Source organism: Plecotus auritus, assembly GCF_963455305.1.
Source record: "Plecotus auritus genome assembly, chromosome: X".
In the NCBI taxonomy this organism is placed as follows: domain Eukaryota; kingdom Metazoa; phylum Chordata; class Mammalia; order Chiroptera; family Vespertilionidae; genus Plecotus; species Plecotus auritus.
Window position 1 is genome coordinate 53,704,415 of NC_137784.1, and position 72,089 is coordinate 53,776,503.

The window sequence follows — 72,089 nt, forward strand, 5'->3', positions numbered from 1 at the left end:
ACACTCTTTCTTGATAAAAACTCTCAACAAGGTGGGAATAGAAGGATCATACCTCAACATAATAAAAGCTATATATGATAAACCCACAGCTAACATCATACTCAATGGGCAAAAACTAAAACCATTTCCCCTAAGAACAGGAACAAGACAGGGATGCCCACTCTCACCACTCCTGTTTGACATAGTACTGGAAGTATTAGCCATTGCAATTAGACAAGAAGAAGAAATAAAAGGCATCTAAATTGGAAAAGAAGAAGTAAAGCTGTCCTTATTTGCAGATGACATGATATTGTACATAAAAAACCCGAAAGACTCCATCAAAAAACTAACAGACTTAATAAATGAATTTGGCAATGTAGCAGGATACAAAATTAACGCCAAGAAATCTATGGCATTTCTATACACCAACAGTGAACTTACAGAAAGAGAGACTAAAAAAGCAATCCCATTTTCCATCGCACCAAAAAAATTAAGATACTTAGGAATAAACCTAACCAAGGAGGTAAAAGACCTATATGCGGAAAACTACAGGACACTGAAAAAAGAGATAGAGGAAGATGTAAACAGATGGAAGAACATACCATGTTCATGGATTGGGAGAATCAACATCATCAAAATGTCCATACTACCCAAAGCAATCTATAGATTCAATGCACTCCCCATTAAAATACCAACAGCATATTTCACAGACCTAGAAAGAACTCTCCAAAAATTCATCTGGAATAAAAAAAGACCCCGAATAGCCACAGCAATCCTGAGAAAGAAGAATAAAGTAGGAGGGATCTCAATACCAGATTTCAAGCTGTATTACAAAGCCACTCTCCTCAAAACAGCCTGGTACTGGCACAAGAACAGACATATAGATCAATGGAACAGAATAGAGAATCCAGATATCGACCCTAACCACTATGCTCAATTAATATTTGACAAAGGAGGCATGAGCATACAATGGAGTCAAGACAGTCTCTTCAATAAATGGTGTTGGGAAAATTGGACAGATACATGCAAAAAAATGAAACTAGATCACCAACTTACACCATACACAAAAATAAACTCAAAATGGATACAGGACTTAAATATAAGACGGGAAACCATAATAATACTAGAGGAATCCACAGGCAGCAAAATCTCAGACATATGCCAAAAGAACTTTTTCAGCGATACTGCCCCTAGGGCAATGGAAGCCAAAGAGAAAATAAACAAATGGGACTACATCAAAATAAAAAGCTTTTGCACAGCAAAAGAAACCTTCAACAAAACAACAAGAAACCCCACTGTATGGGAGAACATATTTGCAAATGGTATCACTGATAAAGGTTTAATTTCCAACATCTACAGGCAGCTTATACAACTTAATAAAAGGAAGATAAATGATCCAATAAAAAAATGGGCAAAGGACCTAAATAGAATATTTTCTAAAGAAGACAGAAGGAAGGCAAGAGACACATGAAAACATGCTCAAAGTCACTAATTATCCAAGAGATGCAAATCAAAACGACAATGCGATACCATCTCACACCTATCAGAATGGCTATCATCAACAAATCAACAAACGACAAGTGTTGGCGAGGATGCGGAGAAAAAGGAACCCTCGTGCACTGCTGGTGGGAATGCAGACTGGTGCAGCCACTATGGAGAACAGTATGGAGTTTCCTCAAAAAACTGAAAATGGAACTCCCATTTGACCCAGTAATCCCACTCCTAGGAATATATCCTAAGAAACCAGAAACACCAATCAGAAAGGATATATGCACCCCTATGTTCATAGCAGCACAATTTACAATAGCCCAGATTTGGAAACAGCCTAGGTGCCCGTCAGCAGATGACTGGATCAGAAAACTATGGTACATCTACACAATGGAATACTATGCTGCCATAAAAAAGAAGTAATTACTACCATTTGTAAGCACCTGGATGGAATTAGAGAACATTATGCTAAGTGAAATAAGCCAGTCAATGAAAGAAAAATACCACATGATCCCACTCATTTGGGGATAATGAAAAACATTATAAACTGATGAACAAAAAGATAGTTACAGAGGCAGTAAAGCATCAAACAGACTGTCTAATTACAGCGGTAAGGTTAGGGAGAGGTGGGGGAAATAAGAGATCAACTGAAGGACTTGTATGCATGCATATAAGAGTAACCAACGGATGCAAAACATTGGGGGGTGAGGGCATGTATGGGAGTGGGGTGGGGGGGCAATGGTAAGGTATTTACACATATACCTTAATAAAAATTTGGAAATTAAAAAAAAAAACAAAAAAACAGTAACAATAATCTAGAAAGTGGTACTTCTACACATCTTTCCAGTCTCTGCCAAATGATTTCATTCCATGAATGGATTCCTTGGAAATTTTTGGAAAATAAAATCTGAAATGCCCCCCCCCCCAAAAAAAAAGAATTCACCTAAACTCCTTCAGCCCAAGACAGGTATTTTATTCATTTCTATATTTGGATGCCTAATATAGCTTCTGGACCATAACATATCGTCAATAGACATTTGCTGAATAAATAAATGAATGGATGCCCCACCCCCAACTCAAGTGGCTGTGTGAAAAATCATCTCTGAGGGAAGCTGACAGAGTTGATCAGTGCCCACCTCTAGAATGAGAGGAAGCCCTCTCCTCCCTCCCATTCATATCATTCTTGTTTCAATGGATTGCAATGCCTCCTTTATAATGTCTGCATCCCTAATTCACCATTGATCTTCAGAGAGAGTAGGAGCAGGAGAGACACACAGAAAGAAACATAGATATGAGAGAGACACATCGATTGGTGGCCTCCTGAATGCACTCTGACCAGGGCCAGGGATAGAGCCTGCAACCAAGGTACATGCCCTTGACCGGAATTGAACCCAAACCCTCCAGTCTGCAGCCCAATGCTCTATCCACTGAGCAAAACCAGCTAGAGTGAATTCCACTACTTCTTTAGGAACCAGCTCAAACTCTCCCTCTTCCAGAAAATTTTCCTGCATCCGCCCCAACCCACCCTGGCCTACCTCTGAATAGTGCTAATGATCCACATCCATCTTATTTAGCCATTGGCATTTCCCCATGTTACTCAGGGGAAAACCAAGACTCAGTGAGAGAAAGGACTCTCTCAAGGGCACATAGCATGTTCAGTGGTAGAACTATTACCTGAACCCAAGTGTCCAGGAAAGCCCTAGCCAACATATATGCCTTGTTTCCTCATATAGATTATAAATTCCTGTATGGCAGGAAGGACTGTGTCTTCCACCCCTTCATTTTTTCCAGGGTTTACTGGAGTGTTAAGAGTGCTCTAGAGCCAGACTGCCTGGGTTTCTATCTTGGCTTCATTGGTTATTAGCTGTGTAACCTGAGGCAACTTAACCACTCTAAACCTCGGCTTCCTCATATGTAAATGAAGATAACAGTAGTGCCTACTTCATAAGATTGTTGTGAAGATTAAATGAAATAATGTGTGTAAAGTTCCTAGAGCAGTAACCAAACACCTAGTATACATGCAATAAACAGTATTTTTTATTGTTATTATTCTCAATATTAGCAAATCCTTACTGGTAATGGTTGATTAAAAATTAGAATTTGGGAGTTACTGGGAGTGGGACGGAGTGAGAAAAGGAAGTAGACAACCGGACCACTCTGAGATTTGGTGAAATCCAAACAAGGTTAGTGGCACAGCAGGACGTTTGTTCATCAGAGTTCTTAGTGCCATGTGACTCTGTGAGGGCCCCAAGCACATGGATCCATCTGGGCGGCACTGCTTCCCTAACTATCGTTCAGCTATTCTCAGCAGCCTATAGAGGGAGCCAGGAAGCTAAGAGAGGGAAGAGGCTGCTGGAAATCTTACTAAGGGCAGAAACGACACCCCATCACTAATAACCATCTTAGTCCACTGTCTTGCCCTCTCAAGGACGCACTCCAAGCTCTGTCCCGCCCAGCTGCTAAGCTGGGAGCTGTCATTCAGCACCAGGGGCTGCCTTGGCCTCAGGCAGGACAGCGGAGTTAGGGACAAGGGACTGGTCGATCCGCAGCCAGCTCCAGCTTCGCCTAGTTACGGGGACAGGGAAGGCAGCGAGACGCTACGGAGATGCCTCCTGCCTCCAAGAATCACCCCCAGAAAGCCCCCCAACCCTCTGGGGCAGTGAGCAGCCGCCCTGGGGAGGAAAGGGAGCTTGGGTTGGCGGGGGTGGGGGAATGCCAGGACCTGGGACTCAGCGTGTGGCGGGTGCATGCGGGGAGCGGGTGGATGAACGGAGGCGCTGAAGTGAATGGAGTTGGGGGTGGACTGGAAACATCCCCAACAGCACAGACTGTGGCCGGCGGGGGCTGGGGGCCGGGCGGCGGAGGGGGGGGGGGCGGAGAGAGAGTCCTAAGGCGCAGGCGCATTCGGGGCCCCAGTCCTATTCCCTCCTCCTCTTCATGCCTCTTTCTCCGCCCCGCTCCCCACCAAACACACTCGCACACGGGCTCTCAAGGTGTTCTTACAGCGGAAGATGGCGACAGACTGAGGGGGCATGGCCAGCGGGAACCACGGGCCGTGCGGCTCTGCGGCCGCCTCAGCGGTGCGAACGAGAAGCGGAAGCTAGAAGCGCACTAAGTAAAGCCCGGCGTCCGCGTCCGTGTCCGGCGCCTGTGGCGCTGCTGGGAGCCAGGTGGCCCGCCCGAGCCGGAACTCTGGGAGCAGCCGGCGAGGAACCGGCCCCGGCGAACGGCCAGAGCGAGAGCGAAGCCCGAAGGGCCAGCCAGCGGGCCGACTGGCGGACCTAGGAGGGCGCGAGAGAGGCAGGGAGCGGCGCGGCGCGGGCGGACGGGCGGGAGCAGAGCGGCGCGGGGCGAGCGAGCGGAGCGAAGCGCGGCGACAGGGCCCGCACGGCGGCGCTGAGGGGCGCAGAGGTGCGCCGAGCCCAGCCGAGACGGCCGGAACGGAGTGCGAGGAGGGCTGCCACCGGCGCCGAGTGGAGTGTCGCGAAGCAGAGGGCAGCTGAGGGGCCCGACACTATGAAGAGCGCGGCGCTGCCGCCGCAGCCGCCACCGCCCCAGTGCCCCGCACCGCCCCCCGCCGGGACGCCGGGCAGCGCCTAGCGGGCCGGGTGGCCGCGCCCGGGCTGTAAGCGAGGGAGCGCGGGAGGGGCGCGGGGACGACACAAGAGCGCTCCGCGACTCCGGCCTGAGTGGGGCCCGGGCCGGCCGGCCTGCCTCACCATGCAGCCCCCGAGGTAGAACCTGGACGGCGCCGAGGAACGTGGAGCAGCGGGCAGCCCGCTCGCTCGCCGGAGACGGCCTCGTGCCTGCCTGCTTTCTCCAGCCCGGACCCCCCTGAAATATGTTCAGGGGCGCTTGGATGTGGCCCGGAAAAGACGCCGCCGCGCTGACTATCTGCTGCTGCTGCTGCTGCTGGGCTCCCAGGCCGACCGACAAACCTTGCGCCGATTCCGAGCGGGCGCAGCGATGGCGACTGTCCCTGGCGTCCCTGCTCTTCTTCACCGTGCTCCTCGCTGACCATCTGTGGCTGTGCGCGGGGGCCCGGCCCCGGGCCAGGGAGCTGAGCAGCGCCATGCGGCCACCCTGGGGGACCAACCGTGAGCAGCAGCCAGTGCCTCCTCGTGCGGTGCTGCCACTGCTGCCGCCGTCCAGAGAGCCCAGTGCGCCCCCAGGCACCTGCGGTCCCCGATATAGCAACCTGACCAAAGCCGCTCCCGCTGCCGGTCCCGGGCCGGACTGCAGCGGCATCCCAGAGCCCACGGGGCTGGATGCAGCTTGCACCAAATTGCAATCTTTGCAGAGACTTTTCGAACCGACTACCCCAGCCCCACCTCTGCGGCCCCCTGACTCCCCTTCCCGTGCTCTGGCCGAGTTCCCCTCTGCCCAAAAAAACTTGCTCAAAGGCCACTTTCGGAACTTCACTCTCTCCTTTTGCGACACCTACACGGTCTGGGACTTGCTGCTGGGCATGGACCGCCCCGACAGCCTGGACTGCAGCCTGGACACCTTGCTGGGGGACCTGCTGGCCGTGGTGGCCAGCCCGGGCTCCGGGGCCTGGGAGGTGTGTAGCAACTGTATCGAGGCGTACCAGCGGCTCGACCGACATGCTCAGGAAAAATATGATGAGTTCGACCTCGTGCTGCATAAATACTTACAGGCGGAGGAGTACTCAATCCGGTCCTGCACAAAAGGCTGTAAGGTAGGGACTGGCATCCGTGGCCACGAGTCGGAAGCAGTGGCGGTGGGCCCGAGAAAAATAAAAAAGGAGGTCTCCCCCTCTGCCCACCACACCTCCTTCCAGTACCCCCACCATTTGAGCGCTGCTTTGGAACCTGCCCTGGAGAAGCCTCAGGGATTCAGGTCAGGTCACCACCTGGCCAACTTCTATTAATTCCAGGTTTGGGCGTGGTCTGACGGGCCTCCTGGCATCCTGACCCGCTTCAGGAGGGAGGGGTCTTAGGGCCCTTGGCTGGCAAAGGGGTGGAAAGAGGGATCTGGCCTCCATCTTCAGCCATAGGTACCCTCCATCTTCAGCCATAAGTACACTCTTTCCTAGGCTGTAATTGAAAGTCTTGGGAGTGGCTGGTGCAGGGGGAAGGCCAAAGGCAGAAGGAAGAATATTTGTCAACATAGCCCTCATCCTTTGGCCCCGGGAATGGGCTATAGAGGAGGGGCACCCCTGCTTGTGGGGCACATCACACTGTTGACCTTATGTGACCTGAGGTGGCCGGTCAGAACCTAGATAGGCAGAGCCTGTCATCTCCCAAGGAGAAGCTCCTTGCCAACAACTCTTCCCTGACAAAAGGAGCTGGGAACAGAGCACAAGCTCCCAGTGCTTTCCCAGCACCCTGGGGTGGCAGTGGGAGAACAGCTGGCTTTCTGGCTTATGGGAACAGGAATCCAGAGTAGAGGCGACGCTGCTGCAGAACGGGCCTGCCTAAGGCAGAGCTGAGTTGAGAAACTTCTTGACCCTCAGCAGGATAGTTCTGGGCAGTAGGTGTATGGGGGCTGGAAACATTTGTGACATCATGCTACTGTCTTGTTGGCTCAGCCTGGCCAGGTGGCCTGCCTTTGGGAGGAAAGAGAACAGCAAGGTCAAAGGGTCAAGTGACAAGGAGATAGAGTGGGCTGGTGGCCTCACCCATCCTAAAGCAGGGACTGGGTGGGGGAAGTGGGGGAGAGACTGGGAGCTGGGAAGGGAGATGGTTGCCTCCTAGTCTAGCTTGTCTCCCACCAAGGCTTTGGAGAGGGCAGAAAGTGCCCCTTTCCATCCAGTGTGACCCCTGTATACTTCAGTAGGATTCCATGCTCTTGGTGGGCTCCTTATATGGTTGGGTAGGTAAGGGGTAGCTCCTTGCTTCTGACTTCACTTTCTCATTCTCCTTTTCCCTTTTCTCGTAACCTACCTGTCTTTCTCCCGCCTCCCTCAGCCTCAGCTGACTCATTGCCTCACTCACACTACCAAATGAGATATTTCATTTCTTAAAGGTGTACACACACACTGTCATACACCACAACCACTACCCCTGGCAAAGTCACACAGATATAGAGAGGTTGTCACACCAACCTCTGTAGCTTCTCCTTGGGAGATGACAGGGTGTCTGTAGAAGCAGACACCCACACGTACATCTCCCCACCATGTTAGAGACACAAAGGCAGAAGTCCTGTTACATGAAGAAGGACACATTTTGTCATAAAGAGATAGAGACACATATATACACTCAGTGGGAATAGATGGACATGATCCAATAGTAGAAGGAATATAGAATGTGTGTCTTTTGTGGCCCTCAATTCAACCCCGTGGCCCCAACTTTTCCTTTTCTTCAATCACCAGGATGAATGAGAGACCATGCCACAACTTTTCCATGGGTTTTCCCCATGCTATAGTTGGCCTCAAGCTGTGTCTGATCCCACAGTAAATAATAATCACTCATGTTGATTATTTTTACCATGCAGTTTGGTATAGGACAGTGGTCGGCAAACTCATTAGTCAACAGAGCCAAATATCAACAGTACAATGATTGAAATTTCTTTTGAGAGCCAAATTTTTTAAACTTAAACTATATAGGTAGGTACATTGTTATTAACTTAATTAGGGTACTTTTTCAATCGCACTGTGCATGCGCGCCTGCACGTGGTATTTTGTGGAAGAGCCACACTCAAGGGGCCAAAGAGCCACATGTGGCTCGCGAGCCGCATTTGCCGACCACTGGTATAGGAGAAAGACCACTGATCTCCAGGATTTAGGCCTTATCAGCCTCTACCACTTGTTAACAGAGTGACCTTGGGCATGTCACTTCACTTTAAGCTTTCATTTGCTCAGTTGTAAAACGGATAATAATCCTTACTCTGCCCACATTCTGAGTCTTTTGTGTGAGATTCACGTAGGAAGAGAGGTAGCTGATAGTATTTTAAAATAATAATATAACATCCAACATTGTTCTCCCATATATTATGAGATCACAACTTCCCAAGGAGACTGGTTATACCAGCACCATTATCTCCATTTCACAGATGAGGAAACTGAGGTGCAGGGGGATCAAGCAGCTTGTCCTAAGGTTTCTCAGCTAATGAGCAGGAGTTCCAGGCCTCCAACTCACATGCTCTGTTGCTAAGCCCATGTGTTTTCCAGTGTCTCCCATCAAGTTCCCAGTGGCCAGGGTGCTCCTTCCTCTGCTATGTCTCCTTGTCTGTCGCTGTTGCTTTCCCTCTCTTGTTCTCCCTCTCAGATGAACTCTGCCTGCTCTCTTGCTGCCTGCTATGCCAGGAGAAGGGCAGTGCCAGCTCTATAGCTTTCTTCCTGTCTTTCCCACCCCTCTCCAATGCTCTCTCCCTCAACTGAGGCCTAGACCTAAAGGGCTCTTGATTCCAGCTGTATTATGGGCACTAAGGGAAAAGACATCCCTCTCTCCTCTTTCCTGCAGCCCCTCTCTCTTCACCCTATCACACCACTTGTATCCCAGGCCTTTTCTGCTGATCCCTGATCCTACCCCCAGGCTCTGAGCCTACATGTTCAGCTCCTACCCCAAATGGGATCCCTTGGAGATGATGACCATCCTTAAAGCTTCTCCTGGGTGGAGGGCTCACAGCCCCAGGCCAGGATGAGGGGGCTTCCTCTACTTCTGGAAGCCAAGTCTGAACCTGCTTCAGGGCCAGGTGACCCCCATCCCTGGGACCTTGTCTTAAGTGTCTCAGTCAGATCTTTCCTGGGAAGCCCCAGAAACTCTGTTCTCTCCCTTTGCAATGTCTGCCCCTGTTTTGGGCCCCACAGGGCCCCACAAATCATACCTGTTCTCACTGCTGCTGCCTGTGACACCTCCCAATTTAGTACCAGTTGCAACATTTCCTTAATGTGAGACTTACTTCCTCTCACACAGCAGGGTGATGTTAACTGAGGCAGGCCATGTCTATCCCCACCCTGGCCTCTCCCAACCCTAGGGACCATGCTCCACTCCCCTAATCTCCTTATGCATACCCCAAAACACTTACCTCTTCATCTCCCTCGCCCTCCTGGCCCTGCCTAGGGTTATTGGACAGCCACCTCACTTCCCACAGCTCTCCATCCTCCCAGCCCTGCCATGCCCCTGCCTGGTTTTGATTGCCTCTTCCCCACCTCTGTGCTTCCCTCCTTTAATTCAGGGGTTGAGGGGAGTGGTGGAGATAGGAACAAATCTCTGGCCTCTTCTCTCGTAGCTCTTATCCCAAAGGGGCTAGAAACCCAAGAGAAGGATAGTTCTCAGCTTTCTTACCAGTCATTGGACCACAACAGTAAAAGTTAGTGTCAAGGAAGGATGTGATATAGTTCTACTCTGTTCTGAACTGGCTCAAACCCACCTGAAAGACCATGTGTTTGGTTCTTGGTCATACACTGAGCAGGTCTGGAAGAGGCTGGAACCCAAAGTCTCCTGGAAAGAGTTGAAGAAGCTGTTTCACCTGGAGAAGAGGACACTCAGAAGGCTGTGGTTTCTGCTTTCAGACCTCTGAAGAATTGTCATGGTGCAAAAGAAGAGGCATGTCCTACTTAGCCCTAGGGGCACTTCGTAGTTAGAAAGTCCTGGGTTCAGACCCTGCTCTTTCATTTATTATCTATGTGACCTTGAGCTAGGGACTTTTTTCCTCAAAGCCTCAATTTTATCATCTGTAAAATGAACCTCAACCCTGTGAGGTCATTATTAATGAGAAGTCCACAACGGTACCTAGGCACAGCAGAGTTACTCAGTTAACAGGTATTTTTTCTTCCAAAGAGGGACCAGACTGCCTTAGGGGGAGGTGAGCTCCTATTCTCCAGGAAATGTCTAGCCTAATTCAGGCAGACCCCTGGAAGAAATGCTGTGGAGATAACTCTTAATTCCAGATTATGGGGAGAGTTGGACTATCAGGGGTCCTCAAACTACGTCCCGCGGGCCACATGCAGCCTGCCAAGGACATTTATCTGGCCCGCCGGGTGCCACTGCCTGTCCTGCTTAGCAGCCGACTCGTCCCGGGCCCGCAGTGCGCATAGGAATTTGTTCATAGTTTTTTTTTAAAACTATAGTCCGGCCCTCCAACCGTCTGAGGGACAGTGAACTGGCCCCCTGTTTAAAAAGTTTGAGGACCCCCTCTGAGGTCTATTTCCACCCAGAGTTAAGGCCCATGAGCCCAGCCTGCTCCATGAACACTAGCACTAAATGGGAAAGGCTGGGACAGGAAGCCTAACACCCACACACAGTAGGGAGTGTCTGCCAGATCCAGTTCCTTGCCTTCTGTCCATACCCTTTGGGGTCCTGCTCTTCCTCCACTCTGGCTGGCAGCTGTTTCTGTCTCACTGCCTTCCTCTCTCCTCTGATGTGCCAAGCAGGACTTCTGGGCTAACGCTGGTGCTGAGAACAGGGAGATCAGGGCTCTGGCCAAGTGCTGGAGTCCCAAGTTGGCCAGTGGTCTCTGTTGTCACCCAAGCTCACTGGCCGGGAGCAGTGCCTACAGTCCCCGCCTCCCCAACCCAGTATTCTTGTGGGCAGAGGAGGTGCCCTGGTCCCTGTTTGGGGGTGGGGCAAGAGGGCAGCAGTCAAGAAGCTGCTTCCTGGGGACCATGGCAAAGCTTCCTCTGGGGAGGGGCCTCCAGATTCACAGAAGCCTACTGCCCAGGAATTTGGGCCTTGGGTTTTCCAGAAGGTGCAAGGACAGAAAAGAGGCAATGTTTATAGCTCAGACAAGGATACAGTGGGTCAAAAAAGGGACTGGGAAAGTGGCCCCATGCTACCCATGTCTCTCCAGACCCTCTGACCCAATCCTGACCCCCCACTATTACACCTCATATTCCTCTTAAATTTTCATCTATACTCAACACCTCCCATCCACATACCAGTGACCCCACAACCTTCCCAATCTTCTACTCGAAGATCACCCTAGCCCAGTGGTTGGCAAACTGCGGCTCGCGAGCCGCGGTTTGCCGCTCTGTTGACTAATGAGTTTGTCGACCACTGCCCTAGCCAAGCATGTCAAACTCGCGGCCAGTGGGCCACATGCCTCATTTAAATCCAAACTACATCCCACATTTCACTCTCTAGTCCTTAGCCACTACACCTACACTCCTCCTACCCTGATTCCTCACAATAGTTATTTCTCCCCTCCCCCCTCCCTGCCCCTCTCCTCTTGACCCTTTCCATTTCCCATCCCTCTCCACTCCTTTCATCTCACACCTTTTCCTCACACACCTCCCAACCTTTACCACAAGCCCTTACTCTCAGCTTTCCTGGCACTGCACCTCTTGCCCTTGACACCTACATGCCTCCTCACCCCTGGCATCCCTCATATCCCACTCAGGCTTGACCTCCCTTTCCCCATCCCTCCTCCTGCCCCCCTTTCATCCTCTGGTCCCCCCTCTTCCTGTCCCCTTTATCCCTCCTCCATCTCTCTCTGCTTTTTTCCTGCCTCCCTTTTCTCTTCGCCACTTAGGGCAGACATGCATGCATGCACACACATACACTTAGCCACATAGACTCACACAGACACACAGTCTTCTTCATGGCTACTTCCCATCCTTCTCACAGGCTGGTTCTTGACTACTATAGTCACCATAGCAATGGGAACTTCTGAGAAGGATACACTGGTATCTCCTGGAGGTGGGGGTAGGGGAATTGAATGGAGGAAGGGAGCCTAGCAGCCTCCCACCCAATCTCATGGTCTGGCTGGAAGTCTACTGAACACGGTGGAGGTAGGGAGTGAGGAAAGGGAAGACAGTGGGTGGGGGCGAAATTAAAGGAGAGACAGGAATCTCCAAACTCATCATGAGCAGGAGAGAGTGCATTATAAGCCACGTAGGGATCTAGACAAATATGGGCTTTCAGAAGCACCATACTCTGATGCTAACCTGGGAGATCTCTGGGAAATAGGCATGTCATGCATGTTCCTGTGGTTATGCAGAACAGTGTCTGTGCAGGTGGCCAGGGACACTGGACTAGGCTTTTCTCCATGGGCATAAGAGGGGGTTCAGAAAAGCCTGAATTTTTGACACCTTGAGCCAGGCAGGTGCTTAGAAGAGAGCAACGGCACCAGGTGAGCTGCAGCTGGCCCTGGAAAGGGAAGTAGTTATTATGGAGTGATGGGCTTCCAGGGCTGCTTGAATGGATTCTGGAGAAAGGAGCTGGAATCTAAACCACAAATCTCTGGGCCAGAAGGCTGGGCATGCTGGCACCAGAAAAGAATGGGGTAAGAAAGGGGAAGGGGAAAAGGAAACAGCAAGCTTTTGACTCACAGCGTGCCTAGGAGATGCCAGGGCCCTTGCATGTGTCCATGAAATCATTTTATTATGATAATGGTCCTATAATTATTCCCATGTTGCAAGTGAGGAAACTGAGGCTCAGTGAGGAAATGTGACCTACCCAGGCCACATAGCTAAAAGGTGGGAAGACTGGGATACACAACCAGGTCTGTCTGTTCTTTCCCCAGTGCACACACGTATAAAAATGTTAATAATCTCCTCTAATTGTCCAAGGCAACCAATGCCCAGCTGACTGCTGAAAGACTGGGGCAAGAAGTTGAATTGTCGGCAGGTGCCGTCCAGCAGGGCCTTTTGGTAGCTTGTAGGGGGACCCTGGGGCATTTAAAAGAATGGGGACCCACCAACATCCTCTTTATTCAATACCCTAGTCTCATGTCCCTGAGACCCAGTGCCAATCACCAGTATCCTTCTAGTATAGTGATGGAGGAAGGCATGAGGAAGGGGGATATTTACTCCCTCTTTTTTCTGCGGGCTCTGCAAATGAGATAGGAGGAGCTTGGCTCCTCTTACCTAGAGAGAAGGTATCTGTTATAGTCTCAGCTTCAATCTGCTGGAAAGATCAACTGGGGCAGGAGGACAGAAGTTCCCCTAGGCAGGCCTACTGCAAGCCTGAGCCCCGTCCACCTGCTGGGTGGGAGAGCTGAAAGGGGAAAAAGTGACATTTGTCACCCCACAGCCTGATTAAGCCTGGCCTGGGCTTTGGGCACCTAGTTCCTATGCCAGGGTTTAGGTGAGCCCTGGTCTGGGATAGCTAGGCTTCTCTTGCGGGTAGAAGGAAGTGCCAACTCACCAAGTTTTGCCTGGAGAGGACATATGGTAGTGGTAGGGATACCATTATTTCCTGTCTTTTTGTTTGGTGTTCAGAAGATAGTATGGCCATCTGGCTGGTTTGTGAAAGGTGAGCCTGTCTGCTTAGTATTGAACTCAACTAAAATTTCCATGTTAATCCTTCAGAATTATTATAGTTTCAGAATCTTTTTTTTACAATTAAAAAAAGGTCTTTGAGAAACTTTGGAAAATAGAAGTATAACAGAAAAAAAGGTCACAGAAACACTCTTAATGTTATAGTGTATTGATATGTATTTTGTGACACATATGAAAGATACATAGATATAGATATATAATATTTTTAGTTTTTTATTGTGGTAAAATATACATATAAAATTTACCACTTTAACCACTCTTAAGTGTACAAATCCAGTAGCATGAAGTACATTTGCACTGTTGTACAATCATCACCACTATCCATTTCTAAAACATTTTTATTCTTTTAATCAGAAACTCTATACCCATTAAGCAATAACTCCCCTTCCTCTCTTCCCCCAGCTCTTGGTAGCCTCTATTCTACTTTTTTTCTCTATGAATTTGACCACTCTAGGTACCTCATATAAGTGGAATCATACAGCATTTGTCCTTTTATGTCTGGCTTATTCCATTTAATATGTTTTCAAGGTGCCCCCATTTAATAGCATGGATTAGTACTTCATTCCTCTTATGGTTGAATAATATTACATTGTCTGGATATACCACATTTTGTTTATCCATTCATCTCTATGGACACTTGGGTTGTTTCTATTTTGGGGCAATTAAGAATAAAGCTGCCATGAACATTCATGAACACGTTTTTGTGTGGACATATGTTTTCATTTCCTTCCACCTCTTTCTATTGTGAATGAGGTTGTTATGAACATTGGTATACAAATATTTGTTTGATTCTCTGCTCTCAATCCTTTTGGGTATATACCTAGATGTGGACTTGTTGGATCACATGATAATTCTATATTTAACTCTTTGAGGAACCGCAGCACTGTTTTCCACATTGGCTCCATCATTATACATTCTTACCAGCAATGCAAGAGGATTCCAATGTCTCCACATCCTCATCAACACTTGTTATTTTTCATTTTTTGTAATAGCCATCCTACTAGGTGTGACTCTATATTTTTACAAGTTGAAATCACATAGTTTTTTACTCTGGTCTTTTTAACATTGTATTAAAAGTTATACTGATCGCTTCTCGGCCTTTTGGCTAAGATCAAGTGTAGTATCTGTTCTTATAAGTTTAATAAAAGTTATACTGAGTATATTTCCATGTAATTAAATATTTGTAAACATCATTCTTTTTTTTAATCCTCACCCGAGGATATGTTTTTATTTATTTGAGTGAGAGAGAGAAACAGAAACATCGATGTGAGAGAGAAACCTGATCAGTTGCTTCCTGTACATGGCACTGACCCGGGATGGAACCTATAACCTAGGTAAGTGCCCTGACTGGGAATCAAACCTGCAACCTTTTGTTGTATGGATGACGCTCCAGCCATCTGAGCCACCTGGCCAGGGTCATAAACATCATCCTTAATGAGTGTACAATATTTCATCACGTGAATATAATGCAATTTATATACATTGCAATATAGTTCTCTGTTGTTAGATATTTACTGCCAACTTTTACTATTATAAATAATTCTGTGATGAATATTTTTGTTCATAAATCTTAGTCAGACCTGTTTCCTTTTTTTAAATAAATACTATCTCAAATTATTTTTTTCTTATTTCTCTACTTTGCTGAGTTTCGTAAATCACAAAGTAATGCATACTCATTGTACCAGACCTAACAATACAGAGGCTAATAAAGAAAACATTAATAATCCTCCCAGTCCCTCCCCTCACAGTCCCACTGCCCTGAGGTCACTGATATTAACAAAATTTGGAACCCCTCTCTCAGAGCTATAGAAACACTTGCACACAAAATGCCTTTTCCTTTCCTTTGTTTTGCATACAAATGGGATCATAAACATTAATTCTGCAGGATGAACATTTGGGACTAGTCTTAGAGAATCAGAGTATTAACCTTTTTTAAGGCTTTTGACATGCAGATTGCTTTCTTACCCAATTTCTTTCTAGAAGGATTATTCTAGTTTATACCCTGGCCAAAAATGTGAGACTAATTTACCACTCTTTTTCAGCATTATTATAATTTTGAAGTTTTACTAATTTGGAGTTGAAAATGGAATAGCACTAGCTTTCAATTTGCATTCCTTGGGTCAAACATTCATTTTTCTTGCTTATAGTCCATTTCTATTGTCTGTTTTGTAAATTGTCTGTTCATGTCTTGTGTTTTTCTTATTGATTTCTATGTACTCTTTTATGTGTGTTAATGGTTTTAACCTTTTCTGATCACATTTGTGGTAGTTTTTTTTCCCCATTTGTTATTTGTTATAGAGATGAAAGGAAGGAATGGGGGAGTGGGGAAAGGAACTATCCCAGCCACTTTTTATATACTATATCTTGTGCTGTGCATATGTATTTCTCTCCATATAACATAGGAAGACAGGCTCAGAGAGGTTAAGTAACTAGCCCAAGGTCATTCAGCTAGTAAGACTTGGAGCTGGGATTTGAATCCAGGTCAAATCCAGGGATTTGATTGCCAGAAAGCAATGGTACTACCCAATCTGTGTCAGTGTAATTATACTATAGGTAAAGCCTTGTGCTAGTTGATTTACAGGCATCATTTACAGAAAGGTAAGGATAGGTGCTTTTATTATCTCCTTTCTACAGATAAGGAAAGTGTAGATCAGAGAATTTAAGTAACTTGCTTGAGGTTTCATAACTGGTAAGAGCAGACTGTTTGCCTGCTGGACTGTTTGAGTTTTAAAATGTTTGACCCTGTCTTCTCTCCGTACATGCTGCCACCCCAGGGATCATCATTTTGGTTCCAAATTGAGCCCCAGAGAGGGAAAGTATTTTTCTTACAGCCACACAGCAAATTAGTGGCTGAGTACCTGCCTTTTTATTGGTGATTTGTCCAAGACCACACAGCTAGTTGGTGGCAGGCCCAGCTAGTTAGTGGCAGAGTCCAGCTCTAGCTAACTCTCCATCTTAACTGGAGTAAAAGATTTGCAGTGCAGAATATTTATGGGACAGGCTGGAAAGAAGGAGCAATTAGGTAGAGTGTGCAGCTGCCCTAAGACCTTTCTGAACAAACAGACTCTGCCATTGGAGTTCCAAGGCAAGGCAGTTCCAGAAGCCCCTAAATGATAGGACCTGAAACAGGAGAACTCACATTCAAAGGCAAGAAAATCTTTCCACAAGGAGACAGCTGCCTTCCCTTCACCAGTTGTCAAAGATGATAGCAGAAATAGTGAGCCCGGGGCTCTGAGTAGGAAGCTGGTGGGTTTGGAAGAAACAAAGCAGCAGTTGCCTCTTTTCAACATCTCTATCTCCCAGGTGTGTGTGTGTGTGTGTGTGTGTGTGTGCGCGCGCGCGCGCGCGCGCGTGTGTTTAGAGGAAGGAGGGAAGGGTGTGCTTTGATGGAGGAAATGATCATTTGTATTCCCTAGTATCCAAATGTTCTCCCCCCAATCACACACACCTTTACAAAGACACCGTTACTCATACAGGGAATGGGCTGAATATACTGATTTTAGAAAAGTACTCTCCCATCCAGTCCTAGAAATTTCTCCCTAACTTGAACTGAAATTCCATCAAAATGATTTGTTTTCGTAACAAGCTAATTACTTCCATGGTGATAGTGAAATTGAAGGAACCATCCGAGGAGCAATATGGCATATAAGAGCTTGGGCATTGAAGTCCAGGTAAACCTGGCTTCAAATTCCAGTTTCAAACCTGTTTTCTCCATAAAATAGTTGTCAACACCTTGAATATATTCTTTTGTCTCTCTTGAAAACTCCCTTTCTCTGTATTCAAAAATAAGAAATAGGGCCATTTACAAAGCTTAAATGACATACAACATGCTGATCTCTCTCTCTTTTTTTTTTTTATTGCGAGGGGCATTTGGATTTTATGCCAGGCACATCTGTTGCAGCTCAAAGGAAGTGATGGTTGTCACTGTCACACGGGCACCATTCCTGTGCTGGCATACACAGCCATTGGACAGACGCCCCCAAAGCTCCCCTTCCCTCATGTTACTTCCTTTCTTTGGCTATTGGACCACTCATTCATTCTCTTGGTGTGTTAAGCTTCCTGGCCCAAGCCTGTGGCCCAGAGAGTGGTGGTGGATCAGTGATCCAGCACAGGGCAGTACAGGACATGGGGCTTTAGGGTTTTGGAGCTGAGTCTGGTGAGATTTGTCAGGTCAAGTCTTAGGGATTTTGTTTTATTGTTTTTGAGGTTCATGGCTGTTAATCAGTTTATATTTTTATTTTATCAGAGTAATATATTTTCATAATTTTAAAAGATATGTATAAGCTACATATATATAATCACTCCAGAGTAAACACTTGAAACTCTCTTAGCTTTTTCTTTTGATATTTATCTCAATGTTTCTAATGTTATACCAGTACTGCTATTTCTTGACTTTTCTGTTTTAAATATCGGTGTGTGTATGTGTGGGTGTGTATACACACATACATATATACACATGTGGATATCTATGCTATATATATACTTGTTAGCATATATATGTGTAAATATATATGACACATAGGGTGTCCCCAAAAATGTATACACACTTTAACAGCTAATAACTCACTTAATTTTCACTCCTTTTCAGATTTAACTGATTTGAAATAATTAGTAAAGCCAGACTAAGCTTTAAACAAAGAAAATTGATCCTAAAGTGCCACTAGACTTTTTTATGGGAATACATAAAAGATAAAGTTTACGGTACAAACCCGGCAACAGCCGACAAATTGAGGACGCCCAAAAACCGAATGAAATTATTCTTCGTGTTTTTTATTCCATTGTTTCGCATTATCAGCCTAGACCAGAATGGTCATCAGTTTGAACACAGGCTTGAAAAAAGAGTATTTATTTCTGTAGATCCTTTTAAATTTTGAAAACGAACTGTATGTTAATAAACACTGACTTTATAATCATTCAAAGTATGTGTACATTTTTTGGGATAGCCGTGTATCCTTGTAGCTTGTACCTGTCTTTCAAATAATAAATATAGATCTCAATGCTGATAATTAAAACAAAAGCCCTATGCTCGACCCCTGAGCCTCACTCTTCAGAGTTAAATACTTCCAAATCTCTTAGCTGTTTCTTCTGATATTTACCTCAACAACTCAAAATGGCATGCTAATTTTTTGTTTTAAATATCTGTTGACTTTATTTTATTAAAAGTATTTAGCTGTCTTACAAGCAGAATCATATGTGCACACATACTTTGCCTCCCCTCAGACATCCGGTATGGATGTATCACTATTTTTTTAACAGTAGTCCATGTTTACATTATTAAGATTATAAATATTTTTTGCTTCTGAGTCATGTAGAATACTGTGATTACATTTCCTTCCTTGGTCAACTTGTTTTCCTGGAGTTAATAATTGCCTCTTTTTTTTTTCTATGATGTTTTGCTAGTGCATCCCCAGTGTCTTCATCAGAGCTATAAAAATCCATGCAAACACATTAAATGGCCCATTACTTCCACCATTCTCTTGGAACTCTTCACCTTGCTCCAATGTGAGCTCAATGCAAGAGGCTTGGTTTTTAAGTACTTGTATTTCAAGTACATAGCAGACACCTCTTCTTTATACACAGCTCCGTGTGAAATGCTGAGGGCAGAGCACAGATAAATAAGGTACAATCCCTGTCTTCAGGGACCCTACAGTCTCAAGGATGTTTAATTTATACAAATATCTCATCAGAATGCTTGGACTCCTTGCAGGGACTTTGATCCAAACTGTCTTTGATCCCACACTCCAGGGGGGTCTTCCCCTCTCCATCTCCAATGAATACCAGAAGAAAACAATACTGTCAACCTGAGGGTTGATAATTTTACTTGACTCTGTGTTGATAAACTCTGTCTGGGGACACAGTTGCAAGGGACACAGGAAAATAGGAACTCGTCTGACTATGGACAACCAGTGTAGAGAGAACTGAAAACCACATTACATGAAAAAGTTGAGAAAAAACTGGAAATCTTTGGCTTCTTTGGAAGAGTAATCTACATATAGCTATATCCATTTTTCTTCCCTCATGCTCCCTTTTATATTGGCTAGTCCAGTTTCTGTACCCACTGCTCCACTGAAACTGATCTCACCATGGTGAGACTGCCAACATGATACTGTCTAAGTCCTAATCTGTTGACCATTCCCTATCCTTTGAAACTCCTCCCCTCATTTACAGACTGTCACTCTCTTCTGTTTCTCTTCCAACCTCTTAAACCACTCCTCCATCTTCATCAGATTGCCTTCCTCCATCTGCCCATTAAATGTTAGTGTTTCCCAGGAACCCACTGTTGATCTTATTTCTCTCTTTGCTCACTATCCCTAGGCAATATCATCACTTCCTTAGCCTTCACTATTGCTTTATCAGTCAGGGGTGGGGGTAGGGGGAGGCTAGTTCATGCTCTGGTAACAACTCCCAAATATCAGAGGCTTAACACAACAGTTATTGCTTGCTCACAATACATGTCCAAAACAGGTCAGCAGGGACCAGTGCTCATGATAGTCACCAAGAGATCCAGGCTAGTAAAGGATTCATTTCAACACCGCTTACACAGTCAGCAGCAGAGGGAAGAGAATGTGACAAATTATATACCAGATCTTAAAGCTTCTCCCAAAAGTTATCCCTGTTACTTCAATTCAATTTCATTGTCATGCCTACTTCAAAGAGTGTGGGAAAGTATAGCCCTACTGTGTTCGGAATGATTAACCCCTTAACTCTTTTTTTTAAATTTAACAAAACTTTATTGTTCAGATTATTACAGTTGTTCCTCCTTTTCCCCCCATAGCTCCCCTCCACCCAGTTCCCACCCCGCCCCATGCCCATACCCCCCCACCACTGTCCTCGTCCATAGGTATAAGATTTTTGTCCAATCTCTTCCCGCACCTCCACACCCCTTTCCCCCTGAGAATTGTCAGTCCACTCCCTTTCTACGCCCCTGATTCTATTATATTCACCAGATTATTCTGTTCATCAGATTTTTTATTCACTTGATTTTTAGATTCACTTGTTGATAGATATATATTTGTTGTCACTTTGTTGTTCATAATTTTTATCTTTACCTTTTTCTACTTCTTACTCTTCTTAAAGAATACCATTCAGCATTTCATATAATACTGGTTTGGTGGTCATGAACTCCTTTAGCTTTTTCTTGTCTGTGAAGCTCTTTATCTGTCCTTCAATTCTAAATGATAGCTTTGCTGGGTAGAGTAATCTTGGTTGTAGGTTCTTGCTATCCATCACTTTGAATATTTCTTGTCACTCCCTTCTGGCCTGCATAGTTTCTGTTGAGAAATCAGCTGACAGTCGTATGGGTACTCCCTTGTAGGTAACTGTTTTTCTCTTGCTGCTTTTAAGATTCTCTCTTTGTCTTTTGCTCTTGGCATTTTAATTATGATGTCTTGGTGTGGTCCTCTTTGGATTCCCCTTGTTTGGGGTTCTCTGTGCTTCCTGGACTTGTAAGTCTATTTCTTTCACCAGGTAGGGGAAGTTTTCTGTCATTATTTCTTCAAATAGGGTTTCAGTATCTTGCTCTCTCTTCTTCCGGCACCCCCATAATTTGGATGTTGGTATGCTTGAGGTTGTCCCAGAGGCTCCTTACACTATCTTCATATTTTTGGATTATTTTTTCTTTTCCGGTTGGGTGTTTTTTGCTTCTTCGTATTTCAAATCTTTGACTTTATTCTTGGGATCCTCTAGTCTGCAGTTGAATCTCTGTATATTATTCTTTATTTCAGTGTATGCTTAATTTCTAGTTGGTCCTTTTTCATATCCTCGATGGACTCACTAAATTTCTCAGAGGTTTCTAGAAGATTCTTGAGTAGCCTTATAACTGGGGTTTTGAACTCTATATGAAGTCATTTGCTTTCCTCCATTTCTTTCATTCGTGACATGTTTCTTTGTCTCCGCATTTTGGCTGCTTCCCTGTGTTGATAAAGTGGCCTTCTGTAGTAGGTGTCCTATAGGGCCCAGGGGCTCAGCCTCCCCAATTAACTGAGGTGGATACTCTTGGTGAACCCCTTTGTGGGCTGTGTGCACAGTCTTGTTGTAGTTAAGCCTTGATTGTTGTTGGTATCACCAGGAGGAATTGACCTCCAGGGCAATTGGCTGTGAGGACCAGCTGTGTCTACAATGGAGAACTGCTCTGCAGGAGACACCCTTATGGGGCAAGACTTGCTTCAGTGGGGCTTTGGCACTCACTGAGTATGCCCCTTGAATGTGTCCCTTATGGATCTGAGGAGTTGTAATCTGGTATGGTCTCAAACTGACCACTGGGTACACTGGCTCTTGGATCTCCAAGGAGTGCAAAGTCAGCCACTGCCTGAGGCCACCCAGTAGGAGCTACGGAGAGATCTGCAGATTCCTCCTCTTTGTTTGGGGTTTGGAAGTGCCCGGATGAGGCCCAGCTGTGAAGCAATTCAGGCTGTTGCTACAGGACCGTAGGCCTTCTTTGCAAGCTTTGGCGCTCTCTAACACAGCTGCAGTTTGTTAGGTTTTAGGTTGCAAGAGGGACAGGAGATTCATATGCAAAGGCCACTGTGCACAGCTTGGGTGGGTTGTAAATTGGGTGGGGCGGGATCTCAGGGAACCACCAGGGCGGAGCAAACAGCAATAGCTGCCAGTCAGCCCTGCCCTGGAGAGGTACCCGGGTCTCTGTGTCCCACAGCCCCATGCAGGAACAATGATTGCTGTGAGCACCTCTGAGAGAAAGCTGCCCTCACGTTTCTGCCTGATGCCAGACAGTCCAGTTTCTCCCCATATGAGTCTGGGTCCCCAGAGTCTCACCTGGAACTGGATTTCAGAGCAATCAGGAGCTTGTATCTCCCTCCTGATTGAAACAAACAACAGCGCACCCAGTTGCCAGTCCGTTTTGCGCGTGCCTCCGTACCTCCACACTTCCGCACCTCCGCACCTCCTGCCCATCTCAATGCGCTTTTTTCTTCCCTTCTAGTTATAGAACTTCCACTCAACCAGGTTTCCCGTGGTTCTGGATGATATTTGTTTTGTTTTTTAGTTGGAGTTTTTATGTGGTTGTGATAGGCAGCAAGTACAGGTGTTTACCTATGCCGCCATCTTGGTTGTTCTCCCCCTTAACTCTTGATGACTCCCAAACTTTGATGTCTAGTTCAGACCTTCCTTCTGAGCTCACACCATATGTCCAATGGCCTCCTTGACATTTCTACTTAGCTGACCCACATATGCTTCAAAGTCAAAATGACCAAAATGGAATTCATCTTCTTCACTCCTAAATCTATTTCTCTTGCTGGCTTCCTATCCTTAATGAATGAAACTACTATTCATCCTGCCACTGAAGCCAGAAACCTGGTAGTCATCCCAGACCCCTCTTTCTCCCTCACTCCCCACATCTAGAAGTTATCCTGTTGATTATACCTCCTTGACATCTCTCCTTACATCCACCTTCTTCTTTCACTTTCTGAATTCTGCTGCTGCCTTCATTGAGATCCCCATCACTTATCCCTCAGATCATTGCAATAGTCTCCTAACTGGTCTCTCAATCAACCTTGATGCCTACAGTCCCCATATAGTCTGAAAAGTTAGTCACAGAAGGGGTAAGCAGTCTTTAAGAAGCATTATGTAAAACTTGTTAAAGGCTCCCCCTTGCCTATAGGGGAGAAACCCAGCTCTTCCTCAGCATCCAGGGCATATTATAATATGGGCATAGCCTTCCTCTACTTATTACTGTGACTTATAATGAATGATAGATTCACATGGTTGTCCCTCCTGCTCCTTGAAGATGGTAATCTTGTCTTACTCATCTCTGTGATCTGTAGTTCCCAAGCACAATGTCAGGTACTCAGAAGATGTTCAGAAAGTGATCATTGCATGGACAAATGGATGGGACGACCTGTTTCAGAGAAGTTTACAAATACCTACAGGGCTGGCATGGGGGACAGGAAGCTAACTATTCTGTATGGTCCTAGAAGAGCTATTAAGAGCCATGAGTAAAGCCACAGAGGCATTCTCTCAACTCAGGAGGAAGAACTTCTTTAACTGCTAGAGTTGTCTGAAAGTATGGGCTGCCCTAGGAGACATTGAGTGCACTGTGACAAGAGGTTCACAATAAGTAGCTGGATAGAGCTTTATGGTGATGTTGGAGTGGAAGTTCCAAAAGCAGATAGGAAAGTGGAGTGATGCCTGTCACAGTCCCTTCCATTCTGGAGTGGTCATGAACCTGCCTCCTCTGCTCATATGATTGATATGAATCATCTAGGCTCCTTAAGAGCTGCCCCTGTGTTAGGGACACTGCATCTCCATTAACCAGGCTGACACTGGCCAGGCCAGGCCCACCCAGCCACTGGCCTTTGAATAGATGGCATAAGGGGCTTGGAGGCACCAGGGCTCTCTGGAACTATACTTGCTCTAGGTTCTCACCCACCTTTCAAGCCGTCTCCCCCACCTTTCCTCTAAGCCAGGCCAGGCCACTTTGACTCATGACTGCTCATTCTCAAAAGCAGGAAAGCTGTTACTTATTTTTATAGCCACTTAAGTAAAGCCATGTCATGCACCTGGATTTGCCTTGTAATGCCTCTAATCCCAGTATGACTCTGCCAATCCCATTGAACTGCTGTCACCAGAGTTATTTCCGTGATCTCCCCTGGATTGGAGAGACTGACTTTGACATTACCCTGTTCTGATCCAACTCTTTGAAAGTCCAGAATCAGAAGTAGGTGCACAATTCTAGGTGTGCTGATGGATGCAGTGCAAAGAGACATCAGAGTACTTCCCTTCCAGCCCTGGCTTTTCTGGGCCTCAGTTTCCCCCTAGGTAAAATCTGAGAGTGGGGTGGTTACTTCTGTGCTGTGAACAGTGAGTTTCATTCCCAAGCCCATCCCAGATTGCTGCTCTGCCTCCACAGGCTCTGCAGCTGCAGCTCCTGGCCAAAGATCCCAGAGGTGCATTAAGAAAGCAAGCAGCCGTGAAGGGAAGGTCTGTAGGGAGGATTTGGTTGGGGAAACAGGCCTTGAGGGGAGCCCATTGGAATCCAAGAAGGAAACTGCCAACTTCCTTGTTGGCAAGAACTGATGCTCTCCTCTCTACAGGCTTTTCCAGACTCCAAACCGAGGAGTCCAGGATGGCCTCCTCTTTCTAAACCAGCCTTGGGCAAACTACGGCCCGCGGGCTGGATCCAGCTGTTCTATCTGGTTCTCTTGCTCTCCCCTCCGCTCCTTTACTTTGAATTTATATTAGTTCACACAAACACTCCATCCATGCTTTTGTTCCGGCCCTCCGGTCCAGTTTAAGAACCCATTGTGGCCCTCGAGTCAAAAAGTTTGCCCACCCCTGTAAAACCCTCTGGCCCCGAGTCTTGGCTTTGGGTTGTGTGTGTACACATGCACTTGTGTGCATTCATGCAGCACCCTGGGAGCCAGAAGTCAGGTATTTCTTTCCAGAGGAGGATAGGAATGAGAATGCCCTGTTCAGGGCTTTGAGATAGGGAGCAGAAAGGTGAGGCTCTCCATGTATCCCTGCTCCTCCTTAAACTGGCAGCTACAGAGCCCAAGAGGGGTAGGGATCCCCTTTATCTTGCCTGCTCTCATTTCAAGAGTGGCTTAACAGCCCAACTGGGAGGAGTGGTGGGACAGCCTTTCCAGCTTCCTTTTTGGGTTAATTGGTGTTCCCTCTAGTTACTCCCTGCTACTTTCCCCTCCCAGTTCCCATAGCAACTTGTCTGTAGCAGCCAGAACTTGATTGAGCCCAGCGGTGGCCTGACTGAAGTGGGAAAGGGGGTTCTATAGGAAAGGAGGGCACTGCCAAACCAAGGCTTCCTACGCCACCCCATCCTCTGCCACTACCTTGAGAATCCAGGATGGGTAAGCTTAGAGGACAGGGCATGATGAAGAAGCCTTTTCTGCCACAGCTGGAGTTTGAAGAGCTGGAAAATCCAGGCAGGCCTGGTTTTTAACTCTTCCACCCTACTCATGCCCTTGTGTCCTGCCCCCTGAGTTTGGACTTCAAAGTCACTGGCAGGATTGCCCAGTAGGAGGAACTCTGGAGCTGGAGTCGGGAAACCAGGTTTCAAGTTTCTCCCTCTGCCATTATTTTATGTGACTGTAGACAAGTCCTCCCCCTTTTCCTAGGCCTTTGTTTCCTCATCTCTAAAATGGTGTACTAGGGCTAAGCTGATAGTTCTCTGCATACTGAAATTACCCGAGATGTTTTGAGAAACTACAGATGTGTGGGCCCCACCCACAAGGATTCTGACTTAGTTGGTCTGGAGTGTGATGTGGGCCAAGCAGGAGCATTTTAAAAAGACTGAGTGATTCTAATATGCAGCCAGAGTTGCATCTTAGAGCAAAAAAATATCCAACCCTCTGGCCCTGAGTCTTGCCTCAGTGGGTCTCTCAACTGCCTATTGTATGGTTCTAAGACATTTCCTTTTCCCTCCATGCCCCAACTCCAACAAGCACCACAGCTCTCCTAACCTGGCTCTTCTCCATCCTTATGGATGAGTGCCCAGGGTCTCTGTGCCTGTGCAAACAAGTCAGCCAGCCCCCTGTGTCTCAGTCCTAACACTGATGAGACAGGGCAAGCTACTTAGGCCCATCTAGGGAAGAGGGCTGCAGAGACTAAGGCAGGCTGCCCATGTGGTAGCACTGAGAGCCAGACTTTTCATCTGAGAAGGACTCCAGGCCATTCCTGAAGCAGATGGGCCAGCAATAGCCTCAGCTGGCTGTCTGTGGGACCAAGGAATTGAATTACCTCTCAGCCCCTTGTCGATCTTCTTCTTCCATTCCCCTCATTAGCTCCTTGCCTGTTCCTGCCTCACCACCCACAAGCCTGGTGTCCTCCTCAGGCAATCTGCTCGCTGACTTGTTGCCATGGTGACTCTGGCTGGGGGTGTGGGGCTTGATGGAGGGTCCTCTAATTAAGGAGAAAGGTCGAACTCCCACGGTCAAGCCACCCATTTCCTCCTCCCGCCTTCCTTTCTCCCTACATTCCTTTGTAAATACCTTTTATTTCAATAATTTCACTTTTCATTCCTCCCTCTTTCCCCTAGCAAATGAGGGGAGAGCCCAGCCACCACAGCCTGCCATTAGGCTAATTGCAGTTTTCTGGGAGGAGGGCTGGAACCTCTTCACCTAGGTGAAGATATGTTGAATTGGAAGAGCTGAGGGAGAATCCCTTAGGGGTCTCCGAACCCCTCTGGTGGAAGAGGGGGTGATTCCACAGAGTTTGGGGTGAGGCTTGAGGTGGACTCTGGTTCCAGGCTATAGAGATTGTGGCAGAGGCTGTGGAAACAGCCTCATCTTGGCACTCTGGGGCCCAAAAGGTGACAGGGGTCTCTGAGGTACTGGGGCCCTTAGCTCTAGGGGTTTCCTTTTCTGCCTTACTTTTATGTCTTTCTTCTAGTCTCCTTCGGCTCTTGTATTTCTCTCTCTTACCCCTGCTTTCTTGTACTCCCATCTTCCTCACCCACCTTTCTTTCCTTGTTCACTTTTACCCTCATCTTTCTTACTCCCTCTTTCTTGGCCCTCATCTTCACAGCCTCCCTCTTAACCCCATCCTTTTACCCCCTGCTTTCTTATATTTATCTTCTTTCAGCCTCACCATACCACTATTTTCCATACACTCTCCATCTCTTATTCCCATGTTCTTTCTCCTTAACCCTGTTTTTTCCTACCCCTGTTATCACCACTATTTCTTACCCTCCAACTCCATACTCTTTCCTATTCTTTTTCTTACACACCCTTGTACTCCCTTACCCCACTGCCACTCTCTCCTATTCCTTGGCCCCATCTCTGATGTTTCCAGCTCTCTCTCTTTCCCTGCCTCTTACATTCACGTGTTCTTTTCCACCTTCCTCTCACTCCCTTCTCATTCCTTTGTAAATATCTTTTATTCCAATAATTTTACTTTTCGTTCTTATAAATAAAATGTAACATAGGTATGCAAGAAACATGAGTACAAAGATATTCACTGAAGCATTGTTTATAATAGTGAACACTTAGTAATAACTTTAATGTCCATCCACAGGAGATGGTAGCATTTTCACTCCATTCATACAAAATCATTCTCTGTTCTTTTAGCCCACCATGTGTTCACTCACCTCCATTGCTTTGTTAAAGCTGTTGCATCTGCCTGAAATGCTCTTTTGTCTTATCTCTACCCAACCATCTAATATCCTACTGTGAGTCCTTGCTTAGCTATTATCCCCTGGCTGAAATATTTTTTTTCTATCTTTTTTCTTTTTTGTTTTTTTTTTTCTGTTTTTTATACTTTTAAAAATGTTTAAAATGTTTAAAATTTTTTCCTTAGCTAAAAATCTTTCCCAACTTTTCTGTTTGCTTCCCTCCAGTGTTTAACCTCTCCTATAGTATGGATCATATGCCAGAGATTCAAGTTAGATGTGTCTACCCATGAAAATGGAATTTCTCTGAGAGTAGGGACCTGTCCTCATTTACTTGTCCTGTTCATTCCATCAACAGACATTTTTTACAGAGGGACAGGAAATATACCCATGAAGTGAAACTGCAAAGCAAAGTTTCCAAATGAAGCATGGTGTCTGCCCCACACCAGGGTTTAGCATTGGATTAAATAGAGCTTGAAGGCACAAGTAGTGCCTGGTAAGGCAGATTCATGTTTTTATTAAGAATAACCCCTCACATTTGTATTGCACTTTAGAATTTACCAAACATTTTCATGCATCATATTATTTTTTTAATTTCCTTATTGATTAAGGTATTATATATGTGTCCTCATCCCCCCATTAACACACCAACCCCCCACTCAGGCCCTCACCCCCCTGTTTTCTGTGTCCATTGGTTAGGCTTATATGCATGCATACAAGTCCTTTGGTTGATCTCTCCTCCTTACCCCCACCCTCCCTACCTTACCTCTGAGGTTTGACAGTCTGATCAATGCTTCTCTGTCTCTGGATCTGTTTTTGTTCATCAGTTTATGTTGTTCATTATATTCTATAAATGACTGAGATAATGTATTTATCTTTCTCTGAATGGCTTATTTCACTTAGCATAATGCTCTCCAGTTCCATCCATGCTGTTGCAAATGGTAAGAATTCCTTTCTTTTTTACCGCAGCATAGTATTCCATTGTGTAGATGTACCATAGTTTTTTAATCCACTCATCTGAGGCTGTTTCCAAATCTTAGCTATTGTAAATTGTTTGGTAAATTCTAAAGTGCAATACAAATGTGAGGGATTATTTTTAATAAAAACATGAATCTGCCTTACCAGGCACTACTTGTGCCTTCAAGCTCTATTTAATCCAATGCTAAACCCTGGTGTGGGGCAGACACCATGCTTCATTTGGAAACTTTGCTTTGCAGTTTCACTTCATGGGTATATTTCCTGTCCCTTGTCTAGCCCACTCCTATCAGGTGCTGGATCCTAGCCAAGAGAGGTTCCCTGCTCTATACTCTTTGGCTGTCATCAAGCCTAGAGTTTCTCAATAGCAACAGTCAAATAATTATCCCAACTAAATTATCCCATTTTAGCTGGGATAATTCTTTGTAGTAGGGACTGTTTTGTGCACTGTAGGATATTGAGTAGCTTCCTTTGCCTTTATCTTCTAGTTGCCAGTTGCACTGTCCAATTGTAATGACCAAAAAATATCTCCAGCCATTGTAATGGTAGGAGTTCCTTCCTTTTTACAGCAGCATAATATTCCATTGTGTAGATGTACCACAGTTTTTTAATCCACTCATCTGCTGATGGGCACTTAGGCCTATAATTCTCTTTCATTATGTTGTCTTTATCTGGTTTTGGTATTAGGGTAATGCTGGCTTCATAGAATGAGCTTGGAAGTGTTCCTTCCTCTTGAATTTTTTGGAATAGTCTGAGGAGGATAGGTTTTAGTTCTTTCTTGAATGTTTGGTATAACTCCCCTGTGAAGCCTTCTGTTCCCGGGCTTTTGTTTGCTGGGAGCTTTTTGATGACAGCTTCAATTTCTTCCATAGTTATTGGCCTATTGAAATTTTTAGAATCTTCCTGATTGAGTTTTGGAAGGTTGTATTTTTCTAGGAATATGTCCATTTCCTCCAGGTTGTCTAGTTTGTTGGAGTAGAGTTGTTCATAGTATTTTTTAACAATCCTTTGTATTTTTGTGGGGTCTGTTGTTATTTCGCCTCTGCATTTCTGATTTTGTTTATTTGGGTCCTTTCTCTTTGCTTCTTAGAGAGCCTGGCTAGAGGTTCATCAATCTTGTTTATCCTTTCAAAGAACCAGCTCTTGGTTTCACTGATCTTTTGTATTGGTTTTTTTTGTTGTTGTTTTTTTTTTGGTCTCTATGTAATTTATTTCTGCTCTGATATTTATTATCTCCTTCCTTATGCCCACTCTGGACTTTTCTTGTTGCTCTCTTTCTACTTCTTTGAGTTGTAGAGTTAGATTATTTACTACCATTTTTTCTTGTTTTTTGAGGTAGGCCTGTAGAGCTATAAACTTCCCTCTCAGGACTGCTTTCATTGTGTCCCATAGATTTTGGATTGTTGTGTTTTTATTGTCATTAGTTTCCAGGATGTTTTAAATTTCTTCTTTGATCTCATTGGTAACCCAATCATTACATAATAGCATGCTATTCAGCTTCCAAGTGTTTGAGTTTTTTGGATTGTTTTTATTGTAGTTCATTTCTAATTTTATGCCATTGTGGTCTGAGAAGATGCTTGGTATGATTTCAATCTTCTTGAATTTGGGGAGACTTTGCTTGTGACCCAGTATGTGGTCTATTTTTGAAAATGTCCCATGTGCACTTAAGAAGAACGTATATTCCGTGGCCTTGAGGTGAAATGTTCTGAAGATGTCAATTAAGTCCATCTGATGTAGTGAGTCATTTAGGATTGCTGTTTCTTTGCTGATTTTTTGTCTAGAGGACAGACTTATCCAGTGATGTCAGTGGTGTATTAAAGTCCCCTACTATGATTGTATTGTTGTCGATCTCTCCCTTGATATCTTCCAGTGTTTTTATGTATTTGGGTGCTCCTGCATTGGGTGCATTTATGTTTATCAGGGTTATATCCTCTTGTTGTATCGATCCCTTTAGTATTATGAAGTGGCCTTCCTTATCTCTTGCTATGGCCTTCACTTTGAGGTCTATTTTGTCAGATATAAGTATTGCTACCCCAGCTTTTTTTTTTTATTTCCATTTGAATGAAAGATATTTTTCCATCCCTTCACTTTCAGTCTGTGTGAGTCCCTTTTTCTGAGATGGGTCTCTCGTAGACAACATATTTATAGGTTGTGTTTTTTTTATCCATTCAGCCACTCTATGTCTTGATTGGAGCATTTAGTCCATTTCCGTTTAAAGTTATTATTGAAAGGTATTTGTTTGTAGTCATTTCTATTTTTGTGCCTGTGTTTCTTCTTACCTTTTTATTCTTTTTACAGCATTCCCTTTAGCATTTCTTGCATTGCTGGCTTGGTAGTGATAAACTCCCTTAGCCTTTTTTTGTCTGCAAAGCTCCTGATTTCCCCTTCAATTTTGATTGATAGTCTTGCTGGATAGAGTATTCTTGGATTCAGTCCTTTGCTTTGCAACACTTTGTATACCTCCTTCCATTCCCTTCTAGCTTGATGTGTTTCTGTTGAGAAATCATTTGATAATCTGATGGGGAGCCCTTTGTAGGTAACTCTCTGTCTCTCTCTTGCAGCCTTTAAGATTTTCTCTTTGTCATTAACATTTGCCATTGTAATTATGATGTGTCTTGGTGTGGGTCTTTTGGGATTCTTCTTGCTTGGGACTCTGTACTTGTGAAACTTTTTTCTTCCCCATATCCAGGAAGTTTTCTGTCATTATTTCTTCAAATAGATTTTCAAATCCTTGCTGCTCTTCTTGTCCTCTGGAAGCCCTATTATACGTATGTTACTTCATTTCATGTTGTCCCAAAGCTCCCTTAGGCTCTCCTCCTGCTTTTTAATTTTTTTTTCCACTTGCTGTTTAAATTGAGCTTGTTTCTCTACCTTATCTTCTAACTCACTAATTCGGTCCTCTGCTTCTTCTAGTCTACTGTTGAAACCTTCCATGGTGTTTTTGATTGTAGCTATATCACTTTTCATTTCTTCCTGAGTCTTGCATAGGTTGTTGATTTTCTCATCCATCCGGTATATGAATTGTATGACCATTACTCTGAATTCTTTTTCTGTCATGTTGCATGCTTCAATTTCACTAATTTCCTTTCTTGGCGATTCCTCATTTTCTTTCCTCTGGGGATTGTGTCATCTCCCAATTCTGACTATCACCAGAAGGTTCAAATGTCGAGTTGCGTGGGCCTGGGCCATGTGCAGTGGGAGCTTCGCACCACCCAAGTGTAACTGAAGAGCTCTGACACTAAAACCTGTGACTGCCGTGGGTTGGTGGGAACCAGGCTCGCCCAGGGTCTGCGTTACCGGCATTCAGTGTGGCCTCGTGTGCACACCTAGAATCAGGGACCCCACTTGCACCGCACTGAAACAGAGACCCTGCTGACGTGTGCTGAAAATCAGAGTCCCCTAGCATGTGCCAGGAGTCAGAGTTCCCCTGTGCCTGCACCAAGAATCGAGTATCAGAGTGTCTGTTGCTTCATATAGACTCGTGCTGAGAATCAGGGTCCCTGTGTGCACATGCACCAAGAATTGGAGTCACTGGCTCTTAGTGTGAATGCACTGGGAGTCAGGGATCCCAGGCGCACACAATAAGAAACAGAGAAAAGTCACTGGTGCTCAGTGCTGCCTCCCACCCGGAGAATCAGGGTCCCGGTCAGCTTGTGGGACTGGGTTGCACAGAAGCACTGTGTCGGCAGGAGGTCTGCTCCTGCGCTGCAGAAAACAGACTTCCGTGTGCACTTGCCCAGAATCGAAGTCAGGTGGCACTGCTGCCCTGAGTGGGCTTTGGGTTTGGTGGCCCAATTGTGTTGCAGGGAACAGATTCCCATTCTGTGAGTACCCAGGCTCAAATTCCTGCAGGGGCTCTGCGGGCCCTGTGCGAGGGGCGGATCTAGCAGTTCCTATGGTGCTGCTGCGAGCCTGCGGGGAGGGGGATGGGCTCTGTGACTCACAGAAATCTGCGGCTGGGATGTCTGGATTCTTGGTGTCTATGGGTCTGCAGCTGTGGTCGCAGGTCTCTGTCCCCAGTGGCTCCAGGGTCCTGTTTGTGTCTGAGACCAGACTGGGTGGTGCTGAGGCCAGGATCCTAGTCCCAAGCAGCTCTGTTTCTCAAGGTGGCATGGTCTCTGTGCCCGCACTGGCCACCCCGGAGTGTTCATGTTGGAAGCGGGACTCTGCCATCTAAGACTGCCCAGTTTGGCAGCCCCTTGGAAGACTTGCAGAATCTAACTGTCCCTAGCTCATACTAGCTCATACACACACATACATACCACATGTCCACACACTCCTCTATCGCTCCCTCACTCTCTCCCTCCCTACCTTCCTGCTGGTCGCCATCTTCTGACCTCCATCATATTATTTTTTATTGATTTCAGAGAGAGAAGAAGGGAGAGGGAGAGAGAGAGAAACATCAATGATGAGAGAGAATCATTGATCGGCTACCACCTGCGCACCCCCTACTGGGGATGGAGCCCTCAATCGGCATGTGCCCTGACTAGGAATCATGACCTCCTGATTCATGAATCAATGATCAACTACTGTGCCATACCAGCTGGGCTGTGTCATATTATTTGATCCACATAACACCCTAATGAGATAGAGCAAGGATTATTGTATCTCTTTCTTGAATTTAGAAAGTTAACCATCAACAGCCAAATAAATGTTTGTTGAATTGAATAAAACTCAAATTGACCCCATTGTAGGTGACCTCAGACAAGTCAGGACACCACTTTGGGCCAACTGTAAAATGGTAGAGTTGGATGGGATGATTGGTAAGACCCCTTCCAGTTCAGACATTGGAGTCATTTTGTGATTTTACCAATGAACAAATTCTAAGTCTTGGATGATTGCAGACTCAGGGACTCGGGAGTCCTGCCTATGAGATGGTAGATCTTAGGGTAGGATGTAGTGGTCTTGACCCAAACCCTTCTTCTTCTCCTGGATCCTGGAGTTGGGTTGGTGAGCACACACACACCTCCAGAGTACAAGTGCACCCTCCTCATCCCTTTTGTCTGAGGTGGAAAGGGGCTGACACCTGGGCTGACACTCTTTCCTTTCCCCACAGGCTGTCTACAAGGCCTGGCTGTGCTCAGAATACTTCAGCGTGACCCAGCAGGAATGCCAGCGCTGGGTGCCCTGCAAGCAGTACTGCCTGGAAGTGCAGACCCGGTGCCCCTTTATGCTCCCTGACAATGAAGAAATGGTGTATGGAGGGCTCCCTGGCTTTATCTGTACAGGTAAAGGCAGGGCACTGTGGAGGAGGGAGGAGGCCAGGGCCCAGGGAAGCACCAGGTCTAGGGTGTGGTAGCAGGGAGAACAACAGGGAAGTCAGGTTAGAAGAAGGTAAGTGGCTGGAGGAGTGAGCAATGAGGTCCCCAAGTTGGGATAAGGGCAAGTGGAATAGGGGCAGAGAGTAGAGTGGTCCTCTCTATCCAAATCATGCCCATCCAGGGAGCTATCCCAGAGAAATGATCTGGAGTCCCTGGGAGAGAAGACTCCAGAAAAGGAAAGTGGTAAGGGGCAGGGGGAAAGGCATCTTGAGCATGGCTACCTGAGCAGTCAGTCCCAGCTTTGAAAAGCTCATCTCTAGGAAAGGCCTAGGCCTTAGCCCCTTGAGCACCCCACCACACCTTCCTTATCCATTGGCAGGGTTGCTGGATACTTCGCCAAAGCGGCTGGAAAGCAAGTGCTGTGACGTGCAGTGGGTCTCCTGTGAGTCGGAAAAGAAGAAGTTCAAGGAGTTTGAGGCCCCCAAAACTCACCACCAGCAATTCCACCACTCCTATTTCCACCACTACCACCAACAGTACCGCCACTACCATCCCCGCCATGACCCCCCAGGCCGTATCAGCCACAAGCCCTCCCTGCTGCCGGTCTCTGGGGGCTCCCGCCTCAGCCCCAGCAGGATCCGGCTCTATGTCCTTGTTCTCATGCTCCTCCATACCATGGTGTCCTTCTCCAGCAACCAGAGTGGTGGGGGACTGGGGCTGGAGGCACTGCCTGCCCTAGATGAGGGCCTGCCTCTGGAAGAGTGACAGCAGGGAGGGAGGACAGATCTCCACCATACACTGACATCAGCTCCAGCATCCCCAGGGGCAGGGGGATGGGGCTCCTCCCATGGGAGATATAGGACCAGGTGGAGGATGGGGGGAAATGAGGGACTACACATGGTCCCCAGCCTACTCCCACTCCAAAAGCAGCTCCATCAGAATGGCCAGAGGGCTCCGGGAGCTGCAAAACTCATCCAGGAGAAGAAGGCAGAAGCAGCAGGTGCCCCATCTTAGGCCCCATTTATGGAGTTCAGCAAACAAAAAGTGGGGGCTGACATTGTCCACCCCTGCTGAGAGCCCTGACCCCAGGGAAGGAGGCTGCTAGCCCAGCCTTGGCCCTGCAGGGAATGTTGGGGGGCCCAGAGGGGAGAAGCTCTTTCCCCCCTTCACATTCCTTTTGTTGCCAAGATCCTTAATTCCCTTCTGCCCATACCCCTACAGGCAACGGCAGACGCAGATGGTGCAGTGGCCCTCCTCCAGTGCACCTTGGCCCACATGAGACCACAAAAGGGACGTGCCAGGCTGGGAGATGAGGTGCGCACAGTCACAGCTGGGTCAGGACCCCCGTTAAACTGCCCCACCACCCTAGCCAATGAGGGCTAGGAATGGGGTGCAGAATGAGTGGTGAGAGAGTGGAGACAGGGAAGAGGGAGAGGAGAGTTGTAGGCAGAGGGCTTAGAGAGATGGCTAAATGGGTTATTGCTATCAGGCTTTGGGTAGGTGGATGATCAGTGTTGAGGCAGGCTCAAGGACAGCTCCCCAAATCAAAAAGGGTTGTATAAGGAGCCCTGTGGGGGAAAAGTGCAGGAAATGGGTTGGGCCTTGAAGCAGAAGGCTGAGGTCACATGGTCAGACTGCTGCTGCCTGGAGGGCCATATCTTACAGAAGGTGCACATACTCCCAAGAGCCACTCTTGCCCTGGAGATCTTGGCCTTGGGGACAAAGACATTTCCATTTCTGATCTCCATGGGGAGGAGGGACTTAAGCCCAAGTGGGTCAGGCCTGGACTGGGTCCCCATACTCCCCCATCTTGCCCTGGTGGCATTGCCCCAGAGCTTTCCAGAGATGAGCCCCATCCCTACCCTGTCCCCATCCCCAGCCTACCAAAGAGTATTCATCTCTTCCCATCCCTGACCCCATGATATACTATTCCAATAGTGAAACAACGAGACTCCTCCTCACCCTGTGGCGGGTCCCCTGATCCAGCCACCCTTGCTCCTTGCTGGAGAACATCTAGAAACTGGCAAAAATGACCCACTGAATAAAGAGAATGTGCTGTCATCTGTTGGCTGACAGATTGAACTATTTAGCCAGGTTAGAGGCCGAGTGAGAGAAGAGGCATCAAGAGCCCTTTGGGGGCCATTTAGCCTTGTGCTGATCTCTTGGGAATGGGAGACCACATTGCCTGGGACATCTCAAAGCCAATAGGAAGCCAGAACTGTCTGGAACAAGCCCGGCAGTTTTGGTGCCAGAAGAGCCTGTGTCCTAGGATGTGATACTAGTGAATTAAGGGGATGGGTAGCCGTGGAGCCACATTAGGTAAAACCAAGAAGGGAATCGAGAGGAGACAGCTGAAATTGGTTGGCTGGGGGATAAATGGGAGACTTCCCTTGTAGAGAAGGAATCATTCAAGGGCCTCAACTGTGTCCCATATAGACTTCATGAGACTGGGAAGTCCTTCCCTACCAGTTTTTTCATTTCTCATAGCGTGCCCCCTCCCCCCACCCATATGCCCTGCCCACACACTCCCCTGTTTGGCCCTCAGCACCTTGGGCCTAGCCACATATCCCATCCCTAGACTGCTCTTTTCAGCTGGGGAGGGAAAGAGGTGCTGGCTCCTTTCCAGAGAAGCTTATGTAGACATGAGAGACCCTAGGTACTGCCTTCTAACTCCTGCATCCTCAGGAGGAGAAAAGGGGACTGGGAAGTAAAGGGGGACCTTAGGGCCCTAGGGAATGGACCCTTGGAGACTCCCATCCTCTCTTCCCCCTCACCAAGTGCCCAGGAGACCCCTGGCTCAGACCAGCCAAGGGCCTTGCCCGGTGGCAGGGGAAAGGGGCACCTCACTCCACCTCAAAGTCATTTGATTGTCCCTATCCACCCCACCACCCAGATCTTACACTACCCCTCAAGCTGCCCTGCCCTCCGCCACAGGCAGCAGAGCTGAACAGCTTTCTTATGCCATTTTCTACACTGTGCTTCATGAGTAGGACTTTCTTGCACTAGTTTCTATGACTTGAGTCTCCAAGCTGGATTCCTAGTAGTCCCCTGTCCCTTCCTCCCTCACCTGGCTATGATTCAGTTGTCTCCCTTCCCCTACCTCTGTGTTTCAGTGAGAATCTCTGTATGTGTTCTGCTTTCTGTTTTGTTGCAATTGTGGGGCAGAGGCCTCTCTGCTCTTGTTTAACCCCATAAAGAAATAAATTGTAAGACTTGATGATAACCCTCCCTTTATGGCTGTGTTCTGTGGAATCAAGTGCTACCAGAGGAAAAAGTCTATGGCTTGGGGAGGAGGTGGGACAAGAGGTTGCTGACACTGTGCCTAGCTTCTTGATGGCTCACGTGAGGGGCCGAGGAGGGAGGCAAACTCTGTAGTAGGCCATTATAGACAAGGAATCACAAACTCAACCTCCTGCAGGGATCAGGTAGCCCAGCCAGGGGTGAAGTGCAGACCCCAGCATTGTGAGTGGTGATGAATACAGGGCACTGCAGGCTGCACGGCAGCTGAAGCCCAAGGTTGTCTTTGGGAATGTGGGCCCAATGTTGCCAGATCTCATTCTTTAGGGGAAATCAGGACTCGGGGTTTTTATGTGAAGCCCTCTAATTTCTAAATGTTGGCTCAAAGTAAAAAAACAAACAAACCTCTGTGGGGACTAAACACATCTGCAGGCCCCACATAGCCTAGGGATGAGCAGTTTTGTACATTTGTTGCAGCCTTTGGTTCTAGTCTACCAGCCTCATCTCCTATACTGCTTCACTAGGTCCATCTTCCCACCACAGGAGTGAAAGGGGCTCAGGAAGAACTGATGAAAGAGCAGCAGTCAGAGCCCTCCACAACTACCACCTCTTCACATAAACGGGGAAAGGGAGAGCGTGAGTTCGGAGGGAAACTGGTCTCCTCACTGAACTGCTAAATTCCTTTGCCAAGAAAACACAAGTCCCCCAGCTCTCCAAAGTCAGCATAGCATGGAGGTTACGTACTGGTCTACACAACCAGAGTGTATGAGTTCACTGTCTAGTACCACCATCTCCTATTTGTATGACTTTGCACAAGTTCCTTGACTTCTTTGAGCCTTAATGTCCTCATCTATCAAAAGGGTTATTGTGAAAATCAGATGATATACACAAAATACTTTGCACAATGGTTGGTTATTTGAATACTGATATTATTATTATCATAACTAGAGGCCCAGTGCACAAAATTCGTGCAAGGGGGGGGTGTCCTTCAGCCCGACCACCCTCTCCAATCCGGGAGCCCTCAGGGGATGTCCTACTGATGGCTTAGGCCCGCTCCCCTCAGGGAGCGGGCCTAAGCCACAGTCTGGCCTCCCTCTGCAGGAGGCAACTAGGATGATCAGGGGAAGGCGCCGCCCCCATCACCCTGCTGCTGCTGCCACTGCTGGCCACTGCAGCTGCCAAGGTGTTTTCATCAACATGGACTCCAGTCCCTTCACCACGAAAAAAATGACAACTTTCTTTAGGCATTTTCAAGATGTCTCTTTCATAGGATATGACATTTCTTTCTTTCTTTCTTTTTATCCTCACCTGAGGATATTTTTCCATTCATTTGTAGAGAGTGTGGAAAGAGAGAGGGAAAGACAGAAACATCAATGTGAGAGGGACACTTCGATTGGTTGCCTACTGCATGAGCCCTGACCTGGGCCCTGGCCAGGGAGGAGTCTGCAACCTAGGTACATGACCTTGACCAGAATCAAACCCAGACCCTGTGGTCGACAGGCCGAGGCTCTATCCACTGAGCCAAACCAGCTAGGGCAGGATATGACATTTCCTAGCCCCTCCAACAGTGGACCTTCATTTTTTCCTCCAGGAGTGAGGTGGAAAAACCCTAGATCACACAAGTTATGCAAGTAACTTGGATTCTTATTACACAAGTTACCAAGAACACTGCGAGTGGCATACCAGGAGCTTAGCCTATGAGCGATCAGAAAAGGTGTTTTCTCCGCAGTTCATGCACAGAGGTGGGACTGCCAGCGCACCCTGGCTGACAGGCAGGCCCTGCTCCCTGCTCTCTGCGGGCCTGCTGCTCCCTGCACTCTGCGGGCCCTGCTTTGCCCTGCTCTCTGCAGGCCTGCACCATCCATGGCTTGCATCACCGTGCAGCAGTCCCCTCCCGCCCACCTGTGCACGCAGCCTCCTCCTGTGTGGTTGTTACTGTTACAGCAACCTGGCTAATTTGTGTATTACCTCTTTATATATATGTAGATAATATGTCTTCTCTTTCTTTCACCTCCACCTAAAATGGTCACCAAGTTCTATCAATTCCACCTCTGTAGGGCCAGTCCTCTTTTCTACCCCCACTCCCACTCAGCCACTTTAGGCTCTCAGTAGCTCCTACTTGGACTATTGCAATGACCTATCAAGTAATCTCTTGTTCAATTACTTGGCTCCAATCCACCTTCCCCCAGCACAGTGCACTTAGGCTATTAGGAGACACTTCATAAATACTTTGTTGAAAGAACTGCTGCCATAAAGTATACATCTCATCTTCCTAAAGCAAACACATTACTCCAGTGATCAAGAACATCAGATGGCTCCACATGGCCTGTAGATTCAAGAGTAAACTTCTTAGCATGACTGTCAAGGCTCTTAATATTCTGATCCTATCCTTCCAGTCTGATCTTCCACCACAGGCTATCACACACATTTGCCCCAGCCACATTTCACTGCTGGTCATTCACTGAATGAGCTCTGCACCTTCTCATCTGTCCTTTGCTCACATTGTTTCTTCTGCCCTTAATGCCTTCTTTCCATCTCTGCCTACCACTGCCTTACCTTACCCAGTTTTCAAAGTCCAACTCAAATGACCACTCTGCTATGAAGACTTCCACATTCCCCCTCTCCCAAGCTGAGAACAACCTCATCCTCTTCTGTAATTCTATAACACTTTGTGCCTTGATCGTGGTACTTATTACATCCTACCTGTATTCAACTTAGTCATTCACTCATTTATAATATACCTATTGAGCAATTACTGTATGTGAAGCACTGTGCTGGGTGCTTAGAATACAGCAGTCAAAGACAGACATATTGTGGATCCACAAGATAACATGATGTTTTACATTTGGCAACCATGATATGCTTACTAGAACATTGAAGTTTTTATCTCACCAAATGTCTATGAGGAGAGCCAAGCTTTCTTGGTCTTGGGGATAGAGAAGAGATGTAAGGGATTGGAGGCAGCTGCATACCTATCGTGCTAAGGCAGTAAAGGGCACAATGGCTGTGCCAAGGAAGGACCCCTACCAGCCAAATGTCCTTTGACCCTTGCAGCCAGGCCTTAGTGTTCTCCCTTCAGTTTCATCTAACTGCAGACAGTCTCTGTCTCCCAGCCTCGGCATTGCAAGGAAGGATTGGTGGCAGTGGCTCACAATCCTGCAAGTGCAACAGTGTCACCTGGAGAGTTTTCACTCTAGCCCTACCAGCAGAGATTTGGATTTAATTAATCTAGGTTGGAGTACCAGTTTCAGTATTGTTTAACAAACTCCATAGTGATTCTAATGTGCAGCCAGGCTTGCCAATCATGGATGAAGAGAAGGCTGGAACAACATGAAGTTCTTGTTATTTGAGGATAAGTGGTGCTAGAAAAAGGCCACTTGCCATGAATCCACTTGAAGCAGAGATCGACATTTCACAACAGAATAGGGGAAAGAAAGAGGAAAGGGTTTGATTGGGACTTTGCCTTGAGAAATAAAATTGAAAATGTGGAAAATATTTCTGTTTAAATTTAAAATGAATAATTGCAAATATGTATGAATTCTTAGAATGAACAAAAACCGAATCAAACATTGGGGAAATAACATAATTTTCCTGACCAAAGTGCATGAGAACACATTGACTTTTGACACACAATCAGTTTTTTTAATTACTGGTTCACTTTCATTGCTAATAATCCATCTGTTTAGGTTTTCTTATTTCTTCCTGGTTCCTTGGGAGGTTACACGCCTCTAGAAGTTTCTCCATTCTTCTAGATTATTGAATTTGTTGTTCATAGTATTCTTTAATGATTCTTTGTATTTCTGAAGTGTTGGTTGTAACTCAATTATAAACAGTCTTGCTTTGTTTTTCCAAAATTAGAGAGCTTCTTCAATTATTCCAAGGACCTCTTATTATCTTTTAAGAGTTGAATCATTCTCTTTGAAGCCTTGATCCTGTCATTACCCAGGTCAATTTTCTCTTCTGCCTGTGGTAACTGGTCTATCTCTGCCAAATCCTCACTTATCAAGGACTTTACATGACATTAGAGATGGCCTTCAACATCACTTTTTTTTGAGAATACAATATTTTTCCCATAACCATTTATCCCCCTATACCCTCTTCTACAGCATCACTTTCATTGACTTCATGAAACCCTAGATCTGTTTAAAAACCTGCAGTTTCATTCTGAAATTTATTGCATTGTACAATACTAACAATTAACAAAAGGCTGGAATAATGGGTATAGATAAGCAGTAGTAGGGTGTGATATGAAGGGAGGGACTTATGGAGGATGCAAAATATCTTGTGCTATGACAACTTTGGCCTTTCATAAAGTCCCTTTTCCTTTGTGGATTTTTATCAGCTTATCTCTAAAATGAAGGGATAGGATTAGATGTTGTTATAAAGATTAAATAAATTAACTTAAATGAAATAATATATGTGAAAGTGTTAAGCACAGTTCCTAGCACAGAGGGAGAACTCATAATTCCTGCTTTGCCTTCTCTGCCCAAATTTTTTAAAATTCTTTTAAATGACACTAAGGACAAAGAATGAAAAATGGAGAAGTGCATCAGTGTAACTAGAAAGAAGACCCAGGACTTTTGCCCCAGGCTAAAGTTTCTGTCTTTATGCCATTTCCTCTTGTCATATTCTCTGTGGAGATGCACCAAACACCAAGCACCTATTAGACTAACTGCATAGGTGTGTAAAATCCAAAGATCACTCAGACAGGGAATCTGCCCTCAGTAAGGTCCTGGGTTGGTTGGGAAGAAAACACATGAACATAATTGGTTCAAAATACCTCTAGAATCTTGACAGTTTCCCCCAACTCCATTGTCATCATCTAGACCAGGCCATCATCAACTCTCTCCTGGAGCACTGCAATGGCCTCCTAACTGGTCTCCCTGCTTCCAATCCACCACCACCAACAACAACAACAACCCAACATTCCACCCAGAGTTATCTCTAAAAACTGCAAATCAAATCCTGCCTCTCCTCTGCTAAAATCCTCCAGTAACTTCCAATCTTGATTGGAATAAAATCTGAAGTCCTTACTATGGCCCACACTGCCCTACATGACTTGTTGCTCTCTAATCTCACCCAGTACATCCTTTACACTATCCTCCAGCCACCCCACCTTATTGGTTTTCTTCTGATGTAGGTTTGTTCCCATCTCAAGACTTTTGTATGTGCCCTTGCTAAGCATGAAATGTACCCCCCTCCCATTTTTTCCAAGGCTCACTTCTTATTATTATCAGATCTCAGCTCACATGTTACTTTCTCAGAAAGGCCATTCCTGACTATTCTAGGTATGTATGGTAGTGCCCTTCTTGGCCTGGACACTCCATCATATTGTCCAGCTTTTTATAGGATCTAGTGCTGGTAACTATTTGAAATAAGCTTGTTTATACATTGATTTTCTTGTTCATTGCCTCTTTATTTGAATGTAAGCTCTGAGCAGACAAAGATCTGTGTGTCCCCTGTCTCCCCAGTGCTTTAGTAAAGGTTCACTGAATGAATAGATGGGAATGCAGGGGAGTAGAGGTTTATTTGGGCAGAAGTGAGCGGTGGCAGGATGTGAAGTGGTGGCAAGAGATGAAACTTGACAGATGGCTTTAAATCAAAACATGAAGGCCTTTAAAGTCAAACTAGGGAATTTGTGCTTTATACAGAGACCCACTGGGAGCCATGGAAGATTGTTGAGCTTAAGAGGAATATTATCAGTTGACCTGGAGTAAGATTCATCTAGCGCCATGTGCTAGATGGATTGGTGGGTGAAATGAATGGATGGCCTGCTGTAAGAGTCCATCAACTACTATGTGCTCCACCTTCACATTCACTTCCCTCCAGGCTTTCCACGGAGGATCCATTCAGCTCCCCCAATCTTCTGGGGCCACACAAGAACCCTGACTATTGTTCCCCGCCACCGGCCGCTGGGTGGCGCTGTGGCTCCTCTTACCCAGGTTGGAGACATTAGGCAGGCTGAGGAGCAGCCGCCTAACAGGATCTGGCGCAGGGTCCCCTGGTGTGCCTGCCAAGCAGGCTCTTTCTTGTTGGCCTCTTTCTCCCATTTCCGTGCTGCCAGGCATTTCAAGCCCGTTCCAGCCCCTGCTCCACCCCATCTCCACCCCAACCCCATTGCCTGCTTCCCCCTCTCTTTGGCGATCCTTGGCTTTCTGACCCTCCAGACCAAAGTAGGGCCAGAGATGGGTGCCCAAACAGAACGCAGGAGCTGCTGGGGCCATATGGCTCTCTCTTTTCAACTCATCCAGGCCTCAGGCCTCCCTGGACTCCAAGGACACGCTGGATCCAGCCAGGCCCGAACTAAAGGGAGGTGAGGGCTGCAGGGACAGCCTTTTGATGAAAAGGGGCCTGAGACATTAAGGGCCAACTTACCATTTGTGTTAATACTACTGTCTTTCTTCTTGGCCTCTAGAGCAAGAAGCCAGTCGTCTGGGACTCCCCCTTTGGTCCCTTCCACTCCCCTACTATATGACCCAGATAATTCTAACTCTCTATGTATAGTACATATCCTAAGCTGATCCCTCCATCGTCACTGCCCAGATCCTGGCCTCCCTGCCTCCAGCCTCCAGCCTCAGACTTCATCTCACAGTGTGGGCAGCTTCCTGGAGCACTGGCCTGGCATCATACTCCAGCAATGTCTCCAATTGCTTGGAAAAATCTAAAGCTGACATTCAAGACCCTGCATACTCTGACCTCACCATTTTGGCCTCACTTCTACTCAAATATGGAGTAAAAGGCCTACCCCTGGTAGGTTGCTTGAGTAGAAGAGCTAGAACAGGAACTGAACACAGTACAGGGCTCCACAGGCATCTATTTGGACAGCCCTAACTCATGATCACAGACTGCAGAGATGCAGAGAACACAGTGCCTGCCTCCCCTAGAGCACAGGAGCGCATCCATGTTTATTCTTTTGCCCCCTCCTTTTGTCTCCCTGTCCCCTGGATCTGTTCTGCTCTCCTGCAATCGCCCTGTCCCCCTCCCATCCACGTTGCCCACTCTCCTATAACCCTCCTGCTGGTGCATGAGGCTTTTTCTCAACAAAGACAGACCATTATTTCACAAAGTGGTTGATGACATGCATGACCAGGTTTCTCCATAATGCTGAGTTTCAGCTTCAGCAGGTTTTTTTTTTTTTTCTTGAGGAGCCTAATATTCACAGATGCTAAGACTATAGGTAGCTCTTCATGAGGAAAAGTTGGAGACGCCTGAATTAAATTTAGCCTTGTTGAATCCAGCACACAAACATGTAAATTAATATGGAAAAGCATACAAGTGAACAGGAAAATTGGCAAAGGCAGATTTATTGGCAAACAAAGCACCGGTGGTCAATTTAAGGCTGCCCTGCACCCCTGGACTCCAGGAATCTGTGCCTAGTTAAATATGGCTCAGTTATGGTCATAGAAGTTATGGTGGACAAAAGAGCTTATAATAAAAAATATAACCATAAGAAGGGTGGGCAAAAAGGAGACAGCTCATCTTCCCTGTCTCCATCTTGGGGTAGCTTTCCCTGGGAAATTACAGTTTCCGGTCCCCTGAACAAACTCTACTGCTAAGACTACTCCTTTTCCATGTGTACTACACATGGATACAGTGTCTCACTGCTCCTCAAAATAACCCTTTGTAGTATGGATTATTATTTTGTATTTTCAGATGAAGAAACTGAGGCTAATGAGGCCAAAAGACTCCCCTCCCCTTTTTTTTTTTACTTTTTTTTAATTTTTTTTTTATTAAGGTATTATATGTGTACATATCTTACCATTGCCCCCCCACCCCACTCCCATACATGCTCTCACCCCCCAATGTTTTGCATCCGTTGGTTATTCTTATATGCATGCATGTAAGTCCTTCGGTTGATCTCTTATTTCCCCCACCTCTCCCTAAACTTCCCGCTGTAATTTGACAGTCTGTTTGATGCTTTACTGCCTCTGTATCTATCTTTTTGTTCATCAGTTTATAATGTTTTTTATTATCCACAAATGAGTGAGATCATGTGGTATTTTTCTTTCATTGACTGGCTTATTTCACTTAGCATAATGTTCTCTAATTCCATCCAGGTGCCTACAAATGGTAATAATTCCTTCTTTTTTATGGCAGCATAGTATTCCATTGTGTAGATGTACCATAGTTTTCTGATCCAGTCATCTGCTGACGGGCATCTAGGCTGTTTCCAAATCTTAGCTATTGTAAATTGTGCTGCTATGAACATAGGGGTGCATATATCCTTTCTGATTGGTGTTTCTAGTTTCCTAGGATATATTCCTAGGAGTCCCCCTCCCCTTTCTTTCCTCCCCCCTGCAAAAAAAAGAAAGAAAATCTTTTAAAAAAAAACACCTCAGCCCAAAAGGCCAGGACTAGAATCCAAGAATTCCAACTCCAAGATCAGTGCCAGTGTCTTTTCACCCACAGTTTCAAGACCTGTTGAGAAGTCAAAGCTAGGCCAACCATCCCTGTACCCTCACTCTGTTCTCAAGAGTGAATATAAATGCAGGCAGTGTAACTGAAGCAGCAGAAAGGGCTTTCACCTGCCTCCTGGGTTGTGTTGACACCTGGCCTGGGTCTAAATAATGGCAGGGGGACTCAGTTGGAGTTTGTAGAACCAGAAGAGCAGCAGCCAGCCTCCAGCCAGGTGCCTCACAAAACCAAGGTCTCCAACTAGAGGCTTTCAGAGGCATTTTGTTTGGCTTGACAGTGTCCGTTTGTGCAGTGCTTAAATTTGACTTATATTGCCTCAATAAGACACTCAGTTTAATAAAAGTTCAATGAAAGTATAGTCATTAACACATGGCCTTGGTTTGCATCCTGACTTTGCTACTTGGTCTGTGTGATTTTGAGAAGGTTACTTAAATTCTCTGTGCCTCACTTTGCTCATCTGTAAAATTGAGATAAACAATAGCACTCTACCTCATAGAGTTACAATGAATATTAAGTTATGATATTTAAAGCACTTAGAATGGTGCCTGACACATAGTGCTGTATGAGTATTTGCTATTATTATTATTATATAAATTGAGGAGAGTTCACATATAATCCACATTTCTAGCTTCTTAGCAATTTAGAAGATCTGACAGTCTGGGCCACCATTGCCAGCTGGAACTGAATCTGCCCTCTGTAGGTAGTGTGTTCTCTCCTGGTCAGCATCAGCCCCACAACTCCCCATTTAGTCTCTGACACTGAAGAGTGGTGTCAGTTGCTTTTTATCATATTACATGCAGGTCGTTTCATGGGTTTCCATTTTCTATGTGGTTTCTAAAATCAGTCTATCATCCCGCTGCTGCTTAAGTGGTTCAAGGGGAAAAATGTGACCAAGTATAAATTGTTAGCCAATGGGGACATTGTTAGCCAATTTGGGTTAGACCCCTACCAGGCTTTGACTTCTAATGTCCCAGAATGGCACTTAGACGCATCAGCTTGAAGATCAAGAAAAGAAGCAACATGGTAAAGGGAGGCAAAATTAAGCTATAACATTCCAGAACATTCCCTCCTGCAGCCTCACAGTTGGGTTTAAAATTTGGTTCAAGGGTAGTAAGATATACCCACATATATGCCAAATTATGTATGTTCAAGATTCATTTTTGCAACATAGTGAATAATAAAATGATTAGAAGGAACCCAAACGCCATCAATAAAAGACTAGTTAAATAAATTTTGATGCATACATATAATGGAATACCATACAGCCATTAAAAAGAACATGAGCAGTATGTACAGAATACTTCCATTTTTGTGGGAAGGGAAATAGAAATATACATTTTTGCCTATATTTGCATAGAATATCTCTGGAAGGTATATGAATATAGTATAGGCATAAAATATCTGTGGAAGGTTACATCAAGAAATTGGTGACCATGGTTGTCTCTGGGAAAAGGAATTATGTGACTTGGGAAAGAAGAAGACATACTTTTTTTCAAGATATATCTTTTTATTCTTTTTAAATTTTGCACCATGAAGCTAATAACAAATATCTCATTTAAAGAAATTCTGCAGTAGATACAAAAGGAAAACTACAATGAACAAACAAACAAAACTAACTTCACAGTTTCTCAAGAGACAAACTGAAATCGCCTGCCAGTCAAGGATGGCTGCATGGGAAACAACCTGCCTCCTGTGGCACCCAAACCCTTGCTTAGTAAGCTGCTTTGCAAAATCATTTCCACAGTCATCATTCCATGTCCAAGTGCACTTAAAGCATTTCACTCTGGTCCTTCTTGCCCAGGCTACCTCCTCTACTCTGGTCAGCTTGGCTTTTAATCAATCTCCAAAAAAATTCCTGATTGGACTGCCTCCTGGGCACCCAGAAGTGAAGCCTTCTGGGAATGGAGGCTGAAATGTAAAGGGATTTGACAAGAGTGATACACCTGAAGACCAGGACTTAAATCCTCCTTCTCCAAAAGTGCTTCTTCCAGTTATCTGAAAGGGTGCTCCAAAGGGGGCAGAGCTCTTGTGTTTGGGTTGGGTACCCTCCCAACCAAGGCCTACCTCCGTTACCTGACCAAAGGTCCCCAATTCAATCCAACAGACTTTTTAAACCTTTAAAAAAAAACTCTACAAAGTCATGGGCCAGGTATAAAGGTCCCAATGTGCTAGGGATGCAAGGTAAAGGACACAGAGTGCCTGCTTTCTAAGGACACACATCTAGATTCTGAAAAAGTCTGAATTGGAAGGAATCTGGAGAGATGACTGAGGTGATGGTTTTCACCCAGATGACCAGATGATGGGCACCCTTGAGCTGTATAGAGGAACTTCAGGAGTTCTGCAAACATTAGATGTGTTGGCAGATTTCAGACATCTTAAACCATTGATTTGATCAAAATTGTCTCATAATTCTAATTGATTCACTTGATATAAGGTAAATGACATAAATTTGAACTCAATAAACACATTTTTATTAACAAATCACTGCTTTTATCTGTTCTATATAAGTAGGGTTCTGTGTAAGATTTCATTAAAAGGGGAGGGGGGTTCCCGCTGCTTTAAAAGGTTCTCAGAAATAGACTCAGAGGAAACGAAGGGACTTGCCCAGGGTCATACAGCCTTGCAGAAGTAGAGCCTGGTCCAGTAGGGCCCCTGCCAACCTATACCTCTTACGTATTGAATACAAAATCTGAATTAAGAATTGAGTTGGGTTAGGAGCATCCTACCCAGGGCTGGAACAGATATCCCAGGATACTTTGGAGCTCAACCAGCCCAACAAATCACCTTTTTTTTCCATCACATGACCTTTTTACGGGGGTCTAAGCTTGCAATAGGCCCCAAGTTTAGGCTTCTTTCTGTCAGAGGTACCTGATTGCTCTGTTCTCTGAGGATTCCAGGGATTCCCTCAAGCCAGGGCCTGGGCTAAGAAAGCCAGAATGTATTACGTGCTCAACATGGCTTGATTCCCAAAGGTTGGGTCCGAGCTCTAACCCTCATTCTGCACCCTCCCTCCCATGTGTTTGCCCCCTTCAACACCCACTTGCTGGCAAACATTCTTGTGGTCCCTCCCCCTTAGCCATCACTCCCCCTGAAACCACTACTTCGGCCTCAGACCTCCTGCCTTTTATCTTGCCCCAGAAGCTGAGCCCTTGGGTCCCTTAATTGTTCAGGTTGCTCTTTTTTGAACTCACTCCAATTGAGTTCCATAAATTGAAGATAATTGGACTGTCTCACTCAGGTTATGAGCCCCTGAGGCAGTGTCTTCTTGGTCTGGTATAGCCCTGCCCAGAAAGGGGGGTGCTGAGGCGAGGGGCACAAAGCAGGCCAGTCTAGGGATCTGGTTCAGACCCCTGGGGAGAAGGCACAGGGTCACAGTGCAGACATTCATTCTCCATCAGCTAAGCTTTGCAGCCTTGATCCCTGCTGTCTTCCCTAGTCCTGACAGGTCAGCGACTGTGTGAGGAGCCAACCCTTCTCCACCAACAATATTGAAAGCAATTGTCTAGTATATAAGATACTTTTGCAAATAGTATCTGAGAAGTTCTAGGACTCTGGTTAAAAGGCCCTCTTTGGGAGGACACCTGAATGATTCATCAGTGAAGAAGAGCTAGAGGCTTATTGAAGGGAAACTCAGACTGAGGAAAATCCAGGGCAACTTGTCGTGAACATGTTCCATTCCACACAATAACATCTTCCCAGAAAGTTTATGTTGCCACCCATCCTGAGCACTGCCAGGAAGGTTGACTTGGCTACATCTAAGGTATCCAGGGAGATGGAGATAATTGTTGCTCTAAGGGGTGGTTAGAGCAAGGAGTAAGGGGCTAAAGAAATAAGGTTTTGCTCCAGACTCAGGACTCCCTCTTTGGCCGCCATCTCATGACATCTCATTGCCCTGGTACTGCAGTGGGCCAGAACATATCCTGGAGCAGCTTTTTGCCCATTGTCCCTGGACAAGGGAGTTGCTCTCCCCCTCCCCCCCCACCAAAGTCATGCTCCACAGGCTTATCCTTTTCTAGTTCCCATTTTGTCAAAAGCTCCTGTCACTGTCTATCAATACACCTGAAGGCAGCGGAGCCCACCATCATACCCTCAAGGCCTGGCATGGAGCCTGGCACAGAGCAAACGTCTATTGAGTAAATTAATGAATTAATGAATTTTATAATTATTATCTGAATTCTTCCATGCTTTAGACCTTTACAAAATCTACCTGCCTGCCTCCCTTATGTCTAACATTATAGCATTCCCTCGTGGGGACTGACAAGGGGAGGTCATATCGTCTGTCCTCTTGCCTCCATTTGGGACTGCATCCAAATGCCCCCAAACAGAAGGTTTCCAAGATTTTCATAAAACTAGGCAGAAAGGTAAAGAAATTAAAGATTGAAAGAAAAAAAAAACTAGGCAGAAAGGGAAACAGTTGAAAGAGCACTCAAACTTGGAATCAGAAGACTTGTTATGAGATCTGTTCTTGTACTCCCTAGTTAGAACCTAAATTACAAGAGAGAAAATGAGGCTGGAAAATAGGAACAGGCTTTGTATATCAGCCCAGAGAGCATTTGGACATCCATTCATTCAATATCACCTTACTGAATACCTACTATGTCCCAGGTACTGTATTAAAGGCTTTCCATTACTCTGGCTGCTAGGTGAAGCAATCACTGAGGAGCAAGATTGCAGACAGGGAGACAAGTTAGGAGATTATATCACTGATGTTGAGATAAAACCCTGAATGAAGGAAGTAGTAATGGAGAGAAATAGACACACTGGAGAACTATTTAGGAAGTAGAATTATTAGGACTTGATAATTAATCAGATGTGGCTGTTGAGGGAGAGAGGACGCTAGCTACACCCAGGTTTCTGTTGAGAGAGACTGAATGAATAATGGTGTCATCAATAAAAATGAAAAACACCTGGCTTGAGTTTCATAGTTTGATGCAAGAGGATTCAGGAAGATAATGAGCTTGGTTTGGAATTTGTAAAATTGGAGGAGGAGAAGGAGGAAGAGGGAGAGAGAGAAGGGGGAAGAGGAAAAGGAAGAGTAAGAGAAGAGGAGGGGGAGGAGGGAGAGGACAGGGGGTAAAGGAGGGGGAGGGGGCTAGATAGCCTCCTTAGTATAAGGCTATCTAGGGAGAAACAATGCCTGCTAAGGACAGAACCTTCAAATCTGCCAACTTTTAAAATACGTATAAAATACATATGAAGCAGTCAGTCTGACATGTAGGACATGAGCCATGGTAGGGGAAAATCATGAGAGCCAAAGTAGGTTTTCAAAAGACAGAAGTGGTTTGCATGGATGGTATGGAAAACAGTTCTAATAAAAAGAAATATCTGGGGAGAAAAAGAAATATCTGGAAATGTCCTTATGGATTCTGCCCTGACCATTGCCCGTGCAGTTAGTGGAATAGTGGGAGCCTGATAGCTGTTTGAGGAATAACGAAGAAATGAGGCATGAAGATACTAAATTAGACTGCTCTTTCTAGAAGCTTGGCTGATATCAAACAAATGAAAATAGTAACTGATGAAAAATATGAGCTCAGAGTTTTAGAAGGTGAGCTGTTTCAGGGTAGGAAGCCAGCAGAGATTGAAGATTCAATAAAGAAGAGTCATGATGATAGGATAGAGAATAATTGTCAGGAAAAGGAACACTCCTCTCAGAGCAAAAGGAAATAAGAAAGGACACTAGGAGATGCAAATAAGCTTATAGTTGTGAAAGAGGAGTTCACACCCATGGCCTTTATTTAAAAAGGGGCAAAGGTTTAGGATAGTGGTAAGGGAAATGGGGGAGAGTGTTGAGCAGAAATGAAAGGATCAATAGTGTTCATAAAACAATTAAATTAGAAATCATACATTTGTAGTGGTACCCATCTGACTTGCATTCAATTTTTCTCCAGAAATTCTGGCAAAAGAACAGAGAAGGCAGATTTTCTAGTTGATTTAGGGTCTGGGGTTTGTAAGGTAAGTGCAATAGACAGGCAACAGAGCTTGGGTGAAGTTATACTTGTGAGAATGATCCACCATAGGAGCCAGGATGTGTAGGGAAAGAAGCAATGATGAGGGACTGTTAATAAATTAGGAAAAAATTATGGTGTCAAGGTCTGAAATTGTAATTAGATGGAAAAGATACCAGAGTAGGGAAGTGCAAGATAGTAGTGGTTCTCTTGGAATGAGAGAATTCAGAGGTAGCAAGATTCTAGGTTATGGCAAGGTCAGAATATGACCATGAAGTTGGTATTCTTAAGTATAGTGGAAATGAAAGTCAAATTAAAAAGTCAATAGAGTTGAGGAAGTCAAGGAACTTTGAGGCCAGAGCAGTAGTCCTCAATCCTGGCTTGCAATATAAATATAAAAAAGTGTCATTGCAATACTGACACACTAGAATCACCTGTAATATTTAAAAATATGTCTATGCTAAAGCCACATCCCCAGAAATGCAGTTTCAATTGGCGTGAGTTAGTCCCAGGCATCAGTATTTTTTAAATTTTCCAAGTGACTGCAGGTTGAGAACCATTGAGCTACAGAGATACATAGAATCATCCACATGGATGTTTAAATCAGTCAGTGTGATGACAGAAGTTGGAATGGAGAAGGAATATATAAACCAGGGGGGATTGAAATTCTCTAACAATGTGTTAGAATGGATGACAGTGATAGTGGGTGGAAGAGGAGAGAGGGTGATAATATCAGATGGAAAGAGTATTCAAAGAGGAAGGGGTTTTACCTGATAATGGGCAATGGTCTGGAAACAGCTGCAGGGATTTAGGTAATGCAGACCCTACTTTGAGGCAATGTGCTGGCAGGATGTGGGAAGAGGAGCTGGGTTGTAGAGGAAGTATTGTGCCCACAAAAAGCCTGATTTTAAGAGTTAGCGCAGGAGGTATAGGATGCACTCAAAGAAGAGGTTGAGAGTGCAGGGGAGTTTGCTTACCTTAGAATGGCATTTCCAGAGCACACACTGGAATCAGGGCTGCCACACTGTTCAGTTCCAGGTGTGCCATTCACATTGGGAAAGACGGGCCTGCTAATGAGGAAAGTCCAGAACAGGATGGGAGTGAGAGTAAGAGAATGTTTGTGACCATATGATAATTCAGTGCTTCTCCTCACTCTTCTTGCTTCAGGTTTTTCTTTGGCTTCATGAAGGACTGATTAGCAAACAGGTTTGGGATTCCATTCATTTCAGGTGGGTCTCTTCTAATGACCTTCCCCTTATATATCTAAATTCAATTTTTTTCTGAAATTTTCTCAACCTTCTCAGCCACTTACTCTCAGAGAGGTGCAGAGGGACAAAAAGAGTCCCATAGCCAAAAGAAGTCACTGTTAAAAGAAGTTTTGCCTTTGGACCCCAAACAATGCATATTAGCTGAATGTCAGTGACAGAACACTGACTTTGATGAAGGTTAAAACATAGATTGCAATGGAATGGGTATTTCTTATTGGGCCTACAACAAGCTTCTGCTCTGACTTGGTTAATCCAAGCTCTATTTTCAAAGAAAAGACTCATGTAATAATGCCCTTCCCCCACCTACCTCATGTTTCACCTCACCATCTGAACTGTTTAGTCCAGAGTGAGACCACCCACCCCAAACTCTGGGAAGGAACAGGCAAATCATATTTTGCCTGGGGCTTGGCATGCAAACAAGTGCCCATACCTACTCTCAGCTCCTTATAGAACTTTCCAAAACAGCCAATCCTCTCTTGTATAAGATCCTAGGGCTAATTAGTTTTTCTCAAACCCAGGGGTGGGGAATGGGTGTGGATGGATGTTCCCAGCATCCTGATAGAATTCTGATAGAATTCTAGGATTACCCACCCACCCAATGATGCTCTCCCCTTGAGTGTGAATGGGGGCATTAAATATGATGGGCTGTCACTCCCATGATTATGCTACTATATGGAAAAATGGATGCTTAAGTGGTATAATTAAGTTCCATAGTCAGTTGCCTTTGAGATAATCAAAAGGGAGATTATCCTGGTTGGGCCTGACTTAATCAGGTGAGTCCTTAAAGAGACAAGAACTGTTTTCAACAAATGATGCTACAGCATTTGGATATCTATAGGCAAAAAGTAAATAAGTAAACTTGACCTACATGAAACCTTACATAAAAATTAATTCAAAGCGGATCATATAAAATGTAAAGCTATAAACATTTTAGAGTAAAACATAGGAGAAAATCTTTGGGACCTAGGAATTGGTGAATAGTTCTTAGATTTGACATGGAAACCATAATCCATAAAAATAATAATAACTTTAACTTCATCCAAATTAAAAACCTTTGCTTGGTGAAATACCTAGTTAAGAAGAAGGAAAGACAAGCTACAGACTGGGAGAAAATATTAGCATCCATATATTTGATAAAGGAAAGGTATCTAGAATGTATAAAGAACTCTCAAAAATAAACAGTAAAAAAACAAACAATCCAATTAGAAAGAAAGCAAAAATGTGAAGATACAGTTCACTGAAGAGAATATACACATGATGAATAAGCACTTGAAAAGATGTTTAACACCATTAGCCATTAGAGAATTGCTAATTAAAGCTACCAATCCAAAATGCTAAAACAGGACACACACACAAAAAGGAGCAACACCAAATTCTGGTGAGGATGTGAGAAACTAGATCACTCATACATTGCTGGTGGGGATATAAGATACTACAGCCATTCTGGAAAAGAGTATGACAGTGTCTTTAAAAACTATATATATGCTTAACCATATAACTTAGCAATTGCACTCTTATACATTTATCCCAGAAAAATGAAAACCTATGTTGACACAAAAATATGTGCACAATTGTTCATAACAGCTTTATTTGTAACTAGTGGCCCGGTGCATGAAATTTGTGCACAGAGGGAGGGTTCCCTCAGCCCAGCCTGCACCTTCTCCAATCAGGGACCCCTTGGGGGCTGTCCAACTGCTGGTTTAGGCCCAATCGCCCCCAACTGCCCTCCCCTGCCAGCCTGGTTGCCCCCAACTGCCCTCCCCTGCAGGCCTGATCTCACCCCCAACTGCCCTCCTCTGCCGGCCAATTTGGTTCTGATTGTTCTGTTTCTATGCCAGTCAGCATCAAAAGCTCTGCCTCCTGGGCAGCCATTGGCTCCTCACAATTGACCCAGATTTGATTCTGATTGGTCAGTTTCTATGCCAGTCAGCGTCAAAAGCTCCTCCTCCTAGGCAGCCATTGGCTCCTCACAGTTGACCCAGATTTGGTTCTGATTGGTCAGTTTCTATGCCAGTCAGTGTCAAAAGCTCCTCCTCCTAGGCAGCCATTTGCTCCTCACAGTTGACCCAGATTTGGTTCTTTTTTTTTGGGGGGGGGGGGTGCGGGAAGGGTGGGCTGTTTATTAAGTGGTTATTACAGGGGTCAGACTACATAAGTGGTGTCAGCCCCGGGAATGTGACCTGTCAATGTTGATTGCAAAGCCCCCAAGGCTGGTCCTGGTGAGCCCCAAGGTCAGAAATGAAACTGAAAGGCCCCGGTCACATGCTGCTTCCAGGCGTCCAGGCTGGGCAGCAGGAAGGAGATGCCCATGACATGCCAGGTCTCTCCATTGGACACCAGCGAGGTCTGGTAGGACAGCAGCTGCACACCTGCCTCTGCCAGGAGCCCAATCATGGTAGGAAGCATGGCAGGGTTGGAGGGCTGACTCCGTTACAGAAGCAGGGGCAGACCCCTGCAGAGAGGCATTTCTGGTCTGAAGGCAGCTCCTCTGAGTGCCTGCAGCACAGGTGTGGTGCCCACAGCCTGGTAGGGGGCACCTGCCAGGGCCACGCTCAGGAGGCCTTCCCTGCATCCTTGCTCTCCTGGCACAGTGGGGTTATGGGAGGTGGTTACATTGAGGCCAGCCTCCTTCACCAGCAGCTTGGCGTTCACCAAGTTCACATCCGCATTATTAGAAGCGTCTTTGAGGAGGCCTACAATGATTGCGGGGCTCAGGCAGTTCCCGGCATTCTTCAGGGATAAGCCCTGCATTACTACCTGGATGGTCCCTTTGGGGGACCCTGCCCAGGCTTGCATCAGAGTCCCCAGAGCTTCTGCCAGACCGATCCAAGGTTTGGTGTGTGGAGAGAAGGCTCTGGTAAGGGCCTGGGCATTCACAACCCCTGTGAGGGCTCTCCCCTTCACCATGTCCACGAAATGGACAGCGATCTCCTCCCTGCAGCAGCTCTGGGCCTCCTTGGTGCTGGTGCCCAGGTGGGGGCAGCTGATGATGTTCTCGTGGTCCACCAAAGCGCTGTCCTGAGGCTGCTCCTCCGTGAACACATCCAGCGCTGCACCCGCGCACTGCTCCGACTGCAAGGCCCAGAGCAGGGCGCCCTCATCCAGGATCCCTCTGCGGGTGCACACCCTTCTTGCACAGGGCGAAGGTGCTGTCATTCAGCAGGCCTGTCGTGGAGGGCAGGAGAGGGGTGTGCACAGTGATGAAGTCACAGAGGGGCCAGATCTCCTCCAGGGGCAGCTGCTGAATGCGGAAGGAGGGCAAGACCTCTGGTGAGATGATGGGGTCGTACCCTACAGTCTTCATCCTGAAGGACTGCAACCAGACGGCCACCTCTCTCCCAATCCTCCCCAGGCCAAGAATTCCCAGGGTCTTTCCATTCAACTCGGTTCCCATGAACTTCTTTGGGTCCCATTTGCCATCCTTCATCAAAGCCGTCACCTGGGGAATCTGCCTGGCCAGACACATGATCATCCCACAGGTGAGCTCCGCAGCACTCAGACTGTTCCCATTGGGAGTGTTCATGACCAGGATGCCCTTCCTCATGGCAGCCTCCAAATCCACATTGTCTATGCCAGTGCCGGCCCTGCCCACCACCTGGAGCTCCTCTGCTGCATTGATGACATCTGCGGTCACCTTGGTGGCCAAGCGGAGGATAAGGCCTTCGCAGTCCTGCAGCTAAGCTATCAGCTCCTCTTTGCTCAGGTTCTGCTTCTCCACCACCTTCAGCCTTCCATCTTGCAGGATCTTCTGGCAGCAAGGGTCCAGGCTGTCACTGATGAGCACTTTCTGTAGATTTGCGAAGGCCATTGCTGGAGTGGGCCTGGGGATTGACTGCTCTCCCTGGACAGAAACACCTCTAAGCCCCCAGATTTGGTCCTGATTGGTCAGTTTCTATGCCAGTCAGCGTCTCTGGGCCTATCAACAGGGCCTGATCAGAAAGGCAGGGCTGATCAGCAGCCCCGGTGGAGTCCTGGAGAGAAATGGAGGTGCGGCTGCTGGCCAGACTGGGAGAGAAAGACCAGCAAGTGCTGGTCAAAAGCTACCACAAAGACAACGGATCAGTCCCTGCTTCTCTCTTCAGGCCTCGCTCTGGCCCTGATTCGCAGCCCCCTCAGCAGTCAGTGCTGGGGCACCGTGCCTGCAGCAGAAGCAACCCAGCACTGACTTTCGGTCTGGTCCAGCTTCAGTGGTAAAGGTGTTACACACTGGCTCTTTATTATAGAGATAGCCAGAATTGAAAACAACCAAAATGTCTCTCACAAGGTGAGTGATTAAATAAACAATGGTACACTCATACCATGGAATACTAGTAAGCTATAAAAAAAGGAATGAACCATTGATACATGCAAAAGCTTGGATGACTCTCAAGGGCATTATTCTGAGTGGAAAAAAGAGCCATTCTCAAAAGGTCACATATTGCATGTTATAAAACATTTTCAAAATGACAAAATTATAGAGTTGGGGGAGCAGTTTAGTAGTTGCCAGAGCTTAAAGATAGTGGGAGAGAAAGAGGTGTGTGTGACTATAAAGGGGGAGCTTTTGAAGTGATGAAACAGTTCTGAATCTTGTGGTTACACAAATCTATACATGTGATAAAATGGCATGGAACTATATACACACATGCACCAAGGTCAATTGGCTGGATTGGATATTTTACTAGAATTATATAAGATGTAGCCATTGGGGAACACTTGATAAAGGATACATTGGACCTCTCTGTACTATTTTTACAACTTCCTGTGATTCTATAATTATTTCAAAATGAAAAGTTAAAAATGAGAGGGGGTGGGATCACCGCAGACACATGGAAAGGGACATGTGGCCAGGACCTGAGGGTGGCCTCTCTAGGAGCTGAGAGTAATCCCTGACCAACAGCCACCAAGAAAATGGGGACTTAAATTTTACAATTGCAAGGAACTGAATTCTGCCAACAACCAGTTAGCTTGGAAGAGAAACCCAAGCTTCAGGCCAGGTCTCAGCCCTGCGAACACCTTTATTTCAACCAAGTGAGACTCTGAGCAGAGAATTCAGCTAAACTGTGCCCAGACTTCTGATGTGTGGAAACCATGAGGTAGTGAACTTGTATGGTTTTACACAGCAATAGATAACTAAAGCACAGCCCTTTTGAACAACTCAGAGTTTTGCTTCCAGGGGCCACAGTTGGGGCCTACACATTCTGACAAAAGAAACCAGCAACATCAGTGGGGAGGAGCTAGTCTCAGAATTGAAACAGATGCTCATGGTAGTTCCCCAAAACTGTGGCTTTTCAGCTTAGAGGCTTGAAATGCCTCCAAACCAACTCAGCTCTGCTGGCTGCTTGACCCTGCAGTCGGCTGTCATATCCCAAATCTGCTGTTCATAGTCACAAATCAATTGCACATGGAGGGAACTCTGCACTTGCCCTGCTTCCTGCTGCAGATTTTCAGCTGCAGCTAATTCCTCTTGCAGTGTTACTGGACCTGCCTGGGGAGGTGGCCTCACACCCAGGGCCTCCTATCCAGTTCACAGGCAGCTGCACCAAGCTAGCCTAAGCCTAAAACACTGGCTCTTTTCCCCTTTCTTCTAGGCCTCAGGACTTGGGCTTACAGGACACCCATGCTGGCTCTCAGTGAATGGCAGAAAGATCAAAGACATAGAGTAGGATTACACAAGTGGGCTGGGAGCTTTTTTCCCATCTTGCTTTATGCTGTTGCATATCATGGTCACTGTCTTAGTGTACTCAGGCTGCCATAACAAATACTACAGATCAAGTGGCTTAAAAAACAGAAATTGTTTTTCCCATAGTTCTGGAAGTTGAGAGAGAGAGAGAGAGAGAGAGAGAGTGAGAGAGAGAGAGAGAGAGAGAGAGAGGTGATGAGCCTAATCTAATCGCCACTGAAAGCAGAGAACATTCTCCTGCTGGTGGCAGAAGAGGAAGGCAGAAGGGAAAGTCAAAATACTGTTGCTAGTTTGAAGATGGGGGGCACATGAAAAAAAAATGCAGGTGACCTCTCTCAAAGCAGTAAGCAGGCCCCCAGCTGGCAGCTCACAAGGAAATGGGCCCTTTTGATTTACATCCACAGGAAGTAGATTCTGCCAACAACCTAAATAAATGTGGAAATGGAGGTTCTGACTCCAAGCCTCCAGAAAGGAGTCCAGCAGAAACCTTGATCTTGGCCTATGAGACCCTGAGCAGAGAACCCAGTGGAGCCCATCTGACCTTCTAACCAACGAAACTGTGAGCTAATAAATAGGTATTATTTTAAGCTGCTAAGTTTGTATTAATGTGTTATGGCAGCCATATAAAACTAATACAGAGGCCTTGGGATTTTAGTCACATGAAGAGGCACCATCCCAGGCCCTAACAAGCATTTTAAATGTGGCATGTGGCCCACCAGCCACCAGTTTGACATGCTTGCCCTAGAAGTTTGATGCTGTAAGCTTTATTTATTTAGATATTTATGCATGCACTTTTCTACATATTTGTTGAGTGCTTCCTATGTGTCAGACACTGTGCTAGGCCTTGAGGATACAGTAATTAGCATAAATAGAGCTATGGAACTTCCAGCCTAGACCAGGGGCAAGTGTCCCTCCCTTTGGCCAAATATGGAGGCATGTATTCTGACCTGTAACAAAATCCCCTTGGGCCCTCTAAGCACCTGCATTTTTGGTGCCATTCCCCAATTGTTGTGATGGGAATGACAGAAAAGCGTGTTGACAGAAAGGTATAGGCCAGGAAAATCTCTCTGAGGCCTAGAGCCTGGGTACTTGGATTCTGCCCCATGGCATGTAGACATTCCTTGGGGATGCTTGTGGGAGGTGAGCAGGGCTTTCAACATTTTGGGATAGAATGAAGCCCAAACAACTTAAATTGAAGATTCTGCCTGGGTTTCTGAAAGAATAAGTGTGTGGGGGGGTCGCGGGGAGGATGAAGTGAGGGTTATTATCTATGACCATTTTCAAGGTTCATGGTGGATATTTGAAAAGGAGGCCCAGAATGGGAGGCACATGGTGGTAAATGTGCTTGAAGGATGTTGGGAAAGTGACTATGAGCAGTGAAAAACTGGCAAGAAATGGCAGAAGTGCCAGAAGGACATGGACAAGAGCCCAGGCTTGAGAACCAAAGGAATTTGAGGGGGATTCTGGGTGAAGAAGCCAAGGAGAAAGAGGCAACGGTGAAGAGAGGCCCAGGCCTGGCCAAGCTCAGGGCTTCCCTCAGCAACTGAGAGGCTGGGTGGGGCCTAGGCTTTGGAGACCCAATCCCACTTAGGCAAAGCTGGGCCTAAGCTTTCAGGGAAGTACCAGGGCTGGGGCTTGGGGAGAGTTCAGCTCTTCGGCCCTTTAGCAGCCCTTCCTGACTCACTGGTAATCTGTTTATGTGTTTATTTGCAACATTGGTTTCTGCTTCAGTGAGGAGAAGCTTGGCTCCCTGCCCTCGGGGCCCCTAGTTCTGTGTTAAACTTCCCTACTGGGTGAGCTGGCTGCTCCCTGCCCTGTTTGGCTGACTTTCCCCTGCCCTCTCTGTTCCTTTGGCCCCTTACTGGTGGACAAGGAAGTTCTGAGGGACTGCTCCCTAGGACTGGCCAGGGCTCTGGATACCTACAAGCCCAGACATCTGGGGTGGGGGCAGGGTGGGTCTGGGCATGAACTCAGGCTCCATAGGAACCCTGAGAAACTCAAACTGAAGTCCTGCCCAGGGAAATCCACAGTTGTCCAACAAGAATTTTACTTTAATACATGTGATGATGTTTCTGTTGTGCTTATTCAGGCTATGGCAGCTGCAGAGGGAGAGGCCCTGTGAGGGGGGCAATGAGACCAGAGTTAGGTGGCAGGGTGGGGAAAAGGTAAAGGCTGCTTTGCCACTGAAGGCCAGAGCCTAGATTGAGGAAAGGGGAGAGGTTCATGCAGTTGGTGTCTCAGAATGGAAATCCTCAGGGATGCAGGACTGTGTCTAAAGGGAGAGAGGAAGGAGAGGTTAGGTGGCAGCTAAGGGGTGGAGTGAAGGCCTGATTGGTGTGGCACATGGTGGAGATGATAGAGGGGTCAGAGAAGAGAGGGCATGAGGGAGCAACCCTTTTTACTATTGATGAATGCTGTCTATTATCATAACCAGCATGTGAAGTAATTCTATATTGCAAAACTGAAGAGATAAAATTCTGGAAGATCATTTCCAAGGCTAGGAGAGGAGCACCTGAATGAATCATCAGAGAAACCCTGGGGAAGTAGGTGGAGGTTGTAACCTGAACTGGAAAATGCCTGAGAATTCATTGTGTTCAAGACCTGTCCATCCTCTTTCCTCTGCCAATAGACTGAGAACTGGAGGCATTCCTCAGACAAGACACTGGAATTCAGTGAGTGCTATAAGAGGGGGAGGAGAGTGAGTGATGAGCCAGGAAGAGACAGAGTCTGCTATTGACTTTCGAAGGGGTGTGTCCTTCAAAGAACTAGAAATGACCTTGTAATCATTTGATCTAATTTCTTTATTTTACACTTAAGGAACTGGAGCTCAGAGAAGGAAAATGATTTATCCAAGGTCAAAAAGTTGTGTTCTGAGCTAGAAAGATTAGCAGGCTATAGAAAGATGCCACATCTGCTACTAGAGAGAACAGCCCCAGGTATTAGCCTAGATAGAGTCTGTAAATACTTAGTACCACTTAGCCCCTCGTGCACCTATGGTGGATATTGCTAATTGGTAACTATACCCCAACTTCAGTGTGACTCTACATCAAAGTCCTTCTTAACTGAGTATACAGCTACTACCAATGGATCTGCATTGACATGGAAATGAAAACAATGTCGAGCCTGGAGAAACCAAGATGGCGGCATAGGTAAACACCTAAACTGCTGCCTCGCACAACAATTTCAAAACTACAACTAAAAGACAGAACGGACACCATCCAGAACCACAGGAAAGCAGGCTGAGTGAAAATTCTACAACTAGAAGGAAGGAGAAAAGCTCACAGAGAATTGGAGGTACGGCAAAGGGGCTTTGTGCGCGCAGAGAGGAAGGGCGGCTGAGAGCTTGGCTGACTTCCTCTGGCGGAAGGGGGAAGGAAGCCTCGGACCGCGAGCTGGGAAAGGCAGAAGTCTGAAGGCGCACACGGGCCAGTGCGCACAAAGGCTGCGGAGGTAGCCATAGACTTTCCCTAGTGAAAGGGAGTCAGAGGATCCTGACTGAGCCCCAGTTCTGACTGCAGTGAACCCCGGTTCCAGGCGAGCCCCTGGGGACCCACGCTCTTGTAGGGGGAGTCTGGACTCTCGGGCGGAGACTCAGGAGCCGGGGAAGGCGGAGGACTGAAAGTGCGCACACGCGCCGCGCCGGTGCGCACAAAGGCTGCGGGGGTTGCCACAGGCTTTCCCTAGTGGAGGGGAGTCAGAGGATTCTGACTGCACCGAGCCCCAGTTCTGACTGCAGTGAACCCCAGTTCCAGGCGAGCCCCTGGGGACCCACGCTCTTGTGGGGGGAGTCTGGACTCTCAGGCGGAGACTCGAGCTGGGGAAGGCGGAGGACTGAAAGCGCACATGCGCGCAGGGGCGGGGCTGACAGGAAGCCAAGACTGAGACTCCACCCCATCCAAGCTGAGCACAGAGGCTATTGCAATTTGGCAAGTCTAATCCTATAAGGCTGTCTCCAGCACCGGGCTTCTTCCAGCATAGACACAGCTGATCCTTACAGCCAACTGGCCAGGAGGTCAATTCTTCCCAGTGATACCAACAACAATAAAGACTTAATTACAACAAGGCTGTACACACAGTCCACAAAGGGGTGCACCAAGAGTGTCCACCTCAGGTTAACTGGGGAAGCAGACCCACTGGGCCATATTGGAAACCTAGCACAAATATCTACCTTACCAACTCAGGGATTCAGTGAAAATGCGGGGTCAAAGAATCAGATCACAAACGAAAGAAATGGAGGAAAACAAACGACTGGATATAGAATTCAAAACCACCGTTATAAGACTTTTTAAGAATATCCTAGAAAAGGCCGATAAATATAACGAGACCCTCGAAGATATGAAAAAAGACCAACTAGAAATTAAACATACACTGACTGAAATAAAAAATATTATACAGAGACCCAGAAACAGAATAGAGGAACACAAGAATCAAGTCAAAGAATTGAAATACAAAGAAGCAAAAAACACTCAACCGAAAAAGCAAAAAGCAAAAAAAAAAATCCAAAAAGTTTAAGATAATGTAGGAAGACTCTGGGACAACTTCAAGCGTACCAACATCAGAATTATGGGGGTGCCAGAAGAAGAGAGAGAGCAAGATACTGAAAACCTATTTGAAGAAATAATGACCGAAAACTTCCCCCACCTGGTGAAAGAAATAGACTTACAAGTCCAGGAAGCCCACAGAACCCCAAACAAAAGGAATCCAAAGAGGACCACACCAAGACACATCATAATTAAAATGCCAAGAGCAAAAGACAAAGAGAGAATATTAAAAGCAGCAAGAGAAAAACAGTTAATTACCTACAAGGGAGCACCCATACGACTGTCAGCTGACTTCTCAACAGAAACTATGCAGGCCAGACGGGAGTGGCAAGAAATTTTCAATGTGATGAATAGCAAGAACCTACAACCAAGATTACTCTACCCAGCAAAGCTATCATTCAGAATTGAAGGGCAGATAAAGAGCTTCACAGATAAGAAAAAGCTGAAGGAGTTCATCACCACCAAACCAGTACTATATGAAATGCTGAAAGGTATTCTTAAAGAAGAGGAAGAAGAAAAAAGTAAAGAGAAAAAATTATGAACAACAAATACATATCTATCAACAAGTCAACCTAAAAATCAAGTGAATTAAAAACCTGAGGAGCAGAATAATCTGGTGAATATAATAGAATCAGGGGCATAGAAAGGGAGTGGGCTGATAATTCTCAGGGGGAAAGGGGTATGGGGGGGTTCATGAAGAGAATGGACAAAAATCATACACCTATGGATGAGGACAGTGGGGGGGAGGTAAGGGCAGAAGGTGGGGTGGGAAAGGGGTGGAGGGGAGCTATGGGGGGGAAAAGGAGAAATAATTGTAATAATCTGAATAAAGATTTATTTAAAAAAATAAAAATAAAAAAAAATAAAAAAATAAAAAAAATAAAAAAAAAAGAAAATGTCAGGCCTAGAATAAACAGCTGTGTGTCATAAAAGGATAGAAGTAGGTCTAATGTGGAATTGGTTAGATGTCATTATCTAAGGCTCTTTTGGTTGAAAGCAATAGCAGAAAGGTTGCCTTCAGGAAAGGCAGGAACCAGAACAGTAGTTTAAGCCTACTTCACTCATTGTTAAATAGTCTACTTAAACTTCTTAATCCTTCCTCATTAGAGCACTGCCACCTGTGAGAGTCATTGCCAATGACTGCCTCCCATACTTTATGTCTCCCATTACCAATTTTAAATTCCCCAGAGAGTGAAGTTGATTGGATAAACTGGAAAAAGATTTTTAAACCCTGGAACAGTAAGTGATGGATGGAGGAGAGGGTCATATAGCATAGGGCAGATTTGACCATTGGGTCTGTGAATTAAGGTGTTCCCAGAGAAGCTTTCAGCTGCAGTTAATAGGGAACACATTAAAAAGAGACTTAAGCGGGGGGGGGGGGGGGGGGGAATGGCGGCAGAATAGACGGACGGGTCCCAAGCCTTGTCCCAGAGCAGATAGAAAGAGCAGCTGAGGGTCACATGGGGAGTGTTTGTTGGAGAGTTAAGAGAAAGCTATACTCCAGGAGAAGGTGGGGGACTGCTGGATGGGGCTCCCCTGACCAGGCAGCCCCCACTGCTGCTGGGTCCCCTCCCGGAGCCACCGGCTCAGACTCAGAGACCGCGCCATCTTGAAGGGGAAAGTGGATGTTATTGAAAGCCTGAAAATCTGCAACTACAGCACCCACTGAAGAGCTGCGAACCCCAGAACACCGGTCCCCAATTGGCGCAAACACGCGGATTCAGGGAAGCTCTACACTCCACCACGGAGGGGTCAGATGTCACCTGGGATAAGGTGAGGTCTCTGGTCCTGACAGGACAGAGAAGCGCGTGCACTGCAGGAACCAGAGGACCAGGGGAAGTCTGAACCTAGAAGAATCCGTGGCTATTGGGACTGGCATGATCCATGAATGTGGAAGCGGGTCCTCAGAGCTGCTGAGAGGGGGGGTCTCTAAAAGTCAACCCATTTGGATCTGGCACAGGACAGCCTAGAAATTTTAAAAGTGTGCCGGCTGCTTGGTCACAAGGGGGAAAAAAAGGACTGCACAGACTTGCATGCAGCCCTGGAGTTTGCACACTTGCGATTTCCTCTTTAAATCCTTCCTTCTAATTGCTAAGCCCACTACATAGGATAACCCAGTTGGGGACACCCTGGGAGACTTCAGGGGAAAGTTGTTTTTCTGGGACCTGAGTGACCATTGGAGAACCAGCTCTGGGGCAGCCCACTCCCACAAACTGGTATTGAGTGCCACAGGGAAAGCAGGATATAAGCACAGGCTAGAGAGGACCTATAGACCCGGAGGTCAATCCAGAATCACTGCCACCCAGGGGTCAAATCACAAATTGACTCTTGTGTAATCACAAATAAAGAAATACAAGAAAATAACACACACTGCCTGCTTAAATATCAGGATTCCCTTACAACACTGAGGAGCAGTGGAATGCAGGGAACGGCAATACTGTCCTGACTGGGAAACAAGCGTGCCAAACAGAACAATAGAGGAAGTGAATGACCTTCACTACTGCACTTTTTTTTTATTTTTATATTTTTTCATCTTTTACTTATGAAACTAATTTTTTTCTTTTTCCTCACTTGATTTTACCTTTTTAATTATTACATTTTTATTTTCAATTGGTATTATTACTACTACTATTTTACCTTTTTTTAAAAAAAGTGTCATTTTATTTTCTCTTTATTTTACTTTGGGATTAGTGTTCCACATTCGATTTTCATCTTTCCTTTAGCATCATTTTACTCTATCTCAACTCTACCTTTATGCCATCACTCTCTTCCTAACTTTTCCCCTATTGTTGTCTTGTTTCTCTTACCCTTTTCCTGCTTTAGATTTACCCTATTCTTTCTTTTTACCCCCTGATAAAATTTCACACTACTTAAATATCTAATTTCCAATCCCCTGCTCCAAGTCCATACACACCTCTCTCTTCTCTGTCTTCACTATTCAAAAAATTGTTTTTCTCTCTGTCCTTTTGTTGTTGTTTGCTTGAATGTTGATTATATTACTTTTTTATGCTTGTTTGTGAAATTGTTTTGCTTATTCTTTTTTTGTTTTGATTTTTTTGTTTGTTTTGTTTTTGTTTGTTTTTTGCTTCTGTTTACCCTCACCTTGCTTGATATTAGTTGAGGTTTGTAGTTTGTATTCATCTCCAGGTACTTGTTGCTGGCATTTATTGCGATTAGTGACTGTTCTATTGGAGTTTTCTCCTCATATATATAGTTTTTTTCCCCTTTTCATTCTTATTCTCTTTCTTTTCTCTCTTACTTTGTTTTTCCTTTTCCCAATTTCATTTTTGCACTCCTTTCTTTTTTTCTCTCTTCTTCTTTCTCTCCTATCCTCAAATTTGCCTTTCTCTGGTGGTCACCTTTATTTGGGGTTATTAATATCGTGAATATATTTCTGTTCAGTGTCTTGTGTGTTGTACCTGGTTGAGTTGTATTTTGTACCTTTAAATCAACACAGGAGAGAGAGAACTACATAACCAGACACCTGGAGAAGAGAGACCATGGGGAGACAAAAAAACAGCCCGCATATGAAAGAAAAGCAGGCATCACCAGAAAAGGAAGTAAAAGAAATGGAGGCAAGCAACCTGCCACAGAAAGAATTCAGAGAAATGGTCATAAGATGGCTGAAAACAATGGAAGACAAATTTGACAATATGAGTAAGAACCAAGAGGAAATGAAGAACCAACAAGAAATGAAAAATGACATCACTGCTGTAAAGAACTCAATAGAAAGCATCAAGAGTAGACTAGAAGAAGCAGAAGACCACATCAGTGAGCTAGAAGACAAGGTAGGAAAAAATACCCAAGTAGAGCAGCTTCTAGAAAAAAAATTAAAAAGCAGAAGGAGAGCCTAAGGGAACTTTGGGACAACATGAAACAAAACAACATCCACATAATAAGGGTACCAGAAGGAGAGGAAACTGAGCAAGGAATAGAAAACATGTTTGAAGAAATAATGACAGAAAACTTCCCTGATATACGGAAGAAAAAAACCCACACAAATCCAAGAAGCTCACAGAGTCCCAAGCAAAATGAACCCCAAAAGACTGAAAACAAGGCACATTATAATTAAATTGGCAAACACCAATGATAAAGTAAGAATCTTAAAAACGGCCAGAGAGACACAGAAAGTTACCTACAAAGGAACCCCCATCAGACTAGCAACTGATTTCTCAACAGAAACTCATCAGGCAAGAAGGGAATGAAATGAAACATACAAAGTCATACAAAGGAAGGGTCTGAATCCAAGAATACTGTACCCAGCAAGGCTATCAATCAAAATTGAAGGTGAAATCAGGAGACTCACAGACAAAAAAGGACTAAGGGAATTTATTACCACCAAACCAGCAATGCAAGAAATGCTAAAAGGTCTGTTGTAAAAAAAAGAAACAGGAAGCGAAGAAGGAACACAGGGGTAAAGAATAAAAATGGCGAGAAATAAGTACCTACCAATAATAACTTTAAATGTAAATGGATTAAACGCCCCAATCAAAAGACATAGGGTAATGGATTGGATAAGAAAACAAGACCCATATATCTGCTGTCTATAAGAAACCCACTTCAGAAAAAAAGACACGCACAGACTGAGGGTGAAGGGATTGAAAAAGGTTTTTCAGGTGAATGGAAATGAAAAGAAAAGATGGGGTAGCAATACCTATATCTGACAAATTAGATCTCAAAGTGAAGGACATAACAAGATATAAGGAAGGCCACATCATAATACTTAAGGGAGCAATCCAACAAGAAGAAATAACTCTGGTGAACATATACGCACCCAATACAGGAGCACCCAAATACATAAAAAAAAAACTCCTGGAAGATATCAAGGGAGACATTGACAGAAATACAATCATAGTAGGTGACTTTAATACCCCACTTTCACCATTGGACAAATCCTCTAAGCAAAAAATCAGCAAAGAAACATCAATCCTAAATGACTCACAGGACCAGATGCAATTAATTGACACTTTCAGAACATTTCACCCCAAAGCCACAGAATATACATTCTTCTCAAGTGCACATGGGTCATTTTCAAAGATAGACCATATGTTGGGTCATAGGCAAAGTCTCTTCAAATTCAAGAAGATAGAAATCATATCAAGCATCTTCTCAGATCACAGTGGCATAAAACTGGAAATCAACTACAATAAAAACAATCCAAAAAAATCAAACACATGGAGACTAAACAGCATGCTATTAAACAATGACTGGGTTACCAGAGAGATCAAGGAAGAAATAAAAAACATCATGGCAACAAATGACAGTGAAAACACAACAATCCATAATCTATGGGACACAGTGAAAGCAGACTTGAGAAGGAAGTTCATAGCTCTACAAGCATACTGCAAAAAACAATAAACAATGGTAATAAATTACCTAACCCTACAACACAAAGAATTAGAAATAGAGCAACAAGAAAAGCCCAGTGTAAGCAGAAGGAAGGAAATAATAAAGATCAGAGTGACGATAAATGACATTGAGACCAAAAAAACAATACAAAAGATCAACAAAACCAAGAGCTGGTTCCTTGAAAGGATAAAAAAAATTGATGAACCTCTAGCCAGGCTCACCAAGAAGCAAAGAGAGAGGACCCAAATAAACAAAATCAGAAATGAAAGAGGTGAAATAACAACAGACCCCACCGAAATATAAAGGATTGTTAAAAAATACTATGAACAACTCTATTCCAACAAACTGGACAACCTGGAGGAAATGGACATATTCCTAGAAAAATATAACCTTCCCAAACTCAATCAGGAAGAATCTAAACAGCTCAATATGCCAGTAACTATGGAAGAAATTGAAGCAGTCATCAAAAAGCTTCCAGCAAACAAAAGCCCGGGGCCAAACGGCTTCACAGGGGAGTTTTACCAAACATTCAAGGAAGAACTAAAAGCTATCCTCCTCAGACTATTCCAAAAAATTCAAGAGGAAGGAACACTTCCAAGTTCCTTCTATGAAGCCAGCATCACCCTAATACCAAAACCAGATAAAGACAACACAATGAAGGAGAATTACAGGCCAATATCCCTCATGAACATAGATGCCAAAATCCTGAACAAAATTCTAGCAAATCGGATCCAGCATATATAAGAAAGATCATACACCATGACCAAGTAGGATTTATCCTGGGGATGCAACGATGGTACAATATCTGCAAATCAATAAATGTGATACATCACATAAACAAATTGAGAGATAAAAACCACATAGTCATATCAATTGATGCAGTAAAAGCATTTGACAAAATCCAACACCCTTTCTTGATAAAAATCTCAGCAAGGTGGAAATAGAAGGATCATACCTCAACATAGTAAAAACCATATATGATAAACCCACAGCTAACATTATACTCAATGGGCAAAAACTAAAACCATTTAACCTAAGAATAGGAACAAGACAGGGATGCCTACTCTCACCACTCCTGTTTGACATAGTACTGGAAGTATTAGCCATTGCAATTAGACAAGAAGAAGAAATAAAAGGCATCCAAATTGGAAAAGAAGAAGTAAAGCTGTCCTTATTTGCAGATGACATGATATTGTACATAAAAAAAAACAAAACTGAAAGATGCCATCAAAAAACTAACAGACTTAATAAATGAATTCGGCAATGTAGCAGGATACAAAATTAATGCCAAGAAATCTATGGCATTTCTATACACCAATAGTGAACTTACAGAAAGAGAGACTAAGAAAACAATCCCATTTACCATCGCACCAAAAAAATTAAGATACCTAGGAATAAACTTAACTAAGGAGGTAAAAGACCTATATGCAAAAAACTACAGGACACTGATAAAAGAGATAGAGGAAGACATAAATAGATGGAAGAACATTCCATATTCATGGATTGGGAGAATCAACATCATTAAAATGTCCATACTACCCAAAGCAATCTATAGATTCAATGCACTCCCCATTAAAATACCAATGGCATATTTCACAGACCTAGAAAGAACTCTCCAAAAATTCATCTGGAATAAAAAAAGACCCCGAATAGCCACAGCAATCCTGAGAAAGAATAACAAAGTAGGTAGGATCTCAATACCAGATTTCAAGCTGTATTGCAAAGCCACTGTTCTCAAAACAGCCTGGTACTGGCACAAGAACAGACATATAGACAAATGGAATAGAATAGAGAATCCAGATATCGACCCAAACCACTATGCTCAATTAGTATTTAACAAAAGAGGCATGAACATACAATGGAGTCAAGACAGTCTCTTCAATAAATGGTGTTGGGAAAATTGGAGAGATACATGGAAAAAAATGAAACTATACCACCAACTTACACCATACACAAAAATAAACTCAAAATGGATACAGGACTTAAGCATAAGACGGGAAACCATAAAAATACTAGAGGATTCCACAGGTAGTGAAATCTCAGGCATATGCCGAAGCAATTTCTTCACCGATACTGCTCCTAGGGCAATGGAAGCTAAAGAGAAAATAATCAAATGGGACTACATCAAAATGAAAAGCTTTTGCACAGCAAAAGAAACCATCAAGAAAACAACAAGAAAGCCCACTGTGTGGGAGAACATATTTGCAAATGTTATCACTGATAAAGGTTTAATCTCCAACATCTATAGGCAACTTATACAACTTAATAAAAGGAAGACAAATGATCCAATAAAACAATGGGCAACAGACCTAAATAGAATCTCTTTGAAAGAAGACAGAAGGAAGGCCAAGAGGTACATGAAAACATGCTCAGTCACTAATTATCCGAGAGATGCAAATCAAAAGAACAATGAGGTACCATCTCACACCTGTCAGAATGGCAATCATCAACAAATCAACAAACGACAAGTGCTCGTTAGGATGCGGAGAAAAAGGAACCCTCGTGCACTGCTGGTGGGAATGCAGACCGGTGCAGCCACTGTGGAGAACAGTATGGAGTTTCCTTAAAAAACTAAAAATGGAGCTCCCATTTGACCCAGTAATCCCACTCTAGGAACATATCCCAAGAAACTAGAAAAAGCAATCAGAAAGAATATATGCACCCCTATGTTCATAGCAGCACAATTCACCATAGCTAAGATTTGGAAACAACCTAAATGCCCATCAGCAGATGAGTGGATTAGAAAACTGTGGTACATCTACACAATGGAATACTATGCTGCTATAAAAAAGAAGGAATTCTTACCATTTGCAATAGAATGGATGGACCTGGAGAGCATTATATTAAGTGAAATAAGCCAGGCAATGAAAGACAAATACCACATGATCTCACTCATTTATGGAAAATAAAGAACATTATAACCTGATGAATAAAACGATAGATACAGAGGCAGTAAAGCACCGAACAGACTGTCAAATTACAGCGGGAAGGCTGGGGAGTGTTGGGGTGGAGGGAAATAGATCAACCAAAGGACTTGTATGCATGCATATAAGCACACCAATGGACACAAGACACTGCGGGGGGGTGGAATGAGGGCATGCGACAGGGGGTAGGGGAGGCTAGGGGAAGGTCAATGGGGAAAAAAAGGAGATATATGTACTAATATATGTAATACTTTAAATAATAAAAAATAAATAAATAAAATAAAAATATAAAATAAATAATATAAAAAATAAATTTTGACCCTGCCAAAAAAATAAAATAAATAAAATAAAATAAAATAAAATAAAATAAAATAAAATAAAATAAAATAGAATAAATAAAAAAATAAAAATTTTAAAAAAGTGCTAGGGTAAGTAACTTTATTAATACTCTCCCCCCCCCAAAAAAAAGTGACTTAAGCTATTAGGGAAAGTCATTGTCATGTTAATATGATGTCCAGAGATATGCATTTCTTGGATTGCTTAATTCATCATCAAGGACCCAGCATATTTCCACCTGTTAAAAAATAAAGTGGGGAAATATCTAATGGATAGATAATCAATAGAAGTTGTCACAGGGGTGTTATTGTGAGCTGAATCCCTGCTCTAAGAAGTGTCTACCCCAGATATGCTTCAGGACAACTAGAGGAGACCAAGAGAAACAGGCTGGAGTGAAGGTGGGCTTTTCAGAGGCCAGAGCCATAGAGGCCTATAAGGGGGATTACAGAAA

At 45.1% G+C, this 72,089-nt stretch overlaps 1 protein-coding gene and 1 pseudogene across 2 annotated transcripts; one reads left to right on the forward strand and one right to left on the reverse strand.

Annotated features, from left to right (window-relative positions):
- Nucleotides 1-4,438: 4,438 nt before the first annotated feature.
- Nucleotides 4,439-37,192, forward strand: NALF2 (NALCN channel auxiliary factor 2). Its single transcript, XM_080653531.1, has 3 exons — nucleotides 4,439-6,166; nucleotides 33,760-33,931; nucleotides 34,344-37,192. Exons 1-3 carry the CDS (start codon nucleotides 5,309-5,311, stop codon nucleotides 34,727-34,729), a joined length of 1,416 nt encoding a protein of 471 aa, XP_080509657.1. The 5' UTR covers nucleotides 4,439-5,308; the 3' UTR covers nucleotides 34,730-37,192.
- A 17,869-nt stretch (nucleotides 37,193-55,061) lies between these two features.
- LOC308239734 (D-3-phosphoglycerate dehydrogenase-like) lies at nucleotides 55,062-56,637 on the reverse strand (annotated as a pseudogene). Its single transcript has one exon. The product of its transcript is annotated as a D-3-phosphoglycerate dehydrogenase-like (transcript).
- Between the last annotated feature and the right edge of the window lie 15,452 nt (nucleotides 56,638-72,089).

What these genes read in the sequence shown, in the direction of transcription:
- NALF2 (XM_080653531.1), top strand. Translation starts at nt 5,309, where the DNA reads ATGTTCAGGGGCGCTTGGATGTGGCCCGGAAAAGACGCCGCCGCGCTG. An exon ending in CCTGCACAAAAGGCTGTAAG is followed by an intron (nt 6,167 to 33,759) that starts GTAGGGACTGGC and finishes CTTTCCCCACAG; the next exon opens with GCTGTCTACAAGGCCTGGCT. An exon ending in CCCTGGCTTTATCTGTACAG is followed by an intron (nt 33,932 to 34,343) that starts GTAAAGGCAGGG and finishes ATCCATTGGCAG; the next exon opens with GGTTGCTGGATACTTCGCCA.